This window comes from Peromyscus eremicus, chromosome 18 (genome assembly GCF_949786415.1).
Source record: "Peromyscus eremicus chromosome 18, PerEre_H2_v1, whole genome shotgun sequence".
Classification (NCBI taxonomy): domain Eukaryota; kingdom Metazoa; phylum Chordata; class Mammalia; order Rodentia; family Cricetidae; genus Peromyscus; species Peromyscus eremicus.
In genome coordinates, this window is record NC_081434.1 from 16092113 (window position 1) to 16164201 (window position 72089).

At 37.6% G+C, this 72089-nt stretch overlaps 1 long non-coding RNA gene across 1 annotated transcript; it reads right to left on the reverse strand.

The window, feature by feature from the left end:
• Nucleotides 1-769: 769 nt before the first annotated feature.
• On the reverse strand, nucleotides 770-41630 carry LOC131895356 (uncharacterized). The gene is made up of 4 exons (XR_009375148.1): nucleotides 41567-41630; nucleotides 5319-5366; nucleotides 1772-1942; nucleotides 770-898 (listed from the first exon to the last, which is right to left on the reverse strand). It is a non-coding gene; the product is annotated as an uncharacterized LOC131895356 (long non-coding RNA).
• Between the last annotated feature and the right edge of the window lie 30459 nt (nucleotides 41631-72089).

Sequence of the window (72089 nt, forward strand, 5' to 3'; positions counted from 1 at the left end):
TATTAAAAACTTATCATTTAAACTATTGATTAATTTTAACTATCTGAAAAAATGATACACGTTTGGATGTTTTTGATGAGTGACAGCCCCTTTAATAAACATTGTTCACAGCATGTCATTTTAACATGTTCTAAACCATTAACAAACTAAACTAAGGTGTATTAATTAACATAAACATATAAGTTGTAAACTGTTTCTTACCCATCTGAGCACCTTGGATACTTCTAAGTATATATATAGGTAAGAATTTGGGGGTGGGGGAGTTGTTGTTGGAGAAATTCCTGAAAATGTTTCTCCTCTGCCATTGTGTCCTACTTTTCTCTCGTTTCTTTGAGGCCAACCAAGAGTTTGTGTTTGGTTGTTCCGGATTCACACCGGTGAGCCCCACCCAAAGCTGCTCTGGGGAACGTCTGCGAGACAACTCGGGAGCCATTACTTGAACTGTCTGGCTTCAAAGGGTAAACTTTCCTCAGCCCTGATCACGTCTATGGAATCCTGGAGGCACCTCACGCTAAATGATTCGGATATTTAATTTTCATTACTGGACACAAAACCACTGCTAGCTGGGCAGGAGAAGACGAGGTTATTGCGACACAGAATCACTGTGGTTAGCACCCGTTTCCCATTCAAGAAGGGCCCTGAAGATGTCTGGCTCAGCTCCCGAACATTCTGTTTCATAGCCTGCTGCTGCTGTCCCCGTATGGATAATTATCATTTTTAATTACAGTGTACATCAACTTTTATATACGGATTTGGCCACTCACATGTCAGGTGCGTTTGTAATTCTTCAAAGGAGCCGGACTTGTAACCTTTCCCATAAACTCTCCAAGATAAGATGCCATAGATTTCTCTTTACTGCCACCTCGTGGTGGATTTTTCAAAGTGATCTCATCCTGTCCTGAAAAGAAGAAAGTACCTGTTTCTAATGGCATTAAAACAAAGATTTTCAAAGGCAGCGCTTCATTTGAGGATAGCGGATAACCTTGTAATAACATCGATCCATCGTTTCATAAAATCACCCTTCATTTGAAATTACCATTTAAGATAAACATGTTCTTTATTCCCCTAATTTCTCCAAGTGCTTTGATCAACAGGGAAGAAAACAAGAAAAAATATTTCCTATAAAATAAATGTGACATAATTAAATTAACACCATTCTCTGTTTCAATGATTACTTTCTAACAAACTTAAAAAAATCTAAGTACTGAACAAATACTTATTTAACTAGAAATTATATTCGGTACAAGAAAAGTTACAATATGCAGTCAATTTTTAAAGTGTACTTACAATTAAATATCTGGCACCTGGTTAGGTAATTAATTATATTGCCATTAGAATCAAAATAAGCAATTGACAAATACTATGATATTACTAAAATATTTGAAAAACATATAATCTCTTTTTTTCTTGGAATACACTCACTGTGCCTTTCAATATGAATTAGTTATTTTTTCCTAAGAAAAAAAGTAATTTCCATATTGGAATAAAATAATTTGATTATGGCCTATAACTTAATAGCTATGACAATCTAGCAATAAGAATCAAAGTAGAGTCTTGCTTAACTGCAGTGTTGGCTTAAATATTATAAACAGAGGTTGACATAGGATTGCTGATACTTCACATTCACACACCAGGGGTCAGTGACTTTTTCATTGCTGTGGCAAAAATATCTGGCAACTTAGAGAAGGAAGGGTTTATTGTGACTTATAAATTGAAGGAATATAATTCATTACGGTGGAGAAGGTGCCAAAAGCATCAATCATCTATGTACCTTACGTCTGCCATCGAGATGTGAAGGTTGAATACTGATTCACTTCTCCATTTTATTCCTTTTAGGACCTCATCCCATGGAAGAGTGATTCCCACATTCAAGGGGGGGGGGGCGTCTTCCCACCTCAATCCAATTTAAAAGCTTCTTCCAGACATGCCCAGAACTTTGTCACTGAGGAGACGAGAGGCCCTCTCAAGTTGACAATCAGTAGTAAACACCACACCAGATGATCAATAGAAATTTGCATAATACTAGGTCATTTAAAACTCAACTGTTTAAAATGTTATTAGACATTTTCATAAACTACCTATATTGTAAAGCTGAAATAAGTTGGCTTTATGAGATGTACTTGGAAATCCTGCTTGAAACATGATTTCACATCCTAAGTAATTTTTGTGGTTGTTGGAAGGATTTTTATTTTCTTCTTCCACCAGATGTGTAGGAACTCTGTGTTTCCCGGTTTTATTTATTTATTCAAGGAAAAAAATGATATTTTTCTGACTCTCAAGGCTAAGCTACTCATATATGGACCCTGAGAAGACAGGATGAAAAGATTGATGAATGCTTCCAATTCTACCAGGTAATATACTGACCACCACCAAAGCATATTTAAATTCAGTTCAAGTCTGAGTGGGAAGCCATCCTTAATTACAAAGTTCAAGCATCCTCATCATTTTCAGTGATGCTCCAAATGCAGTGGTCATCCTTGGACCAAAGACACTGTGGCTTTCAATTTCTCTTGGCCTGGACAATAACCATGCAAGGAATTAACTCAGCTTAAAGGAATCCTGTATCTGGTGTGGAACTGTCTGCAATAAATAATAATTTTCAAAATAATAATTGTGATATGAGGTCACAATCTGTAAGAAAATAGACAAATTAGAGGGCTGCTATGGGTGATATTATTGTCAATCCATTTCTACCATAGGATGCCTGGATCCATCTGAACTCTCACAAGAATCCATTTTATACTAAATTTTACAACATATGCTTTGTGCCCCACACCATATAGTATGATCTTTCATTATAACACTCTAACAGCAGTGGATACGGAAGACAAAAAAAGTTTCATTTGAATTGCCACTGTTTCTTTCCATTGCACACATGTCTTTCATTCCAGTCTGCCCCAACTATTTCAAAGTTTGTGCTTTAACGACTTTATGAAATCTTTCCCACTATGCCTTTGAGGTGGCCCCATTTTCTTAATGGGTGAAATATATTTAAATTGTCTGAGAGATGTGTTTGCTCTTCCTGCTTGCCGCCCTAGGATATGTGAGACTAGAAACTCTATCAAAAAATAGTCTTAATTTACTTGCTAGCATTTACTCTCTCGGTAGGAATAATTTTGATTAGTAGGAAAAGAGGCTTTCTCATTGCTTTCTTTCACAGGCAAATAATGCATTGCAGTTGTGTCTCTCTTTAAGGAGCCTAGGAGCCTTCAGATTCATTGTCTAATTAATTCTCTTAACACTGCAGTGGAGTAACACTGGGGAGTAAATTCCCATTCTACATCTAGGGATATTAAATGGCTTATACTATGTCACCGTGCCAGTAAACGGCAGACTTGAGCAAACTGCTTGAGGCTGCCTTTTATTGCAGTGGTAGCTCATTATTTATCATATTACAAGAAACTCTGCAGAGATCACTAGTCCTAGGAGTTGAGGACTAAGCAACTTCCTTTGTGTTTAATTGTAAAAATGTTCATAAGGTGGTCTTTTACAAAGATCAGAATATAAATCCACTTGCAGCAACATGACATAATGCCTGATGTTCTAATGATACATAGAATAGTCTCACTCATGTTTTCTCTAATTACATAACTATTTAGCATTCATTAGTAAGTGTGTAATATGAAGATTCATTAATAAGTGCATGTGGAATTCAATCATTTTATTCACTTGATCCTTTCATTTATTATTAATAAACCAGTCTAATCATCCTCTTCATCCCATGAGAACTATGTACTCAAATACATTTTAGTTCATTACTATAATAATGTATTTTAAAAAGTAATTTTGATATCCATAGAGGAACAATTTAAAGAGCCTAATCATTTTATCTGTATCATTTCTATATCTAAATAAGATTCAATTCTTTTTATAAACAAAAGGAAAAATATAAAGGCTTAACATGTTATATTTCTACAATTTTTCTTGACGAATTAAAAAAGAAAAAACCAAGAAAATGACTATCTGCATAATACATACAATACATTTGATTATAGCTCTAAAGTTTAAATGTCAGAAATTTCTGGAGCACAAGGTCAATATTCCCTGAAAGACTTCAAGGTTAAGTTTCTAGGTCAAGGAAGACTAGGGATTTTGACTTAGATCCAATTGCATACTTGAACTTTGAGACCTTTAGAAGAACAGAGATTCAAATTCATTTGAGATTTTTCTTTTTGTAACTCAGTGGATATTATATCTGAAGCAAAGTTGAAAAAATGCTTTCGAATTTTCCTTTCACATAAACACTTACGGAATAAGTGAAGTGAAAAGTCAAGGTCAAAGGTCATGTGAGTATGAACAGCACTGTCCCAGTCACCTTGGTGGGTTGATGTCACCACAGCACTGTCCCTGTCACCCTTGATAGGTTGATGCCATCTGCTGGAACTGGAAAGTCACTACATTGCCTGTTACAACAACCCTGAAAGTCTAAAATTCAGAATGGTTCCAAACTAAAATTTAGACAATACAAATGCATTACATGTTCCTATATTTCATTTTATATATTTTTAATTTGCTACATGAGTACTCTGTTTACATAATTTTCTACCTCCTTCTACCTGCTCTAATACATCCTGTATCCCCCACCACTCCCTCTTAAATCCATGAACTCTTATTCCATAGTTATTATGGTCATGTATGCACATATGTACATGTGTTTAGGGTTGATCATGTGGGATTGAATAACCTATTAGGAGGTTCATTCTCTGAGAAAACTAATTACACCTCTCTCAGTAGCCACTGATTGACTGTAGCTCTTCTTCTAGAAGTGGGGACTTGTGAAATTTCTCCCATCCACATTGGCATGTTCATTTGTGTTAGTTTTTCCATTTGGGAGACATAAAATTGCTTTCCTTGACCTACCATTTTTAGTTATTGTATCATTGTAGTGATCTAGACACATTCTGACTATTATCAACAAAGAGGGCAAAGAAACCTTCAACAGGTACTCTCAGTCAAAACTTCCACAAAAAGATGAGATTTGGGGGTTGCCAGTTATGGTCGTAAATTGGATCAGAAATCAATACAAGATTACTGGACGTGTTTGCCTTTATTTTCAGACTACTCACAAAAGCTCTGAAGCCGTTCTTTGCAAGAAACCCCAGGTTATCTATTATTCTCAGGACTGCCTGTATACACGGGCTTAGAATAAAACCACCTGAAATCATATCCAACTTAGGGTGTAGGTTGCATCTTAGTAATGGCTCTTAAGAAAAGTATAGGGGAGAATCTCCTTTCTACAATCTAATACTTTTGTATTAACAATGAAAAATACTTGATATAAGCAGGAATCGTTGCTGAAAGGCCAAATGCTCTTTCACCTTTTCATGGTGAAACTTCTGTCCACGAATCATGAGTAGTCCTGGAGACTGGAGATACAAGAAAAATAAAGTGAGGATGACTGAGGAAACAGTATAAGGTGATTTACCTCAAGAGAGACTGGGGGTTACACCAGAGGTTGGCAAAGCCAGATAGGAAATAATTGAAGCTCCGAAACCCATATGATCACTACTGTAGTATCTAACTCTGTCATTGTCCAATAAAAAACACCCATGCATGATAAGCAAATGAATTAACATAGGTATGTTCCCATAAATGTTACTACACCAGTGAGCTGGATTTGTTGGGTGGCCCATAGCTTACCAATGCCTACATTAAATTAAAAATAATGTTTGATACATCACAGAAAAAGAGGCATTACTCAAACAAACTCTGGCACTAGCTATCAAGAGAAGGCAATTTTTTCTTATCTAGAAGAATTTATCTTCTCAAAAATGAGGCACTGAATTTACCTCCTTAGAAGTTGCTCTCTAAAATATAAATTTACTCAGTTCACTGATGTTTTCTACTTTATTATAACAAAAAAATCATTCTTTTTATAAGATCAAAAAAAGCATCCAGAAAAATCATCCTAATTATTTAGGTTTTTAAAAACAGTTTTCTTTCACAGGAAAAAAATAATGAAACTTTTATTCCATATATGTTTCTCTGCTATTTGGTCAGATGAATCATCATAATTCATCACGATTCTTTCTCTTAAAGAAAACATCCCAACAGATTTCAGGGAACTTTAAGCCCTGGGGGATACAGCACAGACACAGATAAAGCACTTGTTTCTCTCTACACCTATCAGATTTATAAGGAGAACACGTTTTGTTTGCTCATTCACAGACACACATTTTATCACCCATCATTCCAGACTATAAATCTCAGTTTTGGAACCCATCCCCTGCTTTGTCTGATTCCACGATTCTCCAAGATGACTCTGTTTCTGGACATATTAAACCACAATATTTGTGTCTCTATGATTTCTATTTCCTTCATATCTCTACTTATTTCAGGGTATGTTTGCATCAATATCTTCCTTCAAATAAGAAATTATGTTATTTAAAAGCCTTCAAAAGTCTGATGTGGCTCTGTCTAGTCACGAACTCTACCAGATCCAGTCCAGGAAATCCTATCTCCACATAGTCTTTCTCTCTGGATAACCTGACCCTATGGTGGGCCTAACTCAGTCTGTACTTCAGATTGATAAAGCTACATAGTTATTAATCATGTGTTCAAATGGTACAAACTACAAGTGGTGAAAAACCAAAACTCCTCCCCAATTCAATCAAATTCAAAGCATATTTATTTTCACTTTTATTCTACCACAGGTGCTGAACTAGACAATTGGATTCAATCGGAATCATTTGAGAATTTCACCAGTAGTTGTAACTAGAGCCTATTTAATTTTGGTACAGTTAGTCACACTTGCTGGGATTTCCAGCTTCAAATGAAGCATAAGTAATGTGCAATTCAACTGTCACCAAATAAGAAGTCATATTCAGGAATATGAAACAGATTAACCAAAGGCAAGAAGGAATAAATGAAAATCTTTAGAGAAACACCAAGCACATCATGTCAAGGTGTTGAAGGAGATGAGTTGAAATAAAGATTTTTAAAAAATGTAAACTTAAAGGGAATCACGAAGCTTTCGAATACTATAGTGTGGAAATCAGACTTTATTTTACTCAGTGATACTAGATATGTGGAAAAGAAGTAACATTATCAAATTTATAAAGTCAGCTTGTATGAAATCATCAAACATATTCCATGAGGGAAAATCTGGAGGCAAGCAGACAGGTTAGGAAGATAATGGATTCTTCCCTACAGAGAGGAGTATTGAACTCAAGCTGGAGTCATGAGGAGACGCAAAGCTGAGAAACATTAAAATCTAAGTAATGGAAAGGCAGTTGCTGGATGACATCTCTTAACTGGACACTCCTACTGTCACTAGTCCTTGTTATCAAAGGAATACACCTGGCTCCAAAGGGCTTGCTGCTGTCCCCCTGTTGAAATGGGTAGCTGGCAAGGACTGAATTCATTTCACGACAATGATGGTTGAGCTTAGCTCCAATTGCTGCTTTCGCTAATTAAATATTTAGCATTCTATTTAATTTGATTTATTTTACCCACCGAATGCTTGCTTCATGTTGGGATATTCTTCATACACTTGATCCCCGCCCCCTCTTACTTCAAAGATCACATGCCACTTTGTCAGGGGTTCTACAGTGGGGGATTTTCATCTCCAACTGAGAGTGACACTGAGAGCTTTTTTTGATCTTTGGAAGAGAAGTTTTATTAGATTATTGACTGTTCCAACAATAATTTGTCAGTGACAGAGTATAGATAGTTAAAATTAAAAAGGCAAAGAATTTAATTGTGACACTAAGAACAATGAAGTATTTTATTGGAAATAATATATTGGCATCTGTAGCTAGAGTTTTCCTGCCTGGCCCACAGTCAGGGCAAATCTCTCTCACCTGCCAGTCCCATAGCCACTCAGACCCGACCAAGTAAACACAGAGACTTATATTGGTTACAAACTGTATGGCCGTGGCAGGCTTCTTGCTAACTGTTCTTACAGTTTAAATTAATTCATTTCCATAAACCTATTCCTTGCCACATGGCTTGTGGCTTACCAGGATCTTCACATGCTGTTTGTCATCATGGCGGCTGGCAGTGTCTCTCTAACTCAGCCTTCCACTTCCCAGCTTTATTCTCCTCCTTGCCCCGCCTATACTTCCTGCCTAGCCAACGGCCAATCAGTGTTTTATTGATTAATTAGCAACACATTTGCCATACATCCCACAGCAGGCATCTGTTATGATTTTATGCAAACGAAACAGCTTTGGATGCCTTTGGTTTGCTTTGTTCTAATTGCTCTTTTGGTCTTATGCATTCTGTACAAAAAGGAAAATCCGTAGAGACAGCAGTGGGAGAATAGTGTTCAACAGATAAAGTGATACACTCTTAGTATGTAGAGAATGTAAAAAAATTAAATAAAAATTATTGTAAATAAATAATTATTAAGGAGTATCAATACATTACATATATTAAGGAATATCAATAATGGAAAATATGTGCTAAAATAAAAAATTATTACATCATCTAATCTAGTGATTTGCATTTAGAAGAGTCTTACTGTGGACATGGTAAATGAACTAAATCAATACTAAATAACTTCCTTTAGCTACAACAGTCCTCTAGACTATCCAATAACCATAGGATATATTTTATGACCCATCATTATACTTTTAACACTATTCCAGTCAATTAGTGATACTTACCTTCTCATGGATTTTTTTTCCTAAGGTATTAGTGGAGGCAGGATTGTCTAAAACTCACTGAATTTGGCATACTTAAGGAGAATAGCTTAGTCCATTATGGTTATAATTAACTAATGCACTACACCTATTTTTCTGAGATACTTGGAAATCCTTTCTTTATTTAAAAATAAAGAAAAATCAGTAATTAACATTTGTTTAATTGCTAGACTGTGGATGTGTGTGCTGAGAATTCAAAGAGGAGTGAGACTGCCATTATCCCTAATGATTCACAACATAGTACTGGTTACTGAAAATGATTTATTAATAATTATAATGCTGGAGCTGGAAAGATGGTTCAGAACTTAGGAGCACAGACTGCTCTTTTGCTAGGAATGTTTGATTCCTTGCACCCACATGGCAGGTAACCACTCTCTATAACTACAGCTCCCAAAGGTCTGATTCCTTCTTCTGGACTCCATGGGCACTACATGCAAGTAGTGGGTAAAGTAATATGCAGGCAAAAAACCCATACACATAAAATTTTAAAAATATGTAAAATATTTAACAAGAAAAATAATTATAAATCTAGGTAATAATTCTGGATTATATATAGCATATTGAATTTAATATATGTACATAAAATTAATAAAATCATTTTCAGGATATTTCTCACTGACTACTTAAGGCATTGTGATACAGACCCTTTTTCATTTTACCACAGAATAATAACACAGTCTATAAGGGAAACATGTGAACAAACGCATTGTAATATATTCTGGTAAATACGAAATTGGAATAAACTACATATTACATAAGGGAGAATGATGACCCTTATATCGTCTTGAGTCACCAAAGGAGCCAATACCCACAAATATCTGATGTGAACATGTATTCGGGAGAAACTCTGATGAGTGGTAAATGAGCAAAAGTAGGTGGGGTGGGTCTTCAGACCACAAAGCACACGCATTGTGAAAGGAAAGAAGAACAATGACAGTTGAGTAGAAAGAACCTCGGGTTCCAGCAAACAGGCTAAGAAGTTCTTTGCTGCACTAATGAAAAATCTTAAGGAAACATTTCTCATTTGAGATGCCTCTTAAGAGCACAAAGGGCCTAGTCCAGTGCCATGGAGGCTCCACAGCTCTTGGTCTAAAGTTCATAAGTTCCAACTAGGTTGGTTTGGTTGTCTCTGTAGATTTCCCCCTCATGATCTTGATGCCCCTTGCTGTAGACAAATTTCAAACAGTCTTATTAAATAAGAAACACAGAGCAAATACAGGGATAATAGCTGAAGAGATCAGAGAAATAGCGAATAGCCACTGACTAACCTTAGCTTACCACCTAGCTGTAGCTTCCCAAGAGAGAGCTTCTTCCTGTCTAGCATGTGCTTTTATAGCCTTCCTGTTCTGCCTTCTCATTGGCTCTAAGCCTAGCCACATGACTTCCTCGTCACTGCCTGTCTATACAGACCTCCAGGTCTCTATGGTTGGTACTGAGATTAAAGGCGTGTGTCACCATGCTTGGTTGTGTCCTTGATAACACAGAGACTCTGCCTGCCATGTGATCGGATTAAGGGCATGTGCTACCACCGCCTGATTTCTGTTTATGGCTCGCTAGGACCTCTGATCTCCAGGCAAACTTCATTTATTAACATACAAATAAAATATCACATTTCAGCACAAATAAAATATCACCACACCTTGCTCATAGAATCCCTCTTCCCTCTCTTTGACTGGACTCCTGGAGCTTGGCTGTGGATCTCTGCATTACTTCCATCTTTTACTGCATGAAGGCTCTATGATGACAGTTAAGGTACTCTGCATAAGCAAGACAGTTGTGTACATTGGTCTGCTTAAGGAGCCCATTGGTAGTAGGATCAGGATCCAACCTTGATGCATGAGGTAGCTTTTTGGAGCCCATTACCTATGGTGGGACAACTTGCACAGCCTTAATTCAGGGGGCAGGGCTTGGACTTTCCTCAACCGAATGTATTAGGCTTTGCTGACTCTCCATGGGAGGCCTTATTTTTTCTGGAGGAGGGAATAGGGGATGGATTGGGTAGGAAGGCTGAGGAGGTTGGAGGAGGAAAGAGATGGGGATCTGTGGTTGGTATGTAAAATGAATAAAAAATTTCTTAATAAAGAAAAAAAGAGCACAAGTGGACATCTCAGATGGCATTGGTTCACAACATGTTTTGTCCTCAGCTGAATGCATCCCAGAAATGTGCTACCCCAGAGAAGCAGCACGGAGTGAGGGTGGGGTGTCATCAGGACCTGAGTAGACACAGACTCACCTCAAGGAGAGTCGGGGCGTTCACTACCATAGACTCCTGTATTTGGCATTAGTATGAGAAACTCATCACTCTATCATCACTATTGGCCACTGCATCTCTTATAGAAAATGTATTGTACAGCTGTCAGTTAGGGAGATAGGGCTCATTCCCCATCACTGGAGTCATACTTGGAAATGCAATTAATACTCAGCCTCACTCTAGGTCATTTCCTCTGGTTGCAATGGCTTATTTAGCAATGTAACACAATCCTTTACTCCTAACAGGTCTCATTCATTGAAAACCACACCCTCTCAGTTCATGTGTCTAAATGTGCCTATTCACCAAGTGAAGAAATACCCAGAGGTGCCCAAGTTTGTTTAGCCTTCATAGGCATTTTCCTCCTGCTTTCCCTGTGTCCAAACAATCCCACTCTCACCTGGTGCTCTACATTTCTGACAACTTAGTAGTGATGCCATTTTCCTTGGCACAAAATGTCTGAAGTGACTGAATTCACTGTTTTTCTGCCATAACATCAAAGAAATGGATCAATATGATATTCTATGTGACTTCATTTAGTCCATATGTCATTATTCATGTAACTGCCAGGAACAGAAGCATTAACATAACCTTGGGGCAAAATGGTTAGTACATACTGTTGGCTGTGCTGAGAGCACTCAGACGCTTTCCAGTCCTCATTATTTTGGGGTGGATATTGAAAATGTATTTTCAAAGTCCATGAATGAGTGAATCTCTTCTGTTTTTAATAAACTCTTGTAATAAAACCTCACATGGTGCAACAGCTTTACTGCTAGTTGTCAGACTCCTGTTTACTTGCTTTCATTCCTTAGGATACATTTTTGCAGAGGTCAGGCTAATAAACAGAATTGTCTTAGCCACTAAACTGACCCCATAATGTTAGATGGTAGGTGGTGGGAATAACTCTCGTCACTTCTCAGCCATGCCTCCACATGAATATTGCTTTGATTTCATTCCATTTTTTTATAAAATTAAAAAATAGAATGTATTTATACTTTCAGCATAGTTATGAAGATATTTTGAAGATTTTTTGTTGTTACTGGTGTTCAGTTCTTTGTTTAGTCTGACTGATAGCTGAATGTAGTATTTCCTTGACTTTCTCCTCTATTCCAGATATTTTTCCTTCTGTTTGGTCTTGGGTCCATTGGCTAAACTCCCATTGTGGTTGTTTTTTCATTCCTCTAATTACAGGGTGGTTTTTTTTTTTCTTCTTCTAAATTTCAATTTCCTAGATAAATTTTTCTTCTGTGCTACTGACTTTTCCACTCACATTGTTAATTTTCTCATTCAGTTTTCTTATTTTTTTTCCCTCTATCTGCTAACTTTACCCTCAATGCTCTGGATTGAACTCAGTTGCTTGGTTTTTACCTTCTTTGAAATCACTGATAATTTTAACAGTACACCTTTGGATCATCATCCAATATTTTGCTTCTCTTGCTATCTTTGAATTCAGTTGTTGACTAGTTAGAAATGTTTGTAGAAGTCAGGTCACATTCATTTTCACATCTTTGTGTCCCTGTCATGTGATTTTTTTTTTCATATGTTGTTTTGGATATCTCCTCCATTTTTATTTGGATATCTTTTTAATTTAATATATTTTTAATTTTCCCATGCATGTCCTGTAGTTACATCATTACCCTCATTTATTTTCTTCAATGTTTCCTATGTCTCTCCCACTCCACAAAATTGTGGCCTCTTTTAAGTTAATTATTGTTACATACAAACACAAATAAGTATGTAAACACAATCTGCTGAATAGGTTTAATGTTGCTCAGTCATACATGTTATTGGGGCTGACAAATTGTTATTGTAACCAAATAAGGTTTTAATCTGTGGGGATGACCAATTACCCCTCTCTCTCAGTAGTCTTTAAATGCTTGTAGTCCTTCAATAAGGGAGGAGCCCTGTGTGGTTATTATTGAGGCATTGGTCTTTGGTACCAGTAAAAGGAGAGAAAATAAACAGTTATAACCCCCAAAAATATCAAGTCAGAACATGTAGAAAAATTTAGAAGTCAATTGATGTCCACTAATGAACCACCAATGACCTAAAACAGAAAGTGGAAAAAATAATATACAATATTCTGTGGATTTAAATGTGCAAATATTAAATGAGTGAGCTAAAGGAAGAAAGCAGAGAAATCAACAGCAAACAAACAAAGAAACATTAAAACAAACACACAGGAGAAAAACAAGAAGAGTAGAGAACTTCATGGAGGGAAAGAAAGAAGTATGAAAACATTAAAAAAAAAATTTAAAAATGCAGTAGTAAGGAAAAAAGAAACATTACCCAACAATGAGGAAGTTAGAAAACAAAATGAACATATAACAAGGAGAATAAAAACTAAATACGTAAAAGTTTCTTTTTCAAAAGAAGCTTTTATGGTAAAGTCAAAATCTGAATGAAAGTATAGTGGAACAAAAAGGTTAAAAAGAGAGAGAGAGAGAGAGAGAGAAAGGAACACCTGAGAAAAAATAGAAAACCAGAAAGGAACATAAAAAATATTAATCAGAAATAAAAATTGTATAAACAACATTTGATGAATTTGTCAAGAGGAATAAAAAATAAAAATGTTTAATATGATATAAACATTACTAAAATATGGTAAAAATAAAAAGGAGATTCACAAGGAGCCACAAAAGAAAACACAAAAGCAGATGAAATATTGAAACAGCTTTATCCAAAATTAGACCCTGATAATTTTATGCACAGGTGGTGGAGGGCAAGGGATGGGTCAGCTGAACTTGAGGACTCCTACAGTGAACAAGCATATAGTGTCCATCAGAGCTGTCTCCACTTTAATACTTAAATACTTAGTATGTTCCTTCTATGTGCACAAGTTCCTTCTGCTCGCCACATTTAGCTTTGTTGTCTGTGGACCGGGCATGTTTTCCATCCCTCCTGAGCCTCTGCATGGCCTGCACGCTGGCTGGCTAATGTTCTAACTATAGGGTGTCTCTCAAGTGGATTAGAAATGGGGAAACACAGACTGGAGAGATGGCTCAGCGGTTAAGACCACTGGATGTTCTTCCAGAGGTCCTGAGATCAATTCCCAGTAACCACATGGTGGCTCATAACCATCTGTAATGAGATCTGGCGCCCTCTTCTGGCCTGCAGGCATCCATGCAGACAGAATGCTGTATGCATAATAAATAAATAAATCTAGAAAGAAGGAAAGAAAGAAATGAGGAAACACTCCTGAGAGCTGTACAGACATGGGAGCTGCCTCCATATTGCCAGAACCCACTAATCATTAACCACCCTGCTGGAAAGATTCAGTGTCAACAATACGGCTGGAGTTCAAGAGTTGCAGACTCTACAGAAGTGAAGAGGAGAAAAAATGGCAGCAGAGATTGGCCCGCCCACTGACCTCAGGCTCGGGACTATTAGAGTTCACATCTGGGGTTACTACATGTGGCTCTGCTTCTTCCTCTGGATCATTGGCGCATTGGTCCACAAAGGTGGAGGGCGAAAAAACAGGAAACCGTGTTTGGAGGGCTGTGGAGGTAACAGAGAAAGCACTCCAGGAGGTAACAGAGAAAGCACTCCAGGAAATGACTTCAGCGAATCAGCTCAGCTTTATTCCAGAGTATAGGAAATAAATAGGATGGGGGAGCCTGGGGACAAACCCTAATCTGCATCACAGTGCATGGTCCTATTGTAAGGCTTCATACGTCACAGCAGGCTCCTATAGCAAAGCTCCTGCTCGGTTAGAAGTCTTAGCTACCATTATGTGCAGTAGGGAAGGCTTCTAGCAGGGAACTGTGCCAAGGGTCACCCTAGAGATAAATCAGGAATCTGGTTTAGAGACAGCTTTCAGATAAGGTCAGTCCTCCAGGCCCAGGGACATTCTTTAGATAAGGGCAGGTAGAGAGCAGAAAGTCTCCCTGAGGTGGGGGAGGGAGTCCCCATGTCCTGGAGCTTTGGAAAAAGCTGCCAGGCCCTGATAGACTGCAACCTCTGACCAGCAAGGCCTTCCCAGTGCAACAATACCCTTCACTGGCAGACGCACCTTTATCTGCCTTCACTTTTGCCCTTCCGTGTCCAGTCTGCCCACCCTCTTTCAACCACTTCTTCACAGGGCTCTCCTACCCTGGAACTGTGACAGGTTAAATTCAGGTTACCTAATTTGTGCTTGTCTCCTGCTCTTAGGGACCCGTGGTAGCTCAGTTTTGAATGATAAGTTCCCTCATTTGGTTCCTCCTGATGGTCTCTGAGCCTCATAGAGTGACAAGGACATTGTTATCTCACAGAGCCTGCAACTGGATTTGAAGATTGTGTGTGTGTGTGTGTGTGTGTGTGAGAGAGAGAGAGAGAGAGAGAGAGAGAGAGAGAGAGAGAGAGAGAGAGAGAGAGAGAGAGAGAGATGCTTACCCTGAACATAGGAATGGCTAGTCTTTTTACCAGGGTCACCTAGCTTACATGTCCAAACACAGAGAAATTAGTTTGTACCCTGAACATTTTTCTCACTTATGAGATCTTTAGGTATTGATATATATCTAAGCTCAAGTGTCCCATTACTAAATTCATTTTATTCATAAAATAATTTGAGTGTTAACAATAGTAAAGGATAATTGTAGGACCATACTAAATGTAAAAAAGGAATGGGGCTATTGAGATTCCTTAGCAGTTAAGAGCACTAGCCGGACTAGAGGACTTTGGTCTGAGTTCTAGTGCCATATAGTGGCTAACACGTATCTGTATATCCACTTCCAGGGGACTTCATGCCCTATTCTGGCTTCCCTCAAACACCAGGCATGTGTGTGGCACACAGACATACATATCTGAAAAACACCCATATACATAAAATAAGAAATACAAAAATTTAAAATGTTTTTAAAAGTTAAAAATAAGATGACTTATTCTTTTAAATAATTTTCATCTTAGGAGAACCCTTCTTGATCTTTCTATAACATACTAAATAATTCTTGTAGTTGTATTCTTTGTATGTGATTGCTTTGTTTCCTTAACAGTTCTCTTGTATCATCAGTTAGCTTATTCCAGAATTGATTACATGTACAGAACACCATGCCTGGCGATGCTGCCCTGTAACAAGGGCTGCTGGCCTAGGAGTCAGGTAAGGCTCTACTCATTAGAAACAAACTTGACTGGGAACAGGAAAGGAATCTACAGCATTTGATTTTTGTGCAGAGTGTTGGCAAAAATGGGGAAGCCTGTACACACTCCAAGGACTGACGAATGTCAACAGTAGGGTCAACCTTAGAGGCATAAATCTTATTTTTCAGGGTCCCAGGTTTTTCATCCAGTGTCTTGATTGTAACACATCAAACTCACCAAATACTCAAAAAGTCTGTCCTAAGGAGAGAAAAAATAAACCAAGAAAGATTGCTTGAATTGATGTTTAAATTTAATTGATTAAAAATTGATAAAAATAATTCACAGTTTTTGCTATTCTCAAGTAACATAAATATATCTGTTATGGGATCATGTTTAGCTAGGGACACATTTTAATAATGGCATTTGTATAAACACCCACATAATAGGTATATGACAAACATATCCCTGATCTAAAATAAGAAAGCTATTATTACCAAGCAAGTACACATTCGTGGTCATGTGTTCAGTCAAATAATATTCTCATGCAACGCAAGAAATGTCAACTACAAATAACATGGAATTGGAACGTTTTTAAGCTGAAAGCTTGGGTCTATATCACCATGCAAAACTTGCTCTGAATGACCATTGTTCTTTCTGTCTGCCGAACCTCCGTTCTGACCAAAAGTCTTGATCTATTTAATTTGTGATGTGTTTTTCTCCCAGGAGATGTTTTCTTGACCCTTTGTAACCTGCAGTATCTAGTTACTTGAAATATTAGTACAGCGCAAAGCAGCTTCCTGAAGACTGTTTATGTGGAAACGGACCGAATACAGGGAAGAAAGCACTATTAACATCACTAGACAGCCGCTGAGGTCATGCATGTCAACAACCAAATGTCAGAGGCATTTCTCATAAATGCCGTAGTTCTTCTTCATGTAGAGAGTAGTAGTCAGGCCTACTGAGAACACAGTCACATTTCTTTCAAGAAGAATGCTTTCCAGTGCTGCAAGCAGCAACATCATAAATTTCAACTTCTACCAAAGAACGTCTTTATTTTCAAGTTGAGAGCCCAATATATACTATGATATATTCGGTTAAAGATAAAAGAACTGTTCTTTTATGAAAAGGCTTCCAATTTCATAGGGAAATTACTGTTATTATAATTTATTGCGGAGTGGTAAGATAGCTGTCACAAGTTATTTGAGCACATTTGCCTTAAAGATGCTGTTGTTATCCTCTGGCATTTATAGAGTGGAAGATGTTCCTGTAACTAACACTTTAAGATGCTCGCAGCACCAGCCATTAATTATGTTGTCTATAATATGTGCATGTAATTCAACTTCTGGAGTGTGAAGGACTGGGAGAAAATTAATATTTATTGAGAGCTACTTTGTTTGAGGAGCTATACTAAGCACACAATGTACATTTTCTTGCTAAACGTTAAGAGCAGCACGGAATGGGTATCACCCCACTTTAAAGACAAACACCAGAGAACCTGTGTGACTTGAGGAGGTCATATTAAGCATCACTGCTGAGACCCAAGCCTTGTTCATCATCACTTCCAACTTCAGGGGTCAATTTATGACAGAATAAAGATAGATTATTACCTAAGCACTAATTTAAAAAGCAAAATTATCTCAGTATACCAAGTATTAGTTGGCAATCATATGCTTAATTATATAAGGCTGATACTGATATTGTAAATAGGGTACACAGTAGATCATTCCTCTCTACAGATAAACATAGCTTTCATAAATTAATTTGTGATGGAGGGAGCCAACAGATTTCAACCAATAAAAATATCTGGACTTATAAACATGTGCCAAAAACTATAAAGAAAAATTCTACAGAGAATTCTGCTAACCTTATGTGCTTTGTCTAAACCTGTGCGTATAGATCCAAAATTTTTTTTAATGGCTAAGTAGAAGAAATCTGTGTATCTCTTGTCAATCAGCAAAGAATAAATAATACCACCAGCAGAGAAATGATAATGACTTATTCTATAAAAGAAAAATAAATAATATTCTATGTTAATATATTAATGTATCTGTAGTATAACAGTCAAAATAGTGTCAACATGCTTCATGTGTATTATTATAATAAATGATGTTATTAATGGTAATATTATTATCACAGAGTGAGCTATCCAAGGTCCAAATGAAAAATAATATGAAGATGTTTCTGTTGCTTTTATAAGAATCACAGAGGTTTGATCTGGATAGCTCTTTTCTTATTAGGTTTCAGTACTGACTTCAATTTCTGTGGTTTCTACTTCTACATATTAACATCATGAAGAATGACTCATGTAACAAGGATGACTAAATAACTGATAAACTATCCCATCTTTCAAGATGCAGGGGGTGAGGATTGGCACCTGTCTCGGTCCCTCATATAATGAAGTTTTTCATTTCATATACGTCATGAGCTAAATACAGATAAATTCACATTGGTTATTTAAAGTTTTCATTAGGTAGAGCACAACGGTCCTGAAAATCATTGGCAGTGTATTTCTTTCATCCTTTAAAGTTAAATATGGTCTTTTAGAAAGTACCTAAGAATAACTTATTTCCAGATAACTCAACTCAAATTATTACTTTCCCATGAAAATTAAGTAACTAATAATATTAGGGAAAAAATTCCCACACAACTTAACCTTACTGTTCCCTCAATATAAAAGACCTGTGAGTTTTGATTTGGTCAGCCATAAACTTGTTGAGACAAAGTCTGTTTTAAGACCCTTGGTGCCTTTTGAGTCTTCAAAGCTTATCCTAACCACTGGTTGAACACTATAATTTCAAAATCTTTACACATCTGAATTGCTTAGAAAAAGAGACCTCATTCTACTTCTTCTAAAACTATCAATTGTGCCTCGTTTGCCATTTGGACAACTATGTTATTGTTGCCACTTGACTTGCTTTGAGACCTATCTGCCAAAAAGAAGTAATGAAGGTTTGCTTGATTTTTTTTTTGTTTTTTCCCCTGCCCTTTACATCTAAGGTCTCTCATATACAATTCTGCTTTATCTTGCTGGCTTTTGATTTATGATATAGCAGCTACTATTTTGTAGTGAGAAATCTGAAAAAGCGTTATCGCATTTACTGAAATATATGTGTCATTTTTTAAAATTCTCGCAGTTTTAAAATGTGTATCTGTTTAAAAGATTAAAGTATATATCATATAAAACTGTAAATGCACTAGAAGACTTGAGTCCCTCGAGGGCAATTACCATTTTATGTATCAAAATAAAATGTTCTTGTATCTTTAATCAAATACTTAACATGCTCAAATAAAATCTAGCATGTTGCACTAAAACTCCTGGTACTGTAATCTTGAGTTCTTTCAATATTTTTAAGTCATGAGAATGACCAGATTAAGATGTGCTGCTATAATAGAGTGTCAAAGTGCACGCACAACACACACACACACACACACACACACAAACCCACATATTAATGTGTGTGTGCACACACAAGCATTCTCTTATTATGATTTTTATTTTAGATTAAAAATTATTTAAATAATTGCTTTTGATTCTTTCACATCAAATCCCAAGAATAATCATTATGAATACCTTCTATTGTTAAAAAGTGTACATCAGTGGGGTACAGCTTCCAACAGTGATGTTGAAAACAATGTTATTCATACTTGCCAAGGACCTTCATACTCAAAATCATTAGGAATATCAGCCATATTGTTAAATCTTTAGTACTTAAGTATAACCACGTGGCCAAACAAGCAATTCTGAAAAAAAAACATTTGTATATTCACAATGTTTAGAGTTCAGAATTTGAAAATGAAAATGATGTACAGAGCATTTAAGAAGAAAAAACAGATAAAAGTATCTGGGCATTTGAGAGCATTAAAAATGCACAATTGAAATTCAAATTTAAATTCTTACTCTGAATTTAACCAACAAATGACTTGAATGTAAACTTATTTCACCTTTTCCCTAAGATTAAAATATAACGAGTGATTCAAATAATGCAACTGATCTAAAACTGGCTTGAGTTTCTTTCAAGAGGTGAAAGGCAGTAAACCTATGTTACTTGCTACCCCAGTAACTTATTGCTGAGGAGGGAAAAAATCCCAAAATTTAGTGCCCTACATTAACAAACTGATTATGTTGCAGAAATCAGGAGCTTGGGCTTTATAGACAGCATTCAGAAGGAATGGATTAGTTCTGATCTCTGTGTCAGGCACATCCTGGAAAGATGCAAAGCCTAGAACTGTGACCTCCAGTGAAACACCCTCATGCAGGCAGAGGTCATGCTGGGGGTGACGACTCTTGCACACAGACACACACCCATCCTAGTGACTGAGCTTCACTGTAGCATTGTGACTGGCTGCCAGGAATAAGCACATCCAGATAACCTGTCTCACCTTCAGGGACCTCTTCTTACTAACTTCCAACTGCAGACATTTCACTCAGATTTGATGGGATGAGAAATATGCTTTGGCTGAAAGGAAGGGAGCTAGCCTAAAAAAAATCTACTGTTTTATGTCCTAAAATGGTGAGTAAAACAAGCCATATTCTATTGGATGAGAAATTCCATTCTGTTCTTTGTTTGTTTGGTTATTGTTTGAGTTTGGGGGAAACGTGTTCGCATCTAAGCTGAAGCAAATATAAACTTTAGGATATGCAATGGGAGGAGATTTATATTAAGATTAGGAAGGAATACTTCTCAAGTGTCTCACATAAACAGATCACACCTAGTACTACTGAAGGGCATAGACAAAAGGAAGGCACCAATAATCATAAAGTAACTTCAGGCAGTTGCAATACCTCAATATCCTCCTCTGAATAATTATTCCAGTATCTGAAATACTGTTAAGAAGTTTCAACATGTCAATATGAATTAAATACTTAGAGTAAAATCTTAAACATTTTCAACACTATAATCTGACAAATCAATACTCAAGATGAACACCTTTAAGTTGATACAATAAAAATAACAAATAACCAAAGACAGGTTTTGCATTTAAACTGATAATACTTTGCTGCATGTTTCTCTTTGTACAAATCACTCTCCAGTGGTGCAATTCGGGCGTCTGATTTGGCAAAGATGTCACGAGTAGCAAATCTTACTTTCTTTGAGAAGATATATTACAGTTAACGAGTAAGCTAAGACACTTGCAATGATAGCAAGCCTTGCAACGGAGCTCAGTGATGTCCAGCTCAACCCTCTGATAAAATAAGTATGCATTCAGAAATAAGAAGGATGTGATCTATTTCTTCTCCTCTGAGGCAGTGACATGAATTTCTCACTGGTGAATTTGCAATTAAAATAGCCTCTATCCCAGGCACAACTTCTCAGCTTTATCTACTGTCTGCACTCTGCCCATTACATAAGCCCTGTGGAAATAAATGGCATCCCCTTGTGCCCCCATTCCTACCACATCAACTGTCCTTTTAAATGGCAAGAGATTAAGAAACCTCTGAGCAGTGAATTTTCTGATATTTCCAGAGCAAATAAATTGCAGCAAGAAAAATTAACTTCCTCTATCAAAGGAGAGTTATCAGTATTCCTCCCTAAATTGAGAGCAATTCCATCCATGGAGCTACACATAAACACTGTATAATGCATTTAAGATTCAGAATCCTATGGACTAATACTTGGTACAAATATTTATTGTCAATGAAGACAGTCAGGAGTTTTGTCTGAGGGAAATCCAATATATACAAAAATGAAATTGAGGTATAAGCATGCAAAGAAAAAAGTCTTTTTTTTTTGAAAATTCTGTTCCAGTAGACACAAAAATGCCATAGCAAGCTGAAGGATAATATTTTTTTAACAAAATATGTATTTCTTCCAAGTGCTCACTTTATAAAGAAATAAATATACATTCTGGGTTTAAAATGGGTTGGATTATAATACATAGTACTGTGAATAAAATACAGAACAAAACAAGAAACAATCTCTATTCTTATGGGGCATAGTCTAGTTCCAGTTGGAAGGTTAATATGTGATCAACAATTATATAAGTGGGCAAAAGCTTCCAATTTTCTAAGTAGAGCAAAGTCAACCCAAGAGAGGGGTTTGTTCTAGAGAGGTATACGGTCTAGACACTAAATGAAAGTTAACTTGAGAAATGGCCTGTGGAGGACTGAACGGCTCCAGGAGGATGAGGGATACAGTGAAAGCCCTAAGAATGGAGTGATTTGAATGTGTGGCAGAATTGGAATTACCAGTGCATGTGTAGCTGACGGCTTGGGTGAGCAATGCTAACAAGCTTACACACAGGGAAACACTAGATTACAGAGTTAGCAGATATTTACGTAGTTTCCTTTTATTTAGTTATTTTTTTAAATAGTGTGCAAGCTCTTCGATAGCACTGTGACCTTTTAGGACAAAGTGTGCTTAAACAAATTGTTTCTCCATCCCAACTCGTTCACTCTGCCAATAGACCTGACTGCACCCTGTAGTGCCTTCTCTCATCTCTACACCTCTTTTCCATTTCCATGTGTCCTTTGACCTCACTTTCTCTCCTGACATCCTTTGTACTTCTTTCCGATTTACTCATATTTAAACTTCTCTCTCTCCCTCTCCCTATCTCCCCCTCTACTCCCTCCCACTCTGTATGTGTGCATGTGCGTGTGCCTGTGCGTGTGTGTGTGTGTGTGTGTGTGTGTGTGTGTGTGTGTGCGCGCGCGCGCGCTTGCAGACTAAGAGAGAGCATGCTGGTTTTGTCTTTCTGAGTTTAGGTCATCTTGCTTAATATTATACTTTCCAGCTCCGTTCTTTTTTCCTGAAAACTTCATAATTTCACTTTTCTTTAGAGCTGAATAAAATGTGCTTGTGTGTGTTTGCCACTTTTTCATCATCCATCCATCCATCCATTGATGAGCATACAGGCTGGTTTCATACCCTTGCTATTGCAAATATGGTAACAGTCCACGTGGACATGCAATTGTCTTTGTGGTAGGATGTTGCATCCTTTTGGTACATGACTAGGAGTCCAGAGCTTGATCATATGGCATTTCTAATTTTACTTTTTTTTTTAAAGATTTATTTATTTATTATGTATGTAGTGTTCTGCCTGCATGTGTCCCTGCAGGCCAGAAGAGGGCACGAGATCTCATTGCAGGTGGTTGTGAGCCACCACTTGGTTGCAGGGAATTGAACTCAGGACCTCTGGAAGAGCAGTCAGTGCTCTTAACCTTTGAGCCATCTCTCCAGCCCCTATTTTTACTTATTTTTTTGTGAAACATTCATACTGGTTTTCATAATAACTGTACTGTTTGCATTCTCACCAGTAGTAAGTAATGGATCCTCAAGCATCCACAGTGGCCTGTGTTGCCATACTTCTTGAAGATAACCGTCCTGGCTGGAATAAGATGGTATCTTAAAGTAGTTTTACTTTTGATTTTCCTGGTAACTAGAAATGCTCAACACTTAAAAAAAATACTCATTGGCTATTTGTGCTTCTTCCTTTGATAACTGCTTTGAGAATATGAGTCCATTTGCAATTTTGACTGTAATATTGTTTAGAGTTTGTAACTTGGGATTTTTTTGATGTTCAAGTTTAGCAATGCTTTGTAAATTCTGGATGTTAGTCTCCTTTCTGAACTGTAGTTTGTGAAGTTTTTTCCTCATTATCTGGGGTATTTGAGGTACAGAATCTTTTTGCTTCTGTGTAGTCCTATTTGTTCAGTATAAGGACAGTTCTTATATAATAGGAGTTCTGTTGAGAAAGTCCCTGTCTACATCTATGTCCTTAAGTGCATTCCCTGTGGATTCTTCATGTAGTTTTGACATTTTGTGTTTTCATATATATATATATATATATATATATATATATATATATATGATATGCTTATGTGCATGGCTATGCAATATGTGCACGCATTCCCCAAAGAACCAAAAAGAGAGCATTGGATTGCATGGAACTAAAGCCAAATGGGTTTGTAAGGAACCATGTGAGTGTTGAGAATCAAGCCCTCTGGAAGAGCAGCCAATACTTTTAATTGCTGAGCCATCTCTTGAGTTTTAAATCAAGGTTTTTATTCCATTTTGAGTTAATTTTTATACAGGATGAAAGAATTCAATCTACTTTCATGCTTCCATATGTGGATATCCAGTTTTGCCAGCACAAATTTTCGAATGTGCTGTCTTTTTTCCCCTCACAGCATACATTTAACACCTTTGCTAAAAATCAGGTAGTCTCAATGTAATGTTTGTATCTTTTGTAGTTTAATCTTTCTGTTAACTTCAACTTGGCCTATAATATGATCAGCTTTGGAGAAAGTTTCATGTATCTTTGGGAAAAATGTGCATTTTCCATCTGTTAGCTAGAATATTCTTTATATATCTGTTAAAGCCAACTGACATACTTGGCTGTAAAATATCTTTCCTATTTCTAGTTGGGAAGCCCTATCTAAATATGAGAGTAGGGTATCAGAGTCTTCCACTGCTCCTATGCCAATAACTGTGTGTCATTTTATTCCTCTTACTATATCACACACACACACACACACACACACACACACACACACACACACACACACACATAATTGGGGGCTCTGGTCTTTGGTACATATGTGTTTACAATTGTTATAACTCCTTTGAAAAAAAAAACATTTTTTTTTATTTATATGAGTGTTTTGCCTGCACTTCTATATGCACACTGAGTGCATGCAGTTTTCATGGAAGCTAGAAGAGGACATCAGATCCCCTGGAATAGGAGTCCAGGTGGTTGTGATATGCCATGTAGGTTCTGGGAACTGAATCCATGTCTTCTGCCAGATAACATGTTCTTGGCTACTGAGCCCTGAATGGACCATTTTGTTTATGAATATGTGGTTTTCCTCTATCTCTCCAGATTAGTTTTTGAAGTCTAGTTTATGAGATACAGGAATAGCTAAACCTTCTTGTTAATGGGTTCAATCTGCTTGGTAGTTTGATTTCCATCCTTTAGTACCCGGTTTTTAGATATTTGCTAGATAACATTTTGAAGACAACAGATAATTGGTTCTTATTTTTTAATAAATCAGTTAATGTTTGTGTTTTTATTGTTGAGTTGAAGTCAGTTAAAAATTAAGGTTATTAACTGAAAGGCATTTGCTGTTTTTTTAGATGATGTTCTGATTTGATGGATTATTGGTATTTTCTTTTCCTGTCTCCTTGTTAGCTTTGAGGATTTGCTGGTTTTCTTGTGTTAGGCATAAGTGACTCTTTCCCAGGTCTGTTCCTTTCATGGAATGTATACTGTCTTGTTCTCATGGAGGAGGTTATCTTTCTCATTCCTCCTGTGTGCTATTCTTTTAAAGATTTTCTACACTAATGGCTTACTTGCCATGAATTACTTTAATTTACATTTGTCTTGAAATGTCATTATTTCTCCATCAGTCATGGAAGATAGCATTCTTTGTTCACAGTTATTTACCTCGGAATATGAAATACATAATTCTATGCTATTCTAGCTTTCAGGGGTGCTGATGAAAGAAAGATCTAAGGTTATTTTGATATCCTTGCCCTTCTATGCACGTTGTCAGTTTTCTTGTACTTCTTTTCTTTGAATTTATTTAGCATCTTATCTAAGATGCCTTTAGGAAGTTTCTTCTCTGATCATGTCTATTTGAGATTCTAAATGCCTCTTATGTTTGGATGTCTACTTCATTCTCAGATTTGCAAAGTGTTCTGGTGTAATTCCATCAAATGTTCTGTCTATTCTTTGACTTTACCTCAGCTGCTTCTTCTACTCTGTGAGTTCTTAGGCTTGGCTTCTTGACTATAGCCCCCAAATCTTGTAAACATTGGTTACATTCCTTTTTTCCTTTTTGTTAATGTCTAAGTGTGTTACCTTTTCCTAACCTTTGTTCTCCAATCCTGTCTTGTCTGTCACTGTGCTTTCTGATGTGGTTTCTACATATATGACTCTTTTTATCATTTCAAGTATTTCTTTCTTGTTTTCAATTTTTCAATTTCTTTGCTGAATTTTTCCTTCATATTAGACTTTCTCCTCCAATTTGCTGTTTCATTTATTTTGGGGGCTGTCTTATTGAAATCCTAGTTATGGTTCCATAGTTTATATATCTTTTTGTTGATATCTCCTATAGAATCATTTGTTATTTTTAAAAGTAGGAATGCAATCTCCTCCTCCTTAATTTCAGCTATTTCTTTTGTAATTTTGGATCCTACTCAAGGGGAGCAGGGTAATTGAAAATGGTTTATGATAGGTAATTGTGTCATATTCTTTGTGTTTCTTTGTAACATCTTGCCCATCGATGGAAATGGATTTGTCTTCCTGTTTTAATTTATCCCTCTATCAACTCTGTTTTATTTTCAATGAGTCTTCATAGAAGGTTATATGCATGCAGTTCAGCTTCGGAAATGGGGAAAGCTTGATGTTTATTCTCAGGCGGGGTTATGAAAATGGTCCAGTGTTGGCTAGATAATAGCAAGACCACGGCAAGACCACATTAGTCTGATCCAGATATTGTCAAAACTGCTGTCCACATTGAACTTTGGAATTACTGGAGTCAGGTCTCTAGTCCTGCTGTTAACTCTGAGACTTATGGAACCTAGTTCCATGATAAACTTGAGTGGCCTAAGCCAAAGGCCCTGTCCTGGGATGAATTCCTGGGCTTCTCAAATCAGGCTACAGATTTGTTGTTGTTGTCATTAAATACTACTCTGTTGACATCAAATGCTCTTGTGATTTTGGTAGATTGTTATTTGCAAAATTAAACTTCAGGTTAAAGAACTGTATGCTTATATGTATATTCTGAAAGGTCCACTTAGGCATTTGGAATCATCTTTGGAGAGCAGATGTTGTGAGACAGGTAAGGAAGCTCCACACTTTGAGGCAGTTTAGAGTTTTCATAGCAAAGTTAATTTGTGGATCACATTACAGAGGTTGAAACACAAGTCATGCTTATGTATAAAATGGGATTTTCATAAACTAGAAAGTGTGTAAAAATACATACATAAAAACTTTCTCTACCTAACCTGTAAAATAATACCTTCAGGAAATGACTCCTTAGCTAGGCATCATGGTACAGACCTGGAATGTCAACCACCCCAGAGTCTGAGTGAAAAGATCTAGTCAAGCCTACCTTCAATGCGCAGATGAAAAGTAACACCAGAGGCTACATTAAGAGCTTTGAGATGCATCTAGAAAAATAGTGACCGTTAGGGAAAGTCATAGATAAATCACAGGTCATAGAAATGAGATTTTCTCCCCTCCCCCATTTTGGATGAAAATAGAATCACAAGTATGGAAATGGTCAGTAAATTATTTTTTTTTCTAAGTGGGTCTAACCACCACAGTCCTCATGGAACTGGGGAGATGGCCTGGCTGGTAAAACCTCTTGCTGTGCAAGCATGAGTACCTCAGGTTGAATCTCCAGCACCCACATAAGAATTCAGTCATGTCTGAGAGTGCCTATAAGTAGAGGAAGGTTTACTGGTCCATCTGCTTAGCTGAATCACTGAACTTACAGCTCAGTGAGAAACCCTGTCTTACGGTAATAAGGGAGACAGTGTGTGGTGACATATTGTGTCTTCCAATATATTGTGCATCCTAATAAACTTACCTGGGGTCAGAGGACAGAACAGCCACTAGACAGACATAGAAGCCAGAAAATGGTGGCACACACGCCTTTAATTCTATCACTTGGAAGGCAGAGATCCATTCAGATCTCTGTGAGTTCAAAGCCACAGTGGAAACAGCCAGGCATGGTTACTCATGCCTTTAATCCCAGGATTAAATAGCAGGGAGCAAAGAGGTATATAAGGTGAGGACCAGGAACTAGGCTGGATAAGCTTTTAAGGCTTTTGTGCAGCAGTTCAGCTGAGATCCATTCAGATGAGAACTTGGAGGCTTTCAGTCTGAGGAAACAGGATCAGCTGAGGAATTGGCAAGGTGAGGTAGCTGCAACTTGTTCTGCTTCTCTGATCTTTCAGCATTCACCCCAATACCTGGCTCCAGGTTTGTTTTTATTAATAAGACCTTTTAAGATTCCTGCTACAAGAGTGGTCGTGGATGACACCTGGCTTTATTCTCTGCCCTTGGCATACAGACACAGGAGAGAACAAACTACCATAATCCAAACACACATCCTTCACAGGATACATATCTACAATACACACACACACACACACACACACACACACACACACATGCAGAGAGAGAGAGAGAGAGAGAGAGAGAGAGAAAGAAATCAGTCCTTATGCAACAACTTATTATAAAATAAAGATTGATCACATCATTCCTCTGCTTAATATATTCCAATGGCATAAAAAAATCTTCCTTATGAGCAACTCTTAAATGTGTCCCACCCAGATGGATTCCAACTTTCTATGTAGTCCAGGTGGGTTTTGAGCACAAAATCTTACTCTCTTCTACTTCAATGTGGTAGGATTACAAATAGGCAACACCATGGCCAACTGCCCCAAAATTTTGCCTAACAAAGGTACAAGTAGTTTTAGGTTTCAAGCAGTATTGTACAGTTCTCTACCATGGTTTCCCAATTAATTTAATTAGTCCTTCTTTTAAAATAAAAAAATAACTTGGCTGAAAAATCTCAAAATCAATAGTAGTCCCATCACAATGGACTTCTATTAAGCATAAGAGTATTTAGGGTCTGATAGGAAAAACTTTAAAAAAATCATACTGAATGAATAGAGACTCAAATCATAGTTGCCTTTAACCCCTAAGACTTTCTAATCCTAGGTTACATCTATAGTTCTGATGAGATTGTCTCAAGCCAAGGAACAATAGAAGATAGAGAAACTTCTAAACTAGTTGACCAAGCTCTGCACCATCCACTAGGTATTATAGTCATATACAGTCAGTAGAAACATGGACAAAAACATACTCACTTTGATTAGGCTTTCTCTCGTCAAAAATAACCATTAATAATACCTGCTGTGCCTCTTATGTACCTTGTTTAACTCCCTGAGCACCTGAATGTCACCGTTGGTCTCTATGTCTTCTAATTGTTTCATATAGAAATATTTTCATAACCCTATACATCAGAAAGAATTCAAATTGCACAGAATTCCTAATTCTTCCCAGGATGTGACTGCACATGTGAAGCTCATATGCCTTTGCTAGTACCACTGTGTTGATATTTGATGTTCCAAATAGCTAGTAAAATTCATGGAATTTGAACATTCCTAACCTGTGTGTGGAAAGCTTAGCACAAGTTTGACATATAAAAAAAATATAAGGAGAGGCAAATCACAAAAATGTACTTTTTGAAAATTTTTAAAAGATATTAAAGAATTCGTTATTTATTTTATCCTAAGAGAAAGATCAATCTCACTGTCTATTGGATGCATTCAATAAACTTTCTGTACTACAGAACAGAATAAAGACAAAGAATACTGTTATATAAATGACCAGTTGCTCCTTGTCTGTGTTTCTCTCACATGCCACTCCATTTCTTCCCTGAGAACTGCATTCCTTCCTTAAGAACAGCTATGATATCTCCTTATTTAGCATGTATTTCTGTGTAACATGTACATGTGATCTCATGATTACATCTCAATCTTATGAACACAAATAATTGTAGATAGTCAAGAAGATGGTTTCTTATTTAACTGTATAATTTTGATGAAGAGAAACATACTGAAATAGACTTCATAACTAGGTCTGTTTTTCCATGTGAACTGTAGACACATAAAGGTTTTGTTCTCCACCCTTAGCTGCTGATAAGGCAAAGTGTCCTTGTAGAACTTTCACAGAACTGAATTGCAGGTGCCTGGCCTTGGTGGATCAAAAACCTTCAGAAGAATTATAGCGAACTAGAAGGGATAGTGCAGGTGTCTGGCCTTGGTATATCTGAGTCCTTCAAGAGATCAATAGCACCTATATTGCCCTAAGCTTCCTCCATCAGCACCTTCCCACTCTGATTTAAAAAACAATTAACACTTTGTATTTATTTCTATACCAGTTTTTAATGCAAGATTTTAGGCTCAGTAGACTAACTATGTATAGGTCCTGAGATTCAGGTGATAAACAAAAAGGCTGTTAACTGATTAACCATGTCCAGATATTATTAATCACATAAAATAATATACATATTCTTTGTCTTCTCCTTAGCTCTCTCATTGGTTCAGTTTCTTCCCTTGTAACCCTTGTAGGTATCCTTTTAAGAGATAGCCAGAACTTTTTACAACCTACAGCTGTTGTCAGTCACCAATTAAGCTGACCAAGTCTTTGCCAAGTGTGACTCTTATCAGAATGCTTGTCCCTGAAAGTTGGCCTTGTAGTTTTTACTAACAAGTTGTTAATGAATGGATATACATGTGCTTGGGAATTTGCAATGAGTAGTAGAATAGAGATATAGAAGAATAAAGAGGTAGTAGAATAAAGATGGAAGAAACAAAGAACACAATAGAGAGCACATAGAATGAAGAGCATTGGCCCAAGTGTGCGAAGTTACAGAAATCATTCACTTTTTTCTTGCTCCTGGGAAGCATTTCTCAGAGGACCCCATATAAGGGGCTGAGGGCAGGTACCTTACCCCTACACCAAATTGCAGAAGTAACAAACTCGCTGGGAAGGCTTCAATTTCTGTTGTAGGTTTTAATCTCCTTAAGTATGCTATGAGGAGACCACGATGGTCTGAAGCAGAAATTTACAAGGATGTGCTCTCGGGAATGCCCCCAGAAAATGAGAGAAGACAAAGACTAGAGCAGATGGAGAATTGACCCTGCTGATGTAATTGAGGTCATAGCTTCATGTACTTCTCTGGGAACTCTGGAACTGTGAGATCCTGAAGAGAGATCTCTGATTTAAGGGATGAGGGGAGATCTGTGACTCTCAGCAGACATTAACCCTTGCATTTAGGATACCTCCTATGAGAGAGGGAGAATGCAAAGTCTGATCACAATTCAAGAAAGGGACTCACTATAAATGGTTAACTTCAGATATCAGCATCTGTGGCATTGAAGAAGCACCTCAACACGTATACTGCATCTTACATGTGTACTCATGTGTGTGTGAATACGAGAAAGAGAGACCAAGAGAAAGGAGAGCAATGTAATGTGTGTGTGTGTGTGTGTGTGTGTGTGTGTGTGTGTGAATGTGTGTGTGTGTGAATGTGTGCGTGTGTGTTTGTGTGTGTGTTTGGTGGAAATAAGGTGTCTGTATGGTTCACAGATCCCTACTTGAAAAATAGCTATGCTTCCCCCTCTGTATGCCTATTTTTGCAACACAATACACACAATCAAACTCTCCTCAAGGGATTAAAATCTAAACAGCTTCCACACAGTAATGGTGTTTTTACTCTCATAGCTTTGTCCCACAGGGACACTCACAGCCTCCCTTAGTAAAACTCTAGCTGTAACTGGAGCAGAGAAGAGTGTGCTTTCTACAGATTGGTGTAATCCCTTTTCATTAGGATCTATTAAGATTTGCCAAACTCAGTCTCTCATTTTAGACCTTGTGTGGGCTTCAGCTGGAAATATCAGTCTTTTTAAAAGCAAACTCCATAAAGAATGAAAACTATCATACACAAAGGTGACAGGTTTATGAGAAACCCAAATGTTATACAGAGAGTAAATAATCTAAATTCCACTCATTATATGCAGAACGAACAAACTAAAATTATGCAAAAACTTTTCCCACTTATTAAAGAGTGAAAATACCCAGGATATACATAATTTAATTCATGAAACTTTAATCAAAGTATTCTGTGTTCGTGACCTAACACTAACACTAGCTATCACTGAATTTAGTTGTTTTTGTCTCTAATGTGTAGATATGAAATTCACTTAAAATTAATTCATCAAAACAATAACTTTCCAGTACCACTCTCAATATGATTGGAGCAAGAATATTTGTCTATGAATTTCTGTGGCATTTGGATAATCTTACCTAGTAGAATTCCGAGTGCCTGATATACTAATTTTTCTCTGCAGGCCATGATAGCTGAATGTAACAAGCATTTAGAGCAGTGACTCTCAATTTATAGGTTGCAACCCCTTTGTGGAGTTGAAGGACCCTTTCACAGAGATCACCTACGACTATCAGAAAACACAGATATTTACATTACAATTCATAACAGTAGCAAGGTTACCGTTATGAAGTAGCAGCAATACTTTTATGGTTGGGGGTCACCACAACATGAGGAACTATATTAAAGGTTCACAGCATTAGGAAGTTTGAGAACCACTAGTTTAGAGACTGCTGTTGATAAAAGTGTGTTCTTTATTTGGACCTGCAAATATCCAAAGCATAATGACAAGCAGGGGGAAGCTGGCTATCTTGGTTTTGTCTGCTTTGCTCTGAGTCGTTCTCGTCTGCAATTGCCTTGCATCATAACAGGTCTTATCTTGTAGGTAAACATCTTAGGCTAAGAGTCAAATCTATGCCTTAAACATCAATGGCTTCTTCATAGAGCCATACGCTCTCCCTGACCAAATCATGAGATTAATGATCAACTCAAAAAACTGTATAAAAATGATAGGCAAAGAACTATACTCTGAGAATCCCCCCACAACCCCTTAACTATTTAACATGGATCTCATATCAGTACACGCAAAGATTGAGTTCTGCATGCTGATCCCTTCATTCCCAATACAGCCATCCTGATTCAAGCCCCTTTTCCTGTTTTTCTCCATTACTTTTTAAAATCTTTACATTCTGGATTGTTTTTAATATGTTATGTTGCTGTCACCCATTGGGCTTTGACAGTTAGTTTAGAGGTACAGTGAACTGTGTGGAAGCAGCTCACACAGAAGTGCTCTCGGCCTCAGTGCAGAGGTGGAAATAAGGGAAGCTGTACTAGCCCAGGCACAAGCTGATGCTCAGTGCAGTTGTAGCAAAAGTCTTTAAGCGTCTAAGTGAGGAGGTGTAATCTTAGGAAAAGCAACACCTGCAATTTTAGAGAGTCCTAAAGAGAGACTCAACGGGAGCAGTCCGTGTGCAGGAAGCTGGAGGAGAAAGTGCCTCAACGCCAAATCTAAAGGAGTTGAGCAGGCTGATCTTGAGAGACACCATTATAACTAGTGATTGATTGTTCCTTTCCTGATTTGCCAATATAACTTTGGGGGTGTTTATCAACTTAGTTTGCTTCTCTGGGCATTTAAGGTCAACATGAGATGGGGATCTCCCTGTCTGTCTTTCTGCATTCTGAAAATATAGAAAAGTTCCTGAGTTATACAAGATTGTTAGAAGACAATAATCTATGTAATATAATCAAAGTATGAAAGTCAAGGAAAAGTAACACTGAATAACAATTTTAAATGCGGTGTAATTGGACTCAATTAACACAATAACGCAATTTTCATAAAATTGAACTTGTATGTTACTACATTTTATGGGGTTCTGAGATTCAACAGAATCACTATTCTAATAGCTCCATATCAGGTGTGAGTCAAGAGATTTATTTATTTTACAAGCTGTGGCACACACAGTATCAGTGCAATTGAGGTAATAGAAGCCAATTTGTTGAGCAGAACTTAGAAGGAAAAACTGTTGACTTAGAGGAAAAACACTTCCAATAGAAAAAAACATTAAATACAAAAGTCATGGAAATCAGAGAAGTAGAAATAAATCTTGTGATCCGAAAACAAGAATAAAATTTAACCAAAGGTTACAGTCTAATGAGATAGATAAAATCCAAAACTGATGTATCAAGAGTCAAGCTTCTGATATGTCAAATGCTATATAGTCCAGGATTTCTCACCTGGGGAAATTTCTGCCTCAGAAGTATATTTATAACTTGCTCAGGACACGTTTAATTCTCAATGTCATGAACATCTATTGAATACACTTCAAGGATGATGCTAAGCATCCTTTGATGCACCACCAAGATCCATACAAACAAGAATCATCTCACCCAAAGTGTTACTAGTGTTGAAATTAAGCAATTGTGATGAAGTCAAATTGGAATAAATTCTTCAAAAAAATCATAGTCTTATATCAAATGATTATCAAGATCCAAGATATTTTATAATAGCTCATTTAATTATCAGAATAAGTTATGCATTAAGTATTATTATTTCCATATATCATTAATTAAACAGTGTTCCAAAATCCACAGTGCCTCCTCTGTTCTACCTGGCAAATGTACATACTACATTCTACAAAAAATATATTCCTTTTGAGGTTATAATAGATTATATAATTAGCTCCTTAGCCAAAGGGTTGAAGGAAGAAAGAAAGAGGGAGGAGTGAGGGAAAGAAAAAGAGAAAGAAAGAAAGAAAGAAAGAAAGAAAGAAAGAAAGAAAGAAAGAAAGAAAGGAAGAAAGGAAGAAAGGAAGGAAGGAAAGAAGAGGGAGGGAGGGAGAAAATAAAGAGGAAAGGAGGTGAGAGGGAGACAGGAAGGAAGTAATGGAGGGAGGGAAGGAAAAAGGGAAGTAATGGAAGTAGGGAAGGAAAAAGGGAAGGAAGGAAGGGAGGGAGGGAGGGAGGGAGGGAGGGAAGGAGGGAGGGAGGGAGGGAGGAAAACAGTGAAATAGAGAAAGCTATAGAAGTAAGATGTTTTCTTTATTTCTGTAGTATAAACATATTTTTATTTTTATAAACATATTATTTCTTACGGTTATTATTTACAAAGACCCCCCCCCCTATTTTATTTTGACCACTTGCAAACTCCAAATGAGGTTCTTCCTGATCACTCCCAGTCCTCACCCGTCTCTGTCATTGTTTTTATCTCCTTACAACTCTTTTATAATTTTAAAATTGTATTGAAAAGTACTGTTCTAGTTCTTCAGATCCCCTCCCCTCTCTCTGTCTCCCTCAATCTTTTATTTTGTGGGGGTTTTGTTTGCTTGTTTGTTTTCAAGACAGAGTTTTTCTATGTAACAGCCCTGGCTGTCCTGGAACTCACCATGTAGACCAGGCTGGCCTCAAAAATCATAGAGATCCCCCTGCCTCTGACTCCCAAGTGCTGGAATTAAAGATGTGTGCCACCACTGCCCAGCCAAGACTTCTTAATCCTTGTAATAAATAAGCATAATATCACACTGCTTGGCAGATACTACCCTGGAGGGGAAAAAAGCAAAGAAAAGAAGGAGGAGAAAAATAAGCATTCATCCTGATCAGATAATGACGAATTCATGCTTATTTTTGTATTATATGTAAAATGAATTTAGTGCAGTTTACTTTGCCCTTTGTTATTTTGATATACAATGATGGATAATTAAATGTCATAAAATCGGAGCAAAATTTAGAGTAAGAAGACAATAACAGCTGCTGAGATCCTCACAACATATTGAATGGGGAAGAAAAATGATATCATGTAGTAGAATGAAAGTCACAAAGAGAGTGAGTGTGGTAGGAGAGCTAAGTGAGGAGAGGACACACTAGAAAGGGGGGCTTTGAAATTCTTCTCTTGCCTGACCTTGGGCAATGACACCACAGTGGGCAAGAGCTTTGCATCAGACACAGTGGCCAAACCCTTTTGGCAGTGACAAGCTGCATAACCAACTTCTGGCACATCCTTCAACAAAGCTGTCTCTCTAACACTGTCCCTTGGGTGAGGATCAGAGAGCTATTAGGAAGCCCACTCTTCTCTAGCCCATTTGGTGCTGAGTAAAGATAATCTGAATCACTGAATGGTTGCATTTATTTCTATTACAGATAGCTTTCTTCTGGGCCTTCTCCACAAACCTGAACTTCGGAATGCACGGTAATATCTAGGATCAGGTATTTGTATTCTCCCCAATGGCACGTAAACATGTAGAGTAGTTCTTACTCTAAGATATCAACTTAAGGGTTAAGTAATCCCAATATACTAAAGATAACTATCGTGTTCTGAAATTTCCCAATCCCTTTCATCCCTTCCACCTTGGTAACCACCATTTCATTTTCTGTATTTACAAGTTTGATGGTTTTAACTATCTCACAGATCTACTAAATAATGCAATATTTGTCTTTCTGTGATTGACCTATTTTGTTTCGATTTTAAGGAATGGCTTTCAGGTTCAGCCTCTTTGTTGAAATGGCGCTATTTCCTCTTCTGAAATCCTAAATACCGTTTCCTCGTGTGTATTTATATTGTAATTAAAATATTAATATGTAATTATACTATATACATAAGGGAAATATATTTGGCATATACATATATATAATTAGAAGGTTTTTACTCATTTGTTAATGCAGTTAGATTATTTCAATAGTGATATGCAATGAATTGAAGAATAAATATAATTTAATTTCTTTTTTTACCATATCGAAGAGATTTTCTATATTTTATTATTTTTTACTTATTCTTCTCTCATACATTACATACCACAGTTTCCCCTCCCTCCACACCTCCCCTCTCCCCAGATCCACTTCTCATCCATTTCCCTTCAGAAAAGAGCAGGCCTCCAAAGGATATTAACCATAGACAGCATCACAAGTTACAATAAGACTGGGCTGGCCCTGAGCTCACAAGAGCAGGAGAACTGTCCGTGTTCCCCACCAGCTTCAACACTTGGGAGAGCAGGCTCTGCATCTCACCTGGAAAACACAATAGAGCCAACCATGTTGGCAGAGGTGTGGGTGTGCCAGCCCTGACATTTTAAGCACGCCAGAGCTGTCCCCACTACTCTTCTGTCATGTGGCCCTGTGGGAGGGTGAGAAATGCCCCTCTTACCTCTCACCCCTTACAGACTGCAACAGACAAAAAAGTTGACCCTTCTCTTAACTAGCTGCAGCACTCAGAAAATGGTCCCAGTCCCTCACCTAGGAAGCACAGCATAGATGTCTGGTGGTTGGAGGTGAGGGTGACCCAGCTCCTAGGTTATAAGCAAAGGAGAGATGTCCCCACTACTCCTCAGACATGTGGTTTCATGGAGGGAGGAGAGATGGCCTTCCCCCACTTCCCACCCATCAACAGCTGAGACAAGTGAAGGAGTTGGCCCTGGGGTCACAAGAGCAGGGGGCTGTCCCTACCCCTCACCAGCTGCAGCACTAGGAAGAGTGACCCCTGTACCTCACCTGAGCAACAAAATAGAGCTGACCCTAAAGGTATAGGTGTTGGAGAGTTGACTCTGAGGGCATGAAAGCAGGAGAACCTGTTCCACCCTTTACTCATTGCTGCAAGAGGTGAATTAGCCAGTGCAATGTTGGAGAACTCACCCTGGTGGTGAGGACAGGGGAGAAGTGGTAGGCTGACCAACTCTGCAGCTGCCCAGGCCCAGAACCAGGGTTATGACTTGGCCTGCACCAACGTCCACCCCATCTATAATCTGCTAGAGCATGTGAAGGGACCTGATCCAATGACCCAAAGCTGCAGGATCTCCATAACACAGGGCAACAACAGGATATCCAAGAAGGGTCCTAGTGAGGGCTCAGTATTGATAGTGTAGTAGAAACCAGAGGTCTCAAAACAGACCACTGACTCTTTTCAATGACCACTTACAAGTAAAGATACATGGACAAAGGTGATTACTGCATGACTCACTGTGTCACACTACAGTTTCCATGTCAAGATTTTTAATTTTTTCCCCTTTTTTTCTGTTAAATTTTGTTTTATTTTTGGGGAGTGTGCAGGGGCAGATGGTGGATGCAAAGTCATGGGGAAATGAATGGGACCAAGACACATGATGTAAAAGATTCATAGAATAAATAAAAAGAAAGAAAAAATAAGACAAGGCATAAACCCTCATACCAAGGCTGGACAAGGCAACCCAGTAGGAGGGAAAGGGTCCTAAGAGCAGGAAAAAGTGTCAGAGATACACCCAACTCCCACTGTTAAGAGTCCCACAAGAATACCAATTATTCAACCATAACATACATGCAGAGGAACTAGCTCAGACCCACACAGGGTCCATGATGTCTCTTGTGTGTTTGTGAGCCTCTATGAACCTAGCTTAGTAGATTCCTTGGGCCATGTTTTCCTGGTGTCCTCTACCCTTCTTGCTCCCATAATTCCTCCTCCCTGTCTTCATTGGGATTTCCCAAGCTCTGCCTAAGGTTTGGCTGAGGAACTTTGCATCTGCTCCCATAGGTTTCTGGGTGAAGCCTCTCTGATGGCTTATTGGGCTAGGCACTCAACTGTGAGTATAGCAGAATATCATTAGGAATCATTTTATTTACTTTTTTTTTTCAGTCATGTTTGATTCTATCCTAGGTCTCAGGGCCATCCAGCCTCTGGTTCCTGGACATCCAGGAAGTGACAGACATGGTGTGGGCTTTCTCTCATGGCATAGACCTCAAGTTGGACTAGTGTTTGTACCTGGAAGTAGAGTTGCTGAATGATATGCAATCTCTAATCTTTAAAAGGGCTGTATACTACTTTATAAATAACACTATGCAAACAATATTTTTGGAATCAATGGATAAATGCATTTAGTACTAAATAATAAAAATTCTCAAAATGATAATCATAGACATTCATAAACTAAAACAGGAAAAGAAAGATGTCAAATAGGAGTTAACATGTCACAATTGAAAGCAAGAACAAAGAGAGATGATATAATAGAAGGAAATCTGATGAACACAGTGATCAGTTTGCCAAGATCACAAAAGCAAAATAAAAGGCAAATTAAATAGAAATAAAGTTTAGGACAGGACTGAAACAGAAAGAAATCAATGTACAGGTATAGGAAATATGCACATGATCAGAGTTCTGAAAGAACAAAAAGAAATAGAAACACACAGAGAGGTTTCCCAGCGTACATTGGTACAGACATTCAACAAAAGTGACCAAAGGATCAACTATTAGAAAAGGTTGAAGACTATAGGATGAAATCACTCACAGAATGGCAACCATTTCATGCATAGAAAAGATAGCATACACAAGATATCCAAGAAGAGTCCTAGTGAGGGTCCAGCACTGATAGTGTTGTAGAAACCAGAGGTCTCAAAACAGACCACTGACTCTTTGCAATGACCACTTACAAGTAAAGATATATGGACAAAGGTGATTATTGCATGACTCACTGTGTCACACTACAGCTTCCATTCAAGATTTTTAATTTTTTTTCCTTTTTTCTCTTAAATTTTATTTTATTTTTGGAGGGTGTGCAGGGGCAGAGGGTGGATGCAAAGCGATGGGAAATGAATGAGACCAAGACACATGATATAAAAGATTCATAGAATAAATAAAAAGAAAAAAAGACTAGGCACAACAAAATTAAAATGGAATAAATATTCCTAGAAAAGCATGTTATCAGTCTGTATAGTAGATAGACGTAGGCTGACATTAGGATTCTCTGCAGATGCATCTGATATTTAGAAAAAAATGATATTGAGTAATAATTTTAAAGTGCTTAATGAAAAATCAATTTGAACCTTGAATGATGATCAAGCAGATATTAATTTCTGTGGTAAACATATGAAGGCTCAGAAAAATTTTTTCCAACCCAAACTGAGTGAGAGCACTCTTTCAGATGACAAAGCAAATAAGTGAGCCCAGGAAGTTGCCAGGGGATGCAGAGAACAATCGTGGAGCTTTATAATGTACATTTCTGTTTCAACAATCAAGTAACTATATGCTAGTCAGATTTCCATGACAACATCAAACCACCAAGCACAGGTTATAAATAGGAATGGTCAATTTTAACTCACACTTTGGGAAGTTTCTGCCCGTGGCCAGTTTGTCCCTTTACTTGGACTCTCAGAAATATAATTTCATTATAAAATAATGTGAATGTCATTCTTTACATTCCCCCACTTCTAGACTCAGGTATATCCACTTCTCTAATGCACATGTTTAAGAGGCTTTTTAAAGCTCCCCCATTCCCTTGATACCAGAGAAGTTATTTTGAGCACAGAGGAACCAGACTAGAGACAGAGTTTTAGAAAAAGAATTACTCACTACAGATTTTCTTAATGTAGAATCCAAAACAAAGCTTTAGCTTTCTACCCCACATCAGAATCCATCTACATTATGTTGGGTTACAAACTTCTACAATACACTGAGTTATTTGATATTGTTACAGTTCTCCTCTCTGTGTGTCCAAGTAAGAGTAAGAAATTTCCCCTGAAGGTTGTAAGCCACAATTACAAGAAAATCTGTTACAAGTTAGGGGAAATAATGTGAAAAGAACAAACAGATGAATCAATCATAAAACATTAGATACTACCCTAGTCTGCTAATTTTAGAAGGATTTCGTCTGCTTAGTAAAAACAAGAATAAAATCCATGGATCCATGGCATCCACTCAATTCAAGATGAAAATCTTACATGGCATTTCCTAAAATTGCACATATGTAGAGAGGCTGGATCTGGCTCCCAGGTAAGAATAGAGATGAGCAATGTTTTTACTTTTTGTAAGTATATTAAACCAGTATTTCAAAGTTATAGTACTGCCTGCATACCTAATGCAATATTTAATACTGTTATTTAATGACTTAGTAATGTACTCATCTTAAATGTAGAGCTGTACTAAAAGGTTATCCTTTGCCAATATTTTACAAGCTGTTACTAGAATTCCACCTGGGGATAAAAAGGATCAGCTAGAACTGACTGTTCACTGAGGCATTCAACACAGCTTCAAGCTGCAACTGGTAACGTTATAAATCTACAAATGAGATGCATGGGAAACTAGAAGGTAATTGAAGACATTAACAAAGTAGAAGCATTCATCCTACATATTAATTACGGAGTTGATCCCTCCTCCTTTTGCACTTTACCATACGGCACTTTTGGTATATGTCACTAGTGTGGAGGACTAGGAGATGAAATAAGTCCAAAAATATGATCACAATTCCTCTGAGAAAGCAAAAGCATTTATACATCTAAAATGATTAACATGAATGCTGAAAACTTCACATGTGATGAAACACCGAAGTAAGTTGCTGAAACATTGATCCAGACACAGAGTAATGGGATTCTGTGATGCGGTTTGATAAATGTCTCCTTCTTTCACACAACAGCACTGTCTAGCCCAGAGAGGCTTTGCCTTTAGCCCCAGCTTTCTTGGTGCCTGATACGTATATGTACACCATAACTCTGGTTTGCAGTTAACAAAATTTTCAACCACGTGTGAAAATGCAGTTCAATAATTCAGTTTTAAAAATCCCCTGAATATTGCAGAGTAAAATCAATGACCACGCTCCAAATGTTAATGATAATTCTAAAATTGAAAATACTTTCCTCTTATTGGAAGATATATTAGCATCGAAGGCAATAATAAGTCACATAACTAGCACAAATGAAACATTAAATCAACTTATCATCAAGTTGTATATACTTTCTCTAAGAGAAACTATTTTATCAAGTTAGGAGAAATATTTAAGTATCCTTTCTTTTACTATAGTCATTCCACAATTTCACAAGAGAAATATAAATTTCAACGAAATAAAATAACATTCTCTTAAATTTTCATTTTCAATTAACACAAAACATTCATCTTCAGAATAGTATGCTCAAACTAATTTGCAGCTTAGGTTTTCACACTTTGGACATAACAAAATAATTTTTTTTATCAGAAATTACCTGTGATTAAATGAGAAGAGAAATTTCCCTTGATTAAGATAACTAGTGATTATTTCTATTCTACAACCATGCATGCCAATCAATGAAAGAGATAAAACACTACTGTATTTCACCATCTGTGTCTATAAAACAGAGACCTTAGATCATTGTTTAACAGTGGACTTCATTACCTTATTCAATAGCTCCTACTTACTTGAGAGGTTATATTTATTTAGTAGACTCTACTTCTTAGTATTATCAATATGGGACAAATCATTATTCTTCAATAAGGAGCCTTTTACTTACAGTATAACTTTGAAGTTATCACTGTCCTCTCTTCAAAATAATGAGGTGGGGAGGCATCTTCCTGTAATAACCCAAAGGAACAAGAAGTTACTTTCAGTGCACTTCTTCTACATAAGACAAGAAGCATGGCCTACTCCCACATCCTTAACAGTAAGAGACACGAATATTCCCATGAACCATTGCTCTTCATGTTATCATTGTCCTGAGGAACAAGGTGTAACATATGAGTAAAGTACCCACTGACTCACTTCTGGGAAACAGTCCATAAGAGGCTTTTGAAAACCTTCTGGAAAGTTCTCTAAACAACTTATCATAGCAGAAAATGGAGAATGGTATGAACACTGCTATTACTTAGCAGTTTAGTTTAGCCTGGCAGCCATGGACCTTTAATTTGGGTGACTAACATTGCCCCATTCAATTCTTTAGCTATAGATAGTTGACAGTAATCAGTGATTATAACTTGGAAATTTAAAAAAAAATTCCTTAACATGATATAATATTTTTAAAAACTGGAACAATTGTTACACACACACACACACACACACACACACACACACACACACACACACCACACAAGGAATGGATCATTGTCTCTGGTGTCTGCCTGCTTCGCCTATTGCACACTGAACACCCAGGTTTCAGTAAAGTCTAGGAATTTGGTACACACTGTTGAATTGTGTCTTCTATCCTGGAAGATTTAGATACCCACCACTTTCAAGTGCTTAATTATCTCACTTTATTTTTTCTTTTATTCTTCTCTCATACATTATATTCCAACTGTAGTTTCCCCTCCTCCCTCCCCTCCCATCCACTCTCCCCCAGATGCACTCCTCCTCCATTTCCCATGGGAAAAAAAATAGTCTTCCCAGAGATACCCACCAAACATGGCCTAACAAGATACAATAAGACTAGAACCGAACTCTCATATCAAGACTGGACAAGGCAACCCAGTAAAAGGAAAAGGGTCCCAAGAGCAGGCAAAAAGAGTCAGAGACACCCCCTGCTCACACTGTTAGGAGTCCCACAAGGCCAAGCTACACAACCATAACATATATGCAGAGGGTCTAGGTCAGACTCATGCCCTGATTGTTGGGTCAGTCATTGTGAGCCCCTGTGAATCCTACTTAGTTGATTCTGTAGGTCATGTTTTCGTGGTATCCTTGAACTCTCTGACTCCCACAACTCTTCCTCCCCTCTATTGTGGAAATCCCCTGGCTCTGCCTAGTGTTTGGTTGTAGACTTCTGCATCTGCTCTTATCAGTGGCCTGAAGACCACCCTCTGATGGGCTAGGCACCAGTCTATGAGTCTAGCTGAATATTAGGAATCATTTCATTGACTGTTTTTTTTTTTTATTTTTTTGAGGTTTTTTTATTTGTTTGTCTGTTAGTTTTTTTTTTTTGTTTTTGTTTTTTCTTTCCAATAATGGACCTTTACCAACAACATTATATTGACCAAGTGTTTTCACAGCTTAACAATAAAACAATAGTTAAAAGTTGGGAGAATCTCGGCATATGAATTCTTAATAAATTCTGTAAATGCAAACAAAACTAGAACATAAATTAAATATGATTGATATTACTGATAGAGGATGGTTAACATATGTAGAATTTACATATTAGCCTTTTAGTCTCCTCAACCTGAGCATCTGATGGAGACTATGAAATCTGGGGATTAGAAAAAAGAAGAGCATAAGGAGAATAAAATTATCTTTTGTTAGTTTGTTTTTGCCAGTCATGCTTGTCTCTATCCTGGGTCTCTGGGCTGTCCTGACTCTTATTCCTGGACATCCATGCAGTGTTAGGCACAGGCTCCCTCTCATGGTGTGGGCTTCAAGTTGAACCAGTTATTGGATGGACAGTCCTACAAGTTCTGTATCAGCATTACTCCAGCACATCTTGCAGGCAGGACAGACTACAGGTCAAAGGTTTTGTGGCTGGGTTGATGTCCCAGTCCCACTGCTAGGAGCCTAGCCTGATTTCAGAAGGTGGCCAGTTTAGGCTCCTTATCCCCCATTCCTAGGAGACTTTGCTAGGGTTACTCTCATAGATTCTAGGAGTTCCCAATGCACTAGGAATCTACAGCACCCCCCACATAGACCCTAATTGTAGTCCTCTCTCCCAGTATTCTCTCTCACTACATTCCTCCCACCCACTTCATGATCCCTCCTGTTCTCATACCCACCTGCCCCAGTCCACCCACAAAATACTCTATTTCCCCTTCCCAGGAAGATCCATGTGTCCTCTTGAGCACCCTTTGTTACTTAGCCTCTCTGAATCTGTGGATTATAGCATTATTGTCCTATACTTAACAGCTAATGTTCACTTATGAGTAGCACACTATGTTTTTCATTCTTGGTCTGGGTTACCTCACTCAGGATGATTTTTCTAGTTCCATCCATTTGCCTGCCAATTTTATGATGCTGTTGTTTCTAACAGCTGAGTAATACTTCATTGTGTAAATGTACCACAGTTTCTTTATCCATTCTTCAGTTGAGGAACATCTAGGTTGTTTCTAGGTTTTGACTATTATGAATAAAGCTGCTGTGAACATAGTTGAGCAAGTATCCTTGTGGTGGGACCGAGTGACCTTTGGGTATACAACCAAGAGTGGTATAGCTGGGTTTTGAGGTAGATCAATTCCCAGTTTTCTGAGGAACTTCCATATTGGTTTTCATAGAAGCTGTAGGAGTTTGCATTCCCACCAGCAATGCAGGAGTGTTCCCTTTGCTCCACAACCTCGTCATCATGATCTTAGCCCTGCTGACAGGTTTAGGATGGAATCTCAGAGTTGTTTTGATTTGCATTTCCCTGATGGCTGAGGATGGTGAGCATTTCTTTGTTTCTCAGTCATTTCAGATTCCTTTGTTGAGAATTTTCTGTTTAGATCTGTCCCCATTTTTCATTGGATGATTTGGTGTTTGGATGTCTAATTTATTGAGTTATTTATATATTTTGGATATTGGCCCTCTGCCAGTTGTGAAGTTGGTGAAAGTCTTTTCCCATTCTGAAGGTGGCTGTTTTGTCCTAATGGTGGTGTCCTTTGCCTTGCAGAAGCTTCTTAAGAAACTTCTTGCCTGTGCTATCAGTGTTCTGTTCAGGCACTTGTGTACTGTGCCAATGAGTTCAGGGTTTTCTCCATCTTCTTCTACATTCTGTTCAATGTGTCTGGTTTCATCTTGAGGTCTTTCATCCACTTGGACTTGAGTGGGACGATAGATATGTATCCATTTGTATTAGCTTCCAAGAATTCTCACTGGAATGCTTCACCCTCCTTATCCCTACTGCTCAACATAATCCTGACCACAGTTCATCTCACCAGAAAAAATGTTATTTCTACTGGACCTCTGGAAGATCAGTACATGCTCTTAACTACTGAACCATCTCCTGTTAGCTTTGTTTTTAACTAGAGTTTAGGTTACCAGACTCTTTCTCTCTCAGATCCTCCCACCGTCAATGTCACTGAGAAATCCTTACCTCATTTTCACATACCACCATTGAATCTTTTGGTAATAGAATAAAATTGTATCTCTACACTTATTTATATTTATTATGATTCTCTTCTAGAATAGACAGTACAAGTTGACTTGTTTGGTTGGATTAAAAGCAACAGGACACTTAACTAATCTGTGGTCAAATTTTGGAACTGTTCTGTGTGCTATTCTTATAGAATCTATCTCAAAAAATGCATTAGAAATTGTCAGCTTTATCTACTTATATATCAGAAAAGCCTCACACATTAGAATGATCTCTATCAGCTATAAATGATTTCTGCCTCAAATATGCTTTTTCATTTTGAATTAGCCATATTTTATAAACTAATGAACAAATATTTATGGGATGATCCTTGCTTACTTTTGGAAATAAAGTCTGAGTAGATGAATAAATTGGTGAAGATTTTCCAGTCCTTATCTATCCTTTGAGGGTAATCGGTTCAACTATTTTCTAAAATGCAAGCTTCATTTACATCAATTTTGATAATTACTTTTTGCCTCCCGTGATATAGGAAACCAGTTTAAGTAGAAACTGTCTAACGCTTATGTGACAGAATCCTAATTGTTCCCAGGAGTATATTGAAGCTTTAGGTTTTCTGAGCAACATTAATGCCTCTTATTTGTGAAGTGCAGTATTCTTCACAAGTATGGCAACTGCTAGAGACTTTACTACATTGTACAGCAATGGTTCTGTCTCTGAAAGGGTAAACAGTGCCAAACCCTCAGTGTCACTGATGCATCTCACTAGTAATAAGATGATTATTATAAATTACTTAATATAAAAATCCATTAGAGAACAAATATATAAGCAGCAATGCTGTGGAGTTCTTTATATAATTAAAGTTTTGGAAGTTTTTCAGAGAATTCATAAATCATATAACACCATTAGTGTACATACGTATATATGCACATAGTACATATGAGCTATACCTGCCATAACCAACAAAACAAAATGGTCTGGCACCTTAGAAATCTATATAAATGTGGCACATCTGTTACTCCATCTAGGAGGGAGGTCATGTAAGTCAGTTGTTAATTGGTGATTCATTCACATTCATATGCAAATCAATAAGTTATGGGAAGATTTTTCTACAGAGAAGTGCTTTCTTATGAAAAAGATTAATGGGAAATTATTGAATTTTATCTTGAAACTAAGAAAAAAATTGGAATAATGAGCTGTTTTAGCACAATTATGCATAAAACTTCTTGAACATAATCTGGTGGACCCCTTGATAATTGCTGTCTTTCGCAATCAGTTAGTGAGGACACAATCAGGTATGGCCAAGGAGAGCATCCTTAGAACTGAACCATGTGTATATTTTTCATCAGTGTGTATGACAGCTTTTCGTTTTTGTAAGATTTTGTTACTAATTATGTAGAGTTTGTTGACTAAGTCTATAATTGGCCAATTTTTAAAGTTTAGATAAAGCATCCATCATTTTTATAAGTTTGGTCTTTATATAATGTTATTTTTTCTAAATCACTTCATATTAGATGTTTTCTTTCTAATTAGCTTTTTTTCTCTGCTATGGAAATGTTTTGCTTTCTTGGCAAATCCCAAACTCAGTCTGCACTCTAGGATACAATACATGACACAGAAATTGAGGACAAAAAACCACTCAGTATGTGTAACATTTCCAAACTTTATTCTCACCAACAGTATCCTCTTATTTGGAGTCTTCCCCTTCTCTGGGACACACATCATTCATGTGGATAGTACATATAAGAGAGACAGAGAGAATTTTAATGTGGTATGCTTCTGCCTGTGCCTTTCCATGAATAAATTGTGAACACTTAATACACTTATAAACAAGAAATTCTGCTTCCTGATTACTTGGTTATTTAACAAAACTGCAGCATCCTGAAGAAATCTACACTCTCATAAGGGATGTTTGAAATCTCAGATTATGCCTATAAGGTAAAGGAAGTTCTACACTATATACTCTATAATTCAAAGTGTCCTAAAATACTTTCTATATTAACTGGCTATGTCTTGCAGCCTAATTACACTATTTAAAAGCTTCAAAGACATCAAATGATAGGTATTTTAAAATTGCTTTTGTGTTCTCTTTTTTGTATAATTTTGAGATTGGATTTTAATTACAAAATTTCTCCTTTCCCTCCTCCAAAACACCCCATATGTTCCTCCCCACTCTCCTTTAAATTCATGGACTGTGTTTTCATCTATTGTTACTGCAAACATGTATGTATTTGTATATGCATAAATACTCCTAAATATAACCTTGTGAAGCCATAAATGTTACTTTATGTATGTTTTCAAGACTGACAATTTGGCACTGGACAACCAATTGGTGTGCTCTTCCCTGGGGAATATTACCTGTCCTGCCCCCAGCTTTTCTAAGTTGACTCTAGTTCTTTGTACAGGGTTGAGGAGGCCTCATGGGTTTGTTCCCATCCATTTTGGCAGGTTCAGTGGTGTCCTTATCAGCTCATGTATGAGCAGTTTGTTGGTGAGACTTTACAGATACAGCCTTTGATTGACAGATGCCAAGAATTTCAGAGTAAGTGATATACTTAGTATGACCTGCTGTTGAGACACCTATACCCATTCCAGAATATTTACTACTTATATGCCTCTATCCCTTTCTCATAAGTTTGTGCTGAAATCTCTGATGATACTTTTTCTTAATAAACTAAATGCTCTTCCTAATAAACTGATAAGATGCTTGAGAAGATCTAAAATAAATAGAATATTGGATGATACTTATAATCAAAAACCAGAGAAAGGGCTTGAGTTAGAGGACCGCCTCCGTAGTTACCATGTGTTGTAACTGAGCTCTCTGGACTCCGAAAACTGCAGTCTCAGTAGCAAGTTTCCCAGATATTCAAATAAAATACTCCCCCTAATAACTCAGGAAAGCAAGCTCAAATATATAGTTATAGAAGATACTCAACCAAGTTGACCTGGTTACTTACACAGTACTGAATAAAATTATTGCCAAAAAAAGAAAAAAGAAACAAAAGGCATTCTTTCTCAATTGCACATGTAATAGTTTATATTGTGTCTGGTCATAAAATAAACAAAGTTAGATTCTAATCATAAGTATGTGGTATTTAATATCAAATGAAATGAAAATAGAAATCCACAATAGGATGATTTTATAAAATCTGCAAAATCTAAAAACTCTGCTTAAGAAAAGAACTCCTTATTGAAAAAGAGCATCAAAGACTAGTTAGAGACCGGATGTTATGACTTTTTCCTTGTCCTCAACCTTGGTATTTGAGAGGCAAAAGCACTTTCAAGTGCCCTAGGTAGCAAACTTCTGTCTCAGAAAAACTAACATAGATTAAATGTGCCTCCTGAGTGCTGGGATTAAGGGTATGCGACACCATTCCCAGCATATTTTTACTATTAAAATGTATGATTTTTCATCTGGAATTTAAATTTAACTAGGCATACTCTACTTTTACTTCAGAATTATAACAATACCAATCCTAAACAGGAAGTCAAAACCTTGAAAACCTTCTACAGATGGCCCAAAGAAAGTTGTCGAGAGATCCCATGGTCAGTATTTTTAGATCAGCAGATGTATTAACTGCTGTTTTGTGGTCTATGCACTTATACTGATGCTATTGGAGTGTTGTGGGGTAAAAAAAATAACATGGCCATAGTGGTTCTGACTGGAGCTTTTGTGCAGTTTTATGACCCTAACGAACCAATGTTTTGTTCAATGGATTTTGCTGTAGCTTTCCTGTGTTCTCCATTTATTTCCATGTTATTTAATTTATTTTCATTATTTCTCTTCTTCTATTTACTGATATATATATATATATATATATATATATATATATATATATATATATATATATATATATGTAGATCTCTGTGAGTTCAAGGCCAGCCTGGTCAATAGAGAAAGTTTCAGGACAAGCTCCAAAGCTACACAGAGAAACTTTGCCTCAAAAAATAAACAAACAAACAAAATATAAATATTACCCACACAACATTAGGGAATAATTATACTAAAATACTGATTCAAAGTTTCATTCTTAACAGACACCTTGCGTTAATCTGCCTGTCCTTCCCACGATATAGCTGATTGCTGCTACACTCTTATGTGTCTCTAGATATCTGAGCAATACTGATGAATACAAACATCTCAAACTATAGGTCAGCCTTACTCATTTTTACTGCCCATCTCCTACCCTCAGAAACTCTGGACCTTCCTCATGATGTCACATATGTAGAACTCATTTTCACTGATGTACAGCCCTATAAACTTACACCAGAAGAGTAACATAACAATGATCATCAGTAGAAGCAAAGAAAGAACTTTGAAAAAAAAATCCAAACGACTTGTTAGTTTCTTGTGAAAGCCAAGATAACTTTGCTCTGATTTATAGTATACTTACAATAAACATATCTAATTTCATATATTAAATTTGTCAAAATTAATTTGTGGGCTCTATATTTGACTTCCCTGCTATATATTGAAACTCCAAAGTCAATGTATATAAAAGCATACCTCATGAAATATGATTGTTATAGCATCATATATTATGAAATATTACCAAGCAACCTTCAAATTCAACAGTAGAGCTGTAGTAATTTCATTATATGGTTCTCTGTCATGATATGTTAAGCAATTATTTAAAAATATATGTCCAAATAACACATATAGGCATGATGAGATTCTACCCTATTTACAACAGATTAAGGGACTCACCCCTTTCTCATTTGGTAATAGAAGGAGAGTAGGATGTATATATGAAAAAAATTGACAGGATGATCAATCACAACTTTGTGAAATACAAAAGCCATAGAAACACACACATACACACACACACACACACACACACACACACACACACACACACACAAACTGTTTCCATACAGACATGTATACACATATGTATATACCAAAAGAACTGCGTCTTTTTTTTTCCAAAATGTTTGTTATGCAAGCATTTTTGTATACTAAGAACAGAGTTAGAAGTGGTTAACATTATATTGGGTCAAAATATTTTCAACCTAAAGGCACTTTTGTTTTATATCCTCCTTCTTACACAGCCACCATTTAGTCACTGCTATATCACACTCTAGGGCAGTGATCCTCGACCTTTCTAATGTTGCAACCCTTTAATACAGTTCCTCATGTTATGGTGACCCCCAACCACAAAATTACTTTTGTTGCTACTTCATAACTGTAATTATGCTACTGTTTTATGAATCATAATGTGATTATCTGTGTTCTGATGGTCTTCAGCAGCCCATGTGAAAGTGTCATTTGACTACCAAAGGGGTTGAGCCCCCCAGATTGAGAACTGCTGTCTAGAAAAAGGGCTTTGGGGAACTACAGATATTATTCTTGTCTTGTTCATCTATGTATTATAGATTATAGTTTTTGTCTCCAACTAAATGAAACAAGTTTCCTATCTGTATATGCAGATAAAACTGTGGCAAGGTAAGTTGTTATCTTGGAAGAAGGGTAGAGTCTTATCTCAGTTACTCAGTTTTTGGTATAGGGACTTATTAACATACATAAATATATTCCACACCTTTGCATAATAGTCCAAAATGTCTAATAGAGCCTGATATTTATTTTCTTTAAAAAAAATGTGAAGTTCTACAAATAGCTGGTGCTTCCCTCTTTAGTCTGCCTCCTAGCCCTGAGTCAACATTGAAGAAGACCTTAAGTCAGACATTTGTCTTCTAGCTGAGAGAAGAAAAAAGTAACTGATGGAAGCATGCCAAAAGCTCAGCCTGGGTTGTCACTGATATATGCATGTCACATGACATTGGCCAAAACAAGTTTCAGTGACAAACACAATACTAATGTGACACAAGTGTATTTATTCAGTATAGCAAGTCACATGTCCATATGTGGTGATGAATATTCCCTTTGCAAGAAGAATGTGTATTTTGAAAGAATAATACAAACTAAGAAGATTGGAGGCAGAAATATATAATGACAGCTCTTCTGAGGCTGACAGGATCACCACAGCTCTGAGGTCAACGTGGGCTACAAAGTATGTTCCAAGCTAGTCCATGCTATGGAGTGTGACCCCTGTCACAAAGAAGAGAGAGAGAGAGAGAGAGAGAGAGAGAGAGAGAGAGAGAGAGAGAGAGAGAGAGAGGGAGAGAAGGAAAGAGGGAAAGAGGAAATTGCACACACAAACAATCCTTTTATTTTATCAGTAAATCAAAATAAATATACATAAACATATTCATTTTATGGAAAAATTACAAGAAAAAAGTCCATAATAGTAACAATTGTTTTCCAATTCACTTTCAACTTTTCATAGTCTATGTATTACAAGGATTTTTTATATGCACAAATACATTTAAACTAAACGATATAAATGTTGTTTAAGCAGTATCATCCTTTTCTACATTTCAAATTGTTTCTGACTAGAAGAATTAATATACAGAACTTTACATTTCATTGACCATCCAGAATCATTTTCACGAAAGGTAAATATTGCTCCTTCCTTTGAATCAATAAATCATGATCCACTCCTGAGGAGAAGTCAATATCTACTTTATTGTTTCTCAAGACTCCAAATGGGAACTTTGATAAATGTCTTTAAATTCTTTTCAAGTTACTGATGGGATGTTCTTTGACAATAAGCAGGGCTGCTGAAAGTTGGGCAATTAATCACAGGACAGATCCTCATATCTTGAAAATAAATGGACCAATACGGAGTAAAAAGATGAATGGATCCATCCTGTTCTTCAATCATATATTAATGCATTTGAAAAAGAAAATTAATCCACTTAAATGTTTTTTGTAACTCTGAGATCTCACCTTCCAATGATTTTCTGAAATCTGGTGGAAAGAACTTATTAAATACTTTCTTTACTTTTCTCTTATTTGATTAACATAGCATCAAGAATTTCATTAGGGTGATACAGAACTAGATGAAAATAAACATTTATAATATATTCATAATATCTTCTATTTCAAAACTGTTCATCACAGAAAAGATAGATTTATCAATGTACATATTTACATAAGAACATACAAAGACAATTTCAGATGGATAGAACTGCTTTTACATTGAACAGTATGACAAAATAACAGGATACAGATACCAGACTAAAATATTAAATAATTAGCCGGGCGGTGGTGGCGCACGCCTTTAATCCCAGCACTCGGGAGGCAGGGCCAGGCGGATCTCTGTGAGTTCAAGGCCAGCCTGGTCTCCAAAGCGAGTTCCAGGAAAGGCGCAAAGCTACACAGAAAAACCCTGTCTCGGAAAAAAAAAAAATTAAATTAATTGTGAAGACCATAGTGGTTATTTTATTTATTCTTTCAAGAGTTGTGATTACAGTTTTAAAGCATTAATGTTTGCTTGGGGGAGAATGAATGAAACCATCTTAATTGAAATTCCCTTAATAGAGAAATTGTGATACTATTGATTATTAAAAGGCATAGAATTTGATTCTCATAGGAAACTCTTTTAAAATACAATATTGTTTTTATCTAGCAAAATGTTCTAACTAAATGTGATAATTAAATGTTTAAAATTGCTTGGGCAAGTTTTAAAATTCCTACTTAGAATCTTTCCCATTCTCCCTGCTGCAGCTAACCATTGCTGGTCTTACTTCAGGAGTATAGGAAAACTACTGAATGTAGGAATTAGAAGGCCAATTATATGAGATTGTGTGTCACTGGCAACCAGAAAGATCATGTCACACTGAAAACATGTATCCTTCAGTGTATTCTTGTAGTACAAAACACAAATCAAATTACAACTCAGGTTACTGTTGTTGCATTTCTCTGCCTGGATCCTTCCTATTCTCATGGGTAACTCTTACAGAGCCTCCTGAATCTAGCTTAAATATACAAAAAGCTTTTCTGGATCCTTGGGAATAACAAATTCACTTCATAACATATGGCAAGTGCCATTTGCACATATATTTATGTGTTTGCTTAGCCTCTAGATGAGGGTCTATTCATCAAACATTTTTATGATTATTATAATTAACAGTACACTTATAGTGGACTCATTGGCCTAGTTCATTGAAAATAAAAGCTCATGTAACATGTAAGTGTACGTCTGTCTTACAATCAAAAGCATTTAACTCTTTGTAACACAGGGAGCTGTTAGCAAATGGTTGTTGAGTAGTACAAGGATGATGTTAGTTCCTTTTCTTTTTAATTTGTTTTTAATTGAAAATAGATTCTTCTCTCATTCAATACATCCCAACCACAGCTCCCGTCCCTCCGTTCCTCCCAGCTTCCCGCAACTCCCCTCTCCCCCAAATCTACTCTCCCTCTGTTTCCCTTCAGAAAAGAGCAGGTCTCCAAGAGACACCAACAAAAATCACAATCCAACACAACAAAACAAGATACAATAAAAGGAAAGAGCCCAGATATCGAGGCTGGACAAGGCAACGAATTGGGAAGAAAGGAGTCCCAAGAGCCAGCAAAACAATTAGAGGCACACCTGCTCCCACTGTTGGCAGTTCCACAAAAATACCAAGCTTACAGCTAAAACATATACTCAGAGGACCTGCTGCAGACCCATGTAGACCCCATGCTTGCTGCCACAGTCACTGTGAGCCCATATGAGCCCTGCTTAGTTAAATTGGTGGGCGTGTTCTCCTAGTGTTCTCATCCCCTCTGACTCCTACAATTTTTCCCTCCTGACTTAGGGTTTCAATTGCTATGAAGAGACACCATGACCATGGCAACTCTCATAAAGGAAGACATTTAACGGGGTGGCTTACAATTTCAAAGGTTTAGTCTACTATCATCATGGTGAGATATGGTGGCGTGCAGGCAGACATCGTGCTGGAGAGGGAGCCAAGAGTCCTACATCTTGAACTTCAGTTAACAGGAAGTGAACTAACACTAGGTGTGGCTTGAACACATATGAGACCTCAAAGTCTACCCTCCCACATGCAACAACACACTTCCTCCAACAAGGCCATACTTAGTCCAAGAAAACCACACTTCCTAATTGTGCCATTCCCAATGAGCTTGTGGGGACCAATTACATTCAAATTGCCACACTTCCCTTCTTCTGCAGAGTTTCCCAAGCTTCAATCCAAGGGAGGGGGCACCCAGTGGAGATCTGCAATTTAGACTCTTTCTCCCCATCATGTCCAGCTGTGAGTCTCTGCACCAGCTCCCATCTACTGATGTAGGAAGTGTCTCTGATGGTGACAGGACAAGGCACTGATCTATGAGTATAGCAAAGTAGCATTAGGAATCTTTTCATTATTTTCATTTTGTTTTGTTTTTAGTGAGGGTAGGCTGCCCTGTTTGCTTCCACTTTAGGTCTCTGGGCTATCCAGTCTCTGGTTCCTGGTCATCCAGGCAGTGTAGTTCATGGGTTCCCCCTTGTGGAGTTGGCCTCAAGTTAAACCAGACATTGGTTGGGCCACTCTCGAAAGTTCTGTGCCACCATTGTCCCAGCAGATCTTGTAGGCAGGACAGATTGGAGGTGGAAGCAGCAGCCTATAACATGCCATAACCCCGGCACTGAAAAGGCAGAGGCAGAAGGATAATGGGGCCTACCTGCCTAAATAAAACAAATATATAAATAGATATAGAGATAGATAAATAAGTAAATACTAAAACATATGAACAAAATAAAACTTACACTATCTGTAATTGATTCCTAAGTGTAACAGAAGTTTTTCAGGTCCCACCCGGCCCGGCGGTCCCATAGTCTCCTATAAAATAATCATTCAGAGGCTTATATTAATTACCAGCTGTATGGCCTATGGAAGACTTTTTGCTAGCTAGCTCTTTCATCTTAAATTATCCAATTTCTGTTCATCGGTGTATCACCACGTGTTCCATGTCTTTACCTGCATCCCGTTACATGTTGCTCTTTGGACAGCGGTTTGGTGTCTCCCCTTACTCTCCTTTCTCCTCTCACTATCTCTCTTGGGTTTTCCCGCTTGGCTCCATCCTGCCCTGCCATAGGCCAATGTAGCTTTATTTATCAACCAATAAGAGCAATACATATTCACAGCATACAGAAAGATATCCCACAGCACCTGAGTCTGTTACTCATTAGCCCAGAACTTTTTTTAAAAGTTCTTATTTTTATTTACTATGTATACAGTGTTCTGCCTGCATGTATACCTTGTACCCCTGAAGAGGACATTAGATCTCATCATAGATGGTTGTGAGCCACCATGTGGCTGCTAGGAATTGAACTCAGGACCTCTGGAAAAGCAGTCAGTGCTCTTAACCTCTGAGCCATCTCTCAAGCCCTACCCAGAACTTTTAATAGGTTTAAATCTTTTTGTACTTAGTTCTATTTCTACAAAGAATTCAAATTTCAATTAGAGCTTCATAAGGATTGCAAGCTAACCTGTATCTTCACTAGGGTTTCTATTGCTTCAATGAAACACTGTGACCAAAAAGCAAGTTGGGGAGAAAGGGACTTATTTGACTTACAGTTCTACATTGATGTTCATTATTGAAGGAAGTCAGGAACTCAAACAGGGCAGGATCCTGGAGGAAGGAAATGACGCAGAGGCCATGGAGGGGTGCTGCTTACTGGTTTGCTTCCCATGGCTTGCCTGGTCTGCTTCTTATAGAGCCCAGGATCACTATCTCATGGACTGCTCCCCTCCCCCATTGATCACTAATTGAGAAAATACCTTACAACTGGATCTCAGGGAGGCATTTCCTTTACTGAGGATCCTTCCTCTCTGATGGCCCTAGCTTGTGTCAAGTTGTCAAAAAAACCAGACAGTACAGTCTGTAAAGCACCTCAATCACTGCATGTGTTAAAGCAGTTTACATTATACTGTATGAATACATTTATTACTGTTACTTTAAACAAACTAAAGGCATAAGGTCAATAAAATTATATCAAACCAATTGAAACAAGAGACACACAAATTCTAATTTCTGAAACACCATGTTGACTTGTTAATTCAATATTTCAACTAGTTTTTCTAAATTATTTTCTTCTTGAGTCACACTTACCAACTTTACCCTATTTTTGCAGCTGAAAATACATAATTTATTAGTTAATTTTGCAGGTACTTCTTATACACATGTGCACCAATCTTTATCACCTTGAGGATACAAATTAGACCAAGAGAGATGAAGTTCATGATTTAATAGATCTTACATTTTCATAGGAGAAAAGAGTCCATGGGAGAAACGAAATACTAAGCCAGGCTGGGTGCTACAAACCACCACTTAGAAAGCTGAAGCCTCTCATGGAGAGGCACATCCAGTAGAGACCAGTCCAAGGCCTTCCTCCTACCTCAAGGCTACATGAGGGGTCCCATTAAAGGTAATGGGCTCCAAAAAGCCCCTGGTATATACAATGAATAGAAAATCTCTTAATTAAAAAGGGGGGCCGGGAAGCCCCTCATGCACCAGAGATGGATTCTGATCCTACCACCAGGGAACCCCCCAAGCAGATCAAGCTACACAACTGTCTCACCATACAGAGGGCCTAGTTCACTCCCATGTAGGCTCCACAGCCATTGATCTAACTTTCATGATTTTCCCACTAGTTTGGTTTGGTCATCTTTGCACGCTCCCCCATCATGATCCTGATGCACTTGCTCATAGAATCCTTCCTCTCTCTCTTTCTGTCTGGACTCTTGGAGCTTGGCCTGGTGTTTAGCTGCGGATCTCTGCATCTGCTTCCATCAGTTACTGGAGAAACGCTCTGTGATGACAGTTAGGGTACTCACTGGTCTGATCACTGGGGTAAGCCAGTTCAATTCTGGCACCCTCTCCACTATTTCTAGTAGCCCAAGCTGGGGTCATCCCTGGGGATTCCTGGCAATTTCCCTAGCCCTGGGTTTCTCTCTATCCCTATGATGTCTCCCTCTATCATGATATCTCATTCATTGCTTTCCCCCTCCATCCCTGTTCCAACTCAACTATCCCTTTCTTGCCTTCTTGTGGGTGGGAGTTGGGGTGGGTTGGGGGGGGCTGGGGGGGCTGGAGGAGGGAAGAGGGGGAATCTTTGATTGGTATATAAAATGAATGAAAGTATTTTCTCAATTAAAAAAGAAAAAAGAACGCTGAAGCCAGAGGGTTATAAGTTTGAGAACAGCCTAACTAAGGTACAGAGCAAGGGCTTATCTTTAAGAAAGCAATTTAGTTTCAATTTAACAATACTTAATAAATACTAGAGGGGGTGATGCTACAAAGTAATTAAAGCCATAGAGAGACTGGGTCTCCCAGGAGGTTGAGGGGGGGGGGGTCTCCCACAGTTTGAGATTTCTGAGAAAGAAATGGATACTGAAAATGACATTTAATAAAAATCAAAGACATGAGTGATGAAAAGGACTCGCTTTGTTGAGGGCAACAGAAATGTATTCTGAGAAGAGATAAAAGTTTCTGTAAAGACTCAGGGGAGAACTAATTTACCATGTGAAATACTCAAAACTATTCCAAACTTTGGGGAATTTAAGAAGCAAGGAGAGGGAGGCTGGATCAACTTGAGATCTGTGTGTTTAGCAGGTACCTACATATATATGGACGTTAAGGCTCTAAAGATTCTGATAAATCACTTTAAATAAAGACAATGGAAGAATTATGTTATTGTCCTTAGGACTGGCATGGATTGGTTTAACTTTTAGGCCATTATTTAGGTCATGCCATGGATAACTGAAAGAAGGCCAAAAATAAGAGCCACGAAATTTGAAAAAAAAAAAAAAAAGCCTGACTATTCTTGTGATCTTGCCAAGAAATCATACTGGCCAAGCAGAGAGTAGTGAGTGAATCAGGCTGACCCTCTTCTAACAGGATTACCAGACATATCAGAAAATTGGAAGTTAAAAAATGTAGGCCAATTCTGAAGAATTATAAATTTCAGATATTACACCCAGAGACTTAAGTAGAGAAACCGAGCCCCCAAGCCAGCCTTCAAAGACTGTGTTATCAGTAGAAGATAAGTCACACAAAACAAAACAAAATTACATAAAGCAAAAAAATATCATTAAAATCAAACTCACTGAGTCAAAGATGCGATCAGCTCACTATCCTATTCCAAAACTCCCAGATAAGTGATAAGAAAAAAGAGTATTGGTGATTTGAGAAAACTGAGTGTGTAAAATGGTCACTGAAATGATCCATGTTTCCTTACTTTTGGCCATTGACATATAGACATATATACTTCATTGGCATAATGAAAAATCACCCCCATGGAAGATTTAAAATGACAATGATGAGAGGCATGATATTCTGGACTGGGCATGTGTGAGGCTCAGGAAGGAAAGTAAGTGATCATCTCCTAAGTGGGAGAAGCTGAGTTGAGATTCCTAGCCCTCACTTAAAGCCGGGATCAGATGCATAGCTGTGAGCTCAGCATGGGGGTGGTGTGATGAGGGCGAAGGGGCGAAGGCAGAGACATAGGCATAGCCCTGGAACTCACTGGCAGTGGACCTACTCAGCAGGTTCACTGAGTAACTCTATCTCAAAGTAAGAGGAGGAATGAGGCTAAGGAAAACTTATCTCTGACCACTGGTCTCCATAGGCAAATCCTGAGAGAGAGAGGGGGGGGGAGAGAGAGAGAGAGAGAGAAGAGAGAGAGAGAGAGAGAGAGAGAGAGAGAGAGAGAGAGAGAGAGAGAGAAGAAAATGAATTTTTACTTACTTACCTAAAACCCCATCTCTGTGTGCATCCACACAAAGAAAGCTAGAGCCTGCCTACATAGTATATGTCACACAATCTGTAAGCTTGGCCCGTGGCTCGTAGGCAAACCCCTTGGGATTTTCGCTCCCCACTTGCTGGCTCCCTTATAATCAAGTGTAAATATAAAGAGAGCCTTTCCTGTACCAAGATGCTTCTGTCTGCCTCTTCCCTGAGTGAAGATAAAATACATGAGGACAGTAGCAACAGGGATGGTGAGAACCTCAGAGATAGGAAAGTAACCTACACTTTATTGGCATAGTGAAAATCACAACCCAAGGTAAAAACTTAAAATGATAGCTAGACGCAATTGCACACTGGAAGTGTGTCTATGAAGTAACTCACAGGTAATATGTTGAAAGTGAATAAAAAAAGAGTCATGAGGTTAAACTCTTGATCTTGGCATCTTAAGACTAAGAGAACAGAATTCTGAAATGAGCTGAAACTGAACATGAGAGTAAAATATAGGCTTAAACCCCTGATTTTGGTATCCTAAGAACAGGAATGTGATGCAGATATTTCAGTTCCCAAATGGAGTTAAAAATAATGCTATTAATATTTAGTCTATTCCAAATCTTAGCTCTAATTTCCTACAGAATGTTGATCTGCTGTGGGTACCTACAAGAGTTAGTGTAATAACAGATATTGCCACTCTTTCGTAATTCAAGTACATTATGTCAAGCTGCTATACATCAATTTCAGATATTTTTTCATGCTGGCATTTTTATCAATACTTATCTAGCAACTAAACCTTTCCAGATATGAGGACAGAATAGATAACTCTAAAGTTACTTGTGACAGGTGCTATATTGAATTGATTAATGAGCTTATCCTGCTTTTCAGTTCACTAACAGCTCCCATTCATCACTGTGGATTGCCATTAAGATTACTAAAAAATTCTAAAGAACGTTTATGTTTAAGTTCAATGACCAACTCTCTTCCTGCAGGTGCATACTTTGAAACACAATTTTGCTCTACTGAGAAAATGCCTTATTTAATTTTCATGTATTCTCAGAATGAGATAATATGATAGCTAACTCGTATTTCCTCACTAGAGTTCCAAATAAAGATGCACTTTCTCTAAATCTGGAAATAAGAAAATGGCCCTTTCCAATGCAATTTGAATTGCTGGTCCGAAACAAAAGTAAGACTGGCCTTGGAGATAATCAAATTCTAACTCCATATATTATTCATTTGGCAATTATCACTGTTGTTTGTATGTTCTTGAGGAAGAAATATGAGAAAATTGGGAAGAAAAAAGAGTTTTGATATAGGAAATTTAAGAAAGAGAAAGGGTTTCACGCAGCACAGAAATAGAGATTTTCGTGATGAGTTACGTTATGGAAGGGTTTGAAAACATGATATCTGGTTGTTTATGAGGACTAGAGAGGCAATTTGAGAGTCATGTTAACAAATGACACATAAAACAGAATGACATGTTTTAATCACCCTGCTTTCCTATCCTCCCTCCAAACATTACTAGTCCTAGGAGTTGAGGACTAAGCAACTTCCTTTGTGCTTAATTGTAAAAATGTTCATAAGGTGGTCTTTTACAAAGATCAGAATATAAATCCACTTGCAGCAACATAACATAATGCCTGATGTTCTAATGATACATAGAATAGTCTCACTCATGTTTGCTCTAGTTATGTAACTATTTAGCATTCATTAGTAAGTGTGCAATATGAAGATTCATTAATAAGTGCATGTGGAATTGAATCATTTTATTCACTTGATCCTTTCATTTATTATTAATAAACCAGTCTAATCATCCTCTTCATCCCATGAGAACTGTGCACTCAAATACATTTTAGTTCATTACTATAATAATGTATTTTAAAAGTAATTTTGATATCCATAGAGGAACAATTAAAGAGCGTAATCATTTTATATGTATCATTTCTATATCTGTATCATTTCTGTATCTAAATAAGATCCCCTCGTTCTCTTTAAAAATTCAAGCCCACTTTTTCCATCAATTGTTGTTATTATTATTTAAAGCATAAGGAGACTATTAACTGAAAAGCACAACCAATCAAATCCAGAGCTGTGATGCCCAGACCTACCTGATTCTACATCTATACCACAACTCCTGAACCTAAGCCTATGGGATGTATAAAGAGTTGGCAAGAAGATTGTTAGAGGCAGAAGATTAGGGAGCTTGCTCTGAGATTTTTGTCTTCTAGGAATGTGAGAAGCTACATCCGTAGAGTCTGACCAATGTGAATGCCTAAACATGAGCTGAACCAAAGATCAGGATGACACCGAAGGACATGCCAAGGTGGATGCTCATGAGGCTTCAACCTAATACAAAGAACTATACACACCTATGAAATGCTTAGAGTGGGAGAAATATTTCCCCGATGGAAGAGCACACTAACTGGTTATCCAATACTAGATGTGCAGCCCTGAAAACGTGTATAGAAGTAGCATTATATAGACATAGCGGGTTATATTTATGTATTTAAGAATGTGTGTGTGTGTATAATGATATTTTATTTTTAAAATTATCTTTGGTATTTCTTAAACTTCACAATAAAATTGTATTTGAATATAAATGAATTGGATGGCTTTAAGTATAGTAGGATATTTTAGTAAGTGCACCATTTGCCTCACCGGCTCAACTTATTTGCCAATATCCACTTGCAAAACAACCGTGGAATTTGCCAGTGTGAGAAGAAGCAACATGATTTGTGTTTTAGAGATATGTAGTTTGACCTCATATTTGACTGTAAAAAATAAACAAAGTCGGTATTCATAACTGTACTGGACATTTGTTTAAAACTTACTATTTTTATTTTTCTCATTACATCTGTTTTGAGTGCAGTTCAACCTGCTCTGGTCTCAGAAGGGCCTATTCCTTTAGACTCTAAAGCAGTGGTTCTCGGCCTTCCTAATGCTGAGACCCTTTAATACAGTTCCTCATGCTGTAGTGACCCCCAACCATAAAATTACTTTGTTGCTACTTCATAACTAAAATTTTGCTGTTATGAATTGTAATACAAATATCTGATATGAGACCCTTGTAGCGTCTCGACCCGCGGATTGAAAACTGTTCCTTGAGAGCGCTACCCCTTTCATGATGTTCTCACTGTGTTTCAGAAACTAAATCTGTTCCCTTCAGGAAAACAGAGGTGGGGCCAGCAGGGAGTATAGCAGCTAAGGGCTTCTAAGTAATAGCACTAATACCGCAGTGGAACTCAAACTGTTTAATTTTGGGCAAACTGAATGGCTAGTTGCCAGCAAGCGATCGTCATTTTCTCTTGACATCCCATTTATGACTCCGTTCTTATCAGCTACCACTGTGAATTGATAATTGCTAACAAAGCATCGCGGTACGTTTGCCAGATTTAAACAGATTTCATGGCACACTACTGCAATTCCATGCCCTTTCCTCAAAGGGTAAATGAGTGCCAGCTCCATGGTATAGCACAAGGCACCAGAAGGCAATATTTGATTGGCTGGACTACAGTGAGTGAAGAGTGTCATTCTACTCAGATACTTCTGCTTCCAAAGGAAACTAATCTGCAATGAGAATGAAATAAAGGACTTTTATTGGGCAATTTCCCACCAAAGCTTCAGCAAGTCACACAGTTCTTGAGTATAGTACGGGCTGACAATAAACAGCTTGATTTTAGGTAGGTCACATATACAACTCATTCTTAATTTATAACATGAGCTGTTAGGACTTCCATCTTCCTGGCTACTGACTTCTGGCTGCTCAGTACTAAACGTTCAAGAGTCCTGAAGAGATTCAGTAAGGCGAAGGATTGAGAAATTATCTACAGTCCACAGAAAATAAAATACAAAGGGCTATATTAACTGGAAAATTCTAAGAGCTAAATGTGCACAGAAAAGCCATCTTCCAATTATATATACATAAAACCTGAGCATCAAGGGCCAGTGAGAACTGCTTGGGACACCTTAACAGAACTGGTTTCCTGATTTGCTCTTCTCTTAGGCAGTATCCTTTCCATGTTCATTATTTTAGGGTTCATCAGAGCCACAAATTGAAGTCTTATTACTTGCATACATTACTCTCAAGTTGACTTTGATGATAAGCTGGGGTACCTCCTGCCATTATCATTGCCAGAGAAAAAAAGGTCAAATTCCTTCCTCCACCCATCCCCAAGGAAGAAACACAAAATAGAGCTGCTCACAGTCTGCTAGGCAAATGCATCCCCGCTGGTCCCTGATAGTCCCTGACCACGGACTGCCAGATGTTTGAAAATATGCACAAAGAGATTGCTCCATGTTGCTTTTTCTTTAACCTTGGAAATGTAACTATACTATAGAGTAGGCCTGGTAATTAGCTCCAGTTTGTACCAGTAAAATTATAACAAGACTTCCACACAAATATCCACTTTAAAAGGACCACCAACTTCTCAGTTGAAATAAAAACTATGCAAATTTTCAATTGTTTGTTGTGTTTTCAAAATCTTGGCTGTAGTCTAGTTTAAACATTGTTCTATCCAAGTCACTATTCTATTTGTAATCATTAGTAGAAATATCAGTGATTCACCACAGTGACTTGATTTTTCGCAATGAAATCACAGAAGATAAATATTCAGCATATGCCTGAGAAGAAAAGAAAAGAAAAAAATATCTCTCTAGAAATAGAAGAGGTAAGTTGCTTTGGATTTAGCTTTTTCAGGATGGTATGACATGTTATAGATAGTATAGATGCCATATGTGGGATTATAACACCATTCCTCAATAGAAATTTTTCCAGTTGTTTCTTGCATGGATACTTTGTGGAATCTGTTAACTTTGTTTCCCTTCCAGCACATTAGACCAGAGATTGTTTGTTGCCCATTTTCCCCTTGCCTCCATACCTCCTTCCTTTTCTCCAACTTGATCTAATCAACCGTCTAAGTTTGCTCTTTCCATACTATAATGGCTACTCCTGGATGTCAACTTGACTATCTCCAGAATTAACTAAAACCTAAGCAGCGGGGTGCTCCTGTGTAGACTTTTTCTTAATCAATCATTTGAAGTGGGAAGATCTATCTTAAATCTGGGACATGCCTTCAGGTGGTAGCCTATGTAAAGGACATTGAAGAAGGAAGCTTTCACTCTCTGCCTGCTTATGCCCTCACTCTCTCTAGCAAATTCATTCCTTCACTGGCATCAAAGACTATGTCTTTGGGATCCCAGCATATACTGAAGACCAGTTCATACATCCAGCTTCTATATTCTTGAACAACTATTAGATTCTTGGACTTCCCATTGGTAGACAGTTATTGTTGGACTAACTGGACCACAACCTATTAGCCACTCTAAAAAGTCATCTTTACATACATACATACAGAGAGAGAGAGAGAGAGAGAGAGAGAGAGAGAGAGAGAGAGAGAGACCAGAGAGACACAGAGACACAGAGAGATTCAATCTATTAGTATTGTTCCTCTAGAGAACCCTAACTGGAGGTCTGCAGGAGGCTCTGTTGCTACTACTATTACTGCTGCTGCCTCCACAGAGTCAAGTCTCTGAGTAAGATTTGAGCTGCCGAAGCCAGGTTGAGTAGAGATTGTAGAAATGAATGGGAGGACAGGACATGACCCAGACATAAGAGCTGGTGGAAAGATGGATAGCATGTCCAGGATGCTGGGCAGGCAGACTTCAGCTGAACTAGGCTGGTTTCCCACCAGGGATGAAGTAGAGGGGGCAGCTCCTAGGACGATCAGGAATTCTCTGCCTCGGGGTCTTGTGCTGCAAGCACTGCATGGTTAGATGATAGATGGGTTGTACTTTTGACATCTCAGTGTGAGACCCCCTCTTCTTCATGGGGTCCAGGTGAAGGAATTGCAAGTTTTCCTGTGTCTGGACTGTCTGGTAAATTGCGAGGCCTGCTTTTGTGGGTGTGATTTTAATACTTCTACATGCCCCCCCAAGTCTCGATTTACTTCATCAATTTATAGGGTACCAATTTTTCTACTTTTCCTCATTTGTCAGTCCGTGCCTCCTGGGTGGAGCTGGACAAATGATTTTATTTGTGTTTCTATGTGAGAGGACCAAGCAAATATTAGACACATAAGGTCCAGTTCAGAACTAGGCCTCGCCAGGCCTCATTACCAGTTGAGAACAAAAGGCCATTGATCACTGACCCCCCTGATGGCAGGGAGGATGGAAACAGCATGTACACAGGCATGGGTCCCTTTAAGATGATGAACAAATAAGGGAAAGGCCTAGGACTTACCCAGGTCCATCCAAAAAAGGGAAGACTGTAGCTTTGACCAACCCCCAACTAACTTTAGCCAATTAGAAATTACTAACAAGACTGCAAACCACATAAGCAAATTATAACTGAGATGAGCTAACTTCTTTAGACATTCCTCTTAGTTGGGCATAAAAAGACCCTCACTTCCCTCCCAGGGTCGCCATCTTGCCTTTGTGTGAAGCAGGTGTCCCAGTATACTGGAACATTAAAAACGCTCTTGCCAATTGCATATGTGGATGGTGGTCTTTTGTGGGACTTCTCAAGGACGCCCAACATATGGAAGTGCAAAGTCAGCCTCATCTTCAAAACGAAATCAAATGGTGCTTATAAAATGGAGTTTTTCAGCTCACAGTATTGTTTGAGAAATCAGTTTTAAACAATATGGAGTAACACAGAGCACAGTCTGAGCTCTACATAAGTTTACAGAAAGAGGGAGTAGAGCCATATATATATATATATATATATATATATATATATATATATATATATATATATATATATATCTCCTTTGAAAGAACTTCCTCAATTCCCACTATGAATTTTCACTCTCTTAGTATTTCTCATGGTGTGGAATCTCCCATAGCACTGTGGAGAAATAGTACCTCAAACACTTCTATTTGTCTCAAGAGCTCTGGGGAAATTAATTCCTGATGTACATGTCATCCCACCAATACTACCAAAATAACACAAACAACATGCTTTTGGTGTTGTAGCTAAATGTCATCTACCAACCCAATGTCAGCTATATGTCACACAGGTTGTTTGTTTGGGGTTTGATTTTTCACACATTATAATAGCACAAGCTCCTCCCCCCCAGATCAATATATATTTCATAGGAGTATTTTTAAAACAAATCCCTGGAAGTGTTACTACAAGGTCAAAGTATATACTTTGTTTTAATTTTTCCAAATACTCTATCAAAAGATTATGATAATTTATTATCTTACCAGTAGTTTAGGTGCCTATTTCCTTTCACACAAGTCAGTAGAGAGAATTATTCCAATATAATAGGCATGGTCAAACACAGAGAGAAAAGTTTAATTTTTAAGTAGGAATAAATTTAAGACTGTTGTTTTTCTGTGTATGAATTTGTGCTGTTCATGTCCATGTGTGATGGATGCTTCAACGTATGTACACATACATGTATAGATACATCTCTGTGTGTGTTTGTGTGTGTGCGTGTGTGTGTGTGTGTGTGTGTGTGAGTGTGTGTGTGTGCATGTTGAGGCTCCATGTTGAAAAAGGATTCTCCTGGATCACTCTCTGCTGTAGACAGAAAGTTTCTCGGGTCCTTGCTGCCTGGCCCCATGGTCCCACATTCCTCTGGTCTCGCAGGCCCCTGCATTCCCTCCGCCGCTTATAAAATAATCACTCAGAGGCTTATATTAATCACAAACTGTATGGCCTATGGCTTCAGCTTCTTGCTAGCTAGTTCTTATAACTTAAACTAATCCATTCCTATTAATTTTTATGTTGCCACGTGGCCATGGCGTTACTGGTCTGCTGGTATATTGTTGTTCCTTCTGCAGCAGCAGCTAGCAACCCTCTCTCTCCTCTCCTTTCTTCTCTCTGTCTATCTGCTTGGATTTCCCACCTGCCTCTAAGCTGCCTTACCATAGGCCAATGCAGCTTTATTTATCAACCAATCAGAGCAACCCATATTCACAGCTTACAGAAAGACATCCCACAGCGCTCCACTTTATTTATTGAGGCAGTTGAACACAGTGCTCACCCACAGGAGCCAATCTTGCTACCCAACTTGCTCTTGCTAACTTATCTTTGCCTTCAAACACTGGAAATAAAAGTAATTTGCCACCTACATCCAGCATTTGTATAGGTGCTGGTGTTCCAACCTTTGGTCTACATACATTTATGGCAAGTAATTATCCACTGAGCCAACTCCTCGGCCTAAATTTAAGACTTGTTTTAGAAAATACATGCTATTCACTTAACTATATTTATAATGAGGTAAGTATTTATAACTATTTTCAGTGCATTTTTATTTTTTGGTTGGTGAATATCTTCTTTTCCACAATTCCTAAAAAAAATGAAAGAAAAATTTAATTACAATTAAACATATAATCATCCTTTGAAATATCTTCTGGGATTTTAAAATAAAATGTATTCTCTGGATATGATTTTCACAGGTATAGATTAGATGATTACCACTGTAGTTATAAATTATTATAGATTATAGATTATATGTAGACATATAATCATAGATTATTACTCTCATTCTAATATTAGCCTTAATATTAACCTTGATATTTGCTTAAAGAAATATACTAACCTTTCTACATTTATGGTGGACTACTCAATATTGATTTCTCTAAAGTCTTTCTGTGGTGTTTGCCAGAAAATGTTCACATTTTTATTAGGTTTATAACAGTAAAAGCTTCTGTCATGACTTCTGAACTTGAATTTTTCCAGACTCCCTGTCTTCCTGTTTTGTTAATTTAGCCTGCAGACTCAAATGCGGATGCTTAGGAATTAAACACCACTAGCCTTATTTTCATATCTGTGGCAAAACTGTTAGTTTTGCCTCCCAAATTCTTAATCAATGTGCTATTTCCTCAAAATAGATTGAATGGCATAGGAAATTACTCTTTGATTCCTTTTCAGCCTGCAGAAAAGTACAATATGATACGGTTCAACCTAATATGCAACAATATTTTTCTTAGCCAACATCAAAGGTAAACCCTTTTACATTAACCATATGTGTTTTTACCCTGAGGTATAGTTACAGCATTCCTTTATTTTTTTCTTTTTAGAAATGTGCTGGTTTTTTTTTTTTCTAGTAATTGTCTATTTTCAGTAATGTGTCCTTACAGATTCATTTCCCACAACCTCTTTTCTCCCGGACCTCCAGTTAGATGAGATTTAGAATGTCTTCTCATGTCCTCTGTATCACATTATTTTTTCCCTATTTTGTCACATCATAATGTATTTTGTATAGTTTTTTAAATCTACCTTCAAGTTATGAATCTCTTTTTTAATATTTATAATCTGATATTTAATTTTTGACAGGTATTTCTCACTATCTTATCTTTGCCATTCTTACTGAAATTAAGTTATTCAATTGGCACCAGAGGAGAAGAAACATTTTCCTTACAGAATTTCAAAATCTATACATAGTTATCTCAAGTTCAAATGGTGGAGGTCATTTATTATTGTTTGATTATTGGCTGGATGCAATGAGTATTCAAGGAAAAAATGTATTTAATATTGACATTACAGTAAAGAAACTTGGGAGGATCCACTTTACCATATATTCGAAGTTAACAACAACCATTGATGTCAAGTTGAAGACATAATAGTCCTAGGAAAGAGTTATGACAATTGTACTTAACCGCTTCAGTTCCCTCCAAATCTGCTACTCAAATTAACCATAAGAAAACATTTCATAAAGCCAAATTGGAGGCAATCTAGAAAATCATCAATTCTCTTTCAAAGAATCAATGTTATGAGAAATGACTAAATAAATATAAAAGGTAGACATGACTAAGAAGACAAGCTATCTGTGAGTGGTTTGGCAATTTTGATCCTATTCTGGTGGCAACTAGAATAAAGAATCATAAAGGAGTGACTGAGAGACTCTAGTAATATAAGTCTCTGTGCGTTTACTTGGCTGAGAGACTGGCAGGTGAAAGAGATTTGTCCTGACCGTGGGCCAGGCAGGACCAGGAAAACTTCAGCTACAAAGGAGTAAGGGAGGTGCGGGCATAATGACTGGAAATATAAGGCAGCCTTATTAGTCAACACCTCTCTCATCTTTCTCTAAGCATGTAGCCTCTGGCTTTTGGAGGTTGACAAGGCAAATAGGCAAGTTTGCCTCTCACTTCAACTATTGGTCAGGACCACTAGTCCTTCTCAGTGTTCAACTGGCGCTTTACCTTATTATCTTCCCACAGCTCCAAGAGTTTTGAAGGTCCGAATTGGGGAGCAAAATCTGGTGATAACGTGGATCGTGATTGTTTTTAGGAAACCAATTAATGTTGTCTAGTAAGACTGGGGAAGACTCTCTATTAAATCTTTGGAATGGGTGCCAAAACTGAATAAAATCTTCCATCAAGTGGGGAACAGCATTCTGGGAAATGCTTCATAGCGACTGCATCACATCTGCTCACACGATGTTGCTGTGACAAAGTTCCTGATGTGTGATTAAAGGAAGGAAGGGTTCATTTTGGCTCAGACTCAAAGGGAACACCGTCCACCAGGGCAGGGAAAGCGTGGCAGTCCATGGCATCAACCATCAGGAACTAGTAGTGAATGGGATGAGATGCCAAGTTCCATCTCAGAGACTCACTTCCTCTCCTCCTGAAACTCCAACTTTTTAGGGCTCTGCAAACTTCCTAACAGTCCTACCAACTGGGGATCAAGTATGCAAACATGTGAATGTATGGTGTGCACATCTCACTCTCAAACCACAATAATTATTTTATTTATATTTTACTTTTTGTGTTTCAACTAGAAGGATACCTAATAAAACCACAAATTTATATCTAAACCCACACCATTAATATTATTAGATTGAAATATATATGACAAGGGGCTAAGTTGGTCAAAAAGATTCTTTTCCTTCAATGCCTAAAACAATGTCATGTTGTCCAATCACGGTATATTTAACAAATGAAAATAGAGTGGCTTATTGTCATGAATATTACAATAAATTTGATCAGTCATTCCCAGTAATTCCCCCATCTCTCTCTCCCTCTCTCTCTCTCTCTCTCTCTCTCTCTCTCTCTCTCTCTCTCTCTCTCTCTCTCTCTCTCTCTCTCTTTCTCTCTCTCTCTCTCTCTCTCTCCTTCTCTCTCATGCACACACACACACATTCACATACTCATACACACACACACACACACACACACACACACACACACACACACACGTATTGCTTGCTTTCAGAGGGAATTTTGCTATGCGGTTTCCTAAGTTTCTCCACCCCCTATACTCCAGCAACACTCCTGAGTAGCTGAGACTATATAATACAAAGCACCATTCCCTCCTATTGTTGTTATCAGTCCAGCTGAAAACAATTGGTAAATTGGGTCTTAATATTTACAGCTGAGTATAAGTCAATATATGGGACTGTTCTGCTAAACTTCAGTAACATTGAATAAATGGTTTAGATAACACTTAGAAAATATTCATACTCTTTCTTCTCTTTTTTTTTTTTACTGTTTGACAGGCATATAATTTCTTTAATGAATTTTTGTCATTTTCTCCCCATACCTTTCTCTCATGCCTACCCCTCCCATTGAAACCTTTTTTTTTCACAATCTCCCTCATAGTTTCATGTCTTCTTTTGTGAATGACCTGCTGAATTGCATTTGCTTCTTACCTGAGCATGCATGGGAGCTTATTTTCTAAAGCAAGAGCAACTTACCAATGACTATGCCCCTGAAGAAAATGGTATCCCCTTCCCCAACAGCAGTTAACTACCCATAGTCTCTCTGGTAGACTTGAGGCCCCATACCTCTACTGTCAACGAAGAAATGTAGATGGGCTTGATCTTGTTCAGATCTTTTGCAGATAATCAGACCTGCTGGGGGCTTAGTCAATGCAATAGTCATATTACCAGAAGACATAGTTAACTGAACATTTCTCCATCCTTTGGCTCTTACATTCTTTCTACCATCTCTTCTGTGTGTTCCCTGAGCCTTGGAGGGGGGTAACACAAAAGTGTCATTGGGCTGAGTAGCATGCCATCATCACTTGTTTTGGAAGGCTATCCAACTGCAAGTTTTTATAGTAACCCCCTTTAGTGAGAAGCTTCTCTGACAAAGGATAGATGAAGCACAGATTGGGGGGGTATAAATGTGAATATTTAGAAGGCAGTTTGGCAAACAGTAATAGTAGGTTTGCCTACAATGACCTATTAACACCCCCACCCTCAGAAGACCAGGGCTTTTGATCCTGAAAGAGCCTTAGTCATATCTCTCCTTTTAAAAATTCTTCTCTAGCTTTTGACCAGAGCTATTGATGAGTGGAATAACTTCTCTTTGTGTTACTGCATTAAAACTAGCTATACCTCAGTGTATATCAATTGAGATACTTGTTGTTAGCAATAGGAATCATTTTGACCTATCTGAAAGGAAATTAAAAGGAAGGATATAGGTTCTGCTTATCCAATCAAAGGACAGCTTGAAAATTATGTTGAAAATCATACATCACCAGGCTTTCAGGTGGCTCATACTGACTGGCTGGCTTATGTGCACTTACATGATCTTGCTCTATTATTTTAGCATCCTCTTTTTCTGTGCAAGGACAAGGCACATTCCCTGTCAGCCTTTCCTAGGAAACACACATAGGGAGAAGACATTTGTGTGAGGGTAACCAGATGTTTGGGAAAGCAAACCATGACTTCCGGTGACAGAAAAAAAAAAAAAAGGCAAATATCCACTGCAGAGAACTTACTTTCATGTTTATCCAGCCATTACTTGGGCATTTTCTGAGTTCCCACGCCTGGAGTAAAGGATGTGTGTATGTATTGAAAGCTCACCATGAGAAAGACTAGCAAATGCAAACACAGTGACACCATTCAATGACCCTAGGACCTAAAAGCACCAATTTACATTGAGAGCAACAACAATATATGGCTGCATTAACTTGATGAGTGGAATCTTAAGTGATGAGTTAAGCAGTGCCCCAAAGTGGAGTTTCCGGTGCTCTATAGAGTTTAAGGAGCTTCTTGCTAAAGGGAAAAGTTCTCTGAATAAGAGGTTGATGTCAGAAATTAAAGCCTTCTTCAGTTTAGATTATTTGTTTCTATTGTCAATATTGACACGTGAGGCTGGGGAAGGTGGTAATATGACGTATTTCAAAACATGTCTTCCTTCCCATGCTCACGTGAAAATACAGTACTATTTTGATTAACAATCAATAGGCTAGGATAAGAGAGTCTTACAACTTAAACACAATTCATATCTCTAGCTTTCATAAATGTAATTCAGACACGCCTTTATAGATAGTGGTGGGTTCAGTCTCCACATGAATTTGAGCTGTAGCTGACACTGAATAAACTTTAATAATACAGAAAAACTCTAACTAATATCTTAGATTCTATGTAAGAGATTTTCTAGTCGTTTTACATATCAGCCACGGATTCCCCTGTCCTCCCTCTTCCCACCCCCAGCCTTTCCCCCCAATCTACCCTCCATTCCAACCTCCCCCAAATTAAAAAAAAATGCTATACAAATAAAAACAAATAATTTTTTCCA